We start from the raw sequence: 70,280 nt of genomic DNA on the forward strand, positions 1-70,280 counted from the left end.
CTTTCTGGACAAGCTGAGAGATACAGAGCTATATGAACTGGCTTACGCAGCATTACGCAGTTGTTATGTATGCTGTCTTGTATTGTTATTTGACGCGTTTAGCAGCATCCCGAACAAAACATGTAAATGGTAAAAAAAAAACTAAAGTAGTTTGATTCAGCCTCTAGTAGCAGTGAGTGTTGCGTGGACAGCCGTTTATTTAAAATGATTATATTATGACAAAAATATGTAAGGAGGACAAACAGAGAGGCTGAAACTGACAAACACTTAGATGCCTTTAATGCTGTTTCTGTTTTTGTTTCACAGTGAAACAGATTAATCTATACATAAATTTACATACAATTTCTAATGCAGATGAAGCGTAGAAAGAATCAAGAAATCTACCAGTTACTTTGATGATTAATCAAGTAATCAGACATATCTTTTAAAAGCCTTCCCCACAGGCACCAGATATTAATTTAACATCTTAAAGACACCTGGCTCTAATGTCAAACCAGTTCAGTTAGTTACAAACATTACATTTTATAAAGACACGTAGCAATGAAAAGTCAAAATTAAATTGACCTTAAGCTCATAACTTGATGTTGGAACTTTACACATAATTCTCAATTTTTGCACCAGGAGTGACATAAATTTACCCAAAAGCAGTGCATAAGACTGGTGGAGGAGAACATGCCAAGATGTAAAAAAACAAGGGTTATTCCATCAAATATTAATTTCTAAACTTAAAACTTGATGAATATGAACTTGTCTTTGTATTATTTGAGGTCTAAAAGCTCTTATACCTATAAATAGCAACATCAGAGAAACTGAAGTGGTCTCTTATGTTTTTCCAGATCTGTATAAAACTAGGGCATTGAGAACTAGCATATTTTAAGGTATCTAACACATTGCAATAAACAGTAAAATACAGAAAACATACAAATACTAATAGCAGATATTATTTTCTGGTAAATAATTAGGATAGAGCTTCAATTTTATTGCCTTGAATAAATTCTTAGTGTAACTTGCAAGCAAATAAATTAAAAATCAATGCATACACAGCCTTTCAAAGATGCAAAAATACTATACTGAAAATAAATATGCTTATAAGTAATGCTTATAAATTACCATACATGGACCAAATCTATAGTGCAAATATCTGGCTAACGAAGGGTGTTGTCTACAATTCTAAGCAACATGTACAAGTTTAATTGTTCATGTAATGGCTTGTCATGCAGCCATTAGTAGTGCCATTAAGCAGCATGTGTTAGATTTCTAATTCTGCTTCTTTCACAGCGCAGTGACTCACAGAGAAAAATTCACACTCTAATTCGCTGTGAAGGAGGTTAGCTACTGTTATCTGCATTTGTCTGTTTTCTGTGGTATAATGATGTACTACCAACAACAGTTGTAGTTTGTAAGAGTTGCTGAAACTGAAGGTTTTGCAAAGTTAATGATAAAATATTACACTTCAGCTAAACCACAATCCATGACACTTCAGGACAGAATCACTGAACTCTGTGTGAATAAAATATGACATTCTCAGCATGCCTGTGTGATTTATTGCCATGCAGCTATTGAAATCTATATTTTTAGATTGAGTGCTCTGAATGTTTTGCATGACTTAGATAACAGCGCCCCCTACCAGACAAAAGAGGACCATGCAGCAAATCTTCTGCACATATTTTACATGGATGGATGGATCATTAATCTTATAGAGGTAAAATCACATATTTGCAGTGATGTACAGTAATGCACACACAGTATCCATTATATACCTTCATTTTATAGCACTATTGTAATAAAATTGCTATAACACAATAGTAATAACGTTACAGTAACACAAGTGTATAACAAGAGTAACACAATGGCAATAACAATGTTATGCCATAGTAATAAAACTATTAAAATAGTTGTCATAGCATGATAATTACAATGCTCATGATGCATTAAAGTGCTTGGGAAGCAAAGCACTATATTGTTATCTTATCTTCTTTTTCTACTCTTTTTCTAATTATTCCTGAATAAAAAACTTGCAAGATCAAAAATGCTAAAAGTACTTCTTTATTACAATGTTTTTGTTATTGTGTTATTACCATTTTACTATCATAATGGAGCAATTTCAGGACACTTTCCTTGACCCCAAAATTACTCAAACTTATCCCACTATCTGCAGTATAATTTGCACACAATTTATTGAACATTGTCCCATTTTTACTTCTGAGACATTTTATACCTATTGCTCCTGTTTTTAGTAGCACAGCTTACTTTTCCAGCTTTTTGTTAACCCCTTCCCAAGTTTTTGGGAATTTGTTGCAGTAATGCAGTTGAACAGACAAAACATTACATATGACAGATTCAATATGTCTACCATTAAATAAAAATTGAAGTAAAGGTTAGAAAAACTGCATTTTTATTTTATTAGCATTTTTATACCAAACATTTGTTTTTAAATATTACTCACATTTTATATTATGTGTATTAATCTTGTTATGTATTTCATTCTTATTTATACCTCCCTACTCTCCTTTTATACACTGCCTGGCCAAAAAAAATAAATGATGTGGGGTTGATGCTACAGTTGGTCTGCAGGTCTAGGTTCAGCAACAGTATGTGCTGAAAGAATGAGGTCAGCTGACTACCTGAATATACTGAATATAGACCAGGTTATTCCATCAATGGATTTTTTTCTTCTCTGATGGCATGACCATATTCCAAGATAACAATACCAGGATTCATGGGGCAGGAATTATGAAAGAGTGATTCAGGGAGAATGAGATCACCATTTTCACACATGGATTGAGAGAGTTCACCACAGAGTCCAGACCTTAACCTCATTGAGAATCTTTGGGATGTGCTGGATGGAGAAGACTGTGTGCAGTGGTCAGACTCTACCATCATCAATGCTGCTGCAAGATCTTGGTGAAAAATTAATGCAACACAGGATTAAAATAAATCTTGTGACATTGCAGAAGCTTACTGAAACAATGCCACAGTGAATCGAACATAAGGGCGGCCCAAAAATATTAGAGTGTGACCTTTTTTTTTTTTTTTTTGCGGCAACTTTTGTTTTGGTCAGGCAGTGTATTATGTGTATTTAACTTCTTATCTATTTTATTCCTATTTATAGTATAGTCTTATTTTAATTTATCTTAATAACAATTGCTGTCAGCCTGGCAAGATGCCAAAAGACTGTAAAGTTGAAAAGTCAGTATAGTTAAGTGCAGTAATAATAATACTCCAGTAGATACAGATATAGGATTTTTGAAATTAAGTACAGTAGTGAAGTAAAAATAATACTCCAATAAATAGATACAGTATTTTAGTGCTCAAGTACAGTATTAAAGTATTACTTCTTTACTATCCATGTCTGGTTATAATGAGTGGGTTGGGTAATTGACTTTCCAAATTCGGGATAAAATGGGATAAAATTAGAAAGTAATTATAGAAATACAAAAAAAAAAAAGAAATTGAAGTTTATCAGTTCCATCTTATTCCACTATTCCACTTACTCCACTATTCCCCCAGGTCACTATCAGTCTTTAGATCTGGCAACTTTGATATAAGCTGTGTTTATCAGATGTCTTTAACCCTTTCAGACCCTGTGTCCATTGAAATTAACATCATGTGCTTTATTTATTCTTGCACTTAACGCAGATCAGGACCTGTCGACCATGAGAATAGACATTTATCGGAAAATTAAACAGCATATTAGCCCCACTTATTGCACTGGAAAATTTTAATTCTGCACACTAAAAGTAAAACATGGCAGCATCACAGCTAATGAGGCAATATAAATATTTTTTTCTTATCATGTATTTAGCTTTACTGCATAGAGATTTGTGAAATAAAATGAGTTATAATAAAAAGTTATATAGGATAGAATTAACAATGTAAAAACAAAGCATTTTTTTAAATTAACTCATATTTTCATTACTTTTATGAATGTATTGACTTAATCTTGTTTTTAAATGCATTACAGACAGAAACAGCATTTTATTTCATCACTGGAACATAATTCTGGTCTCAAACATTTAATATAATATGTGTTTATCAGATGTTTTGCTGGAGATAACATTAGGGAGCTGTAGGAGTGTGTGCAGTGTTTGGAGAGAGGGCTAGCGGTGAGCCCGGGCCCGTTAATCCGAAATGTAGCTGAGCGGATCCTGTTCCTCCTGCTGCAGACAGTGGTCGCTGCTCGGGATTGTTGACATGGACAGCCTCCGCCGCCTGTGTTTATGTCTGGAATTGAGCAGAGTTGTTGATTTTTGCTTCTTCTGAGAGGATCTGTGTGGTGTTTTTGCGTGCATTTCCCACTGAGGCGTGTTTCTGAGTGATCAAAAACTGCAGAAACAATGCAAACACCAGAGCTGGAGAGCAGCTTAGTGTTTCTGAAGTAGGCCTCACGAAACCTCGGACTTTCCCTGGGACTCCGACCGGTATGACTCTCCTGGGCCTCGTTCGAGAGGCGGCACTCTGAGCTCGGTGAGAAGTCTTTTGTTTGTATTGGTTAGAAGCGGGCAATGGCGCTGACTGAGCGCGGCGCGTCGATGTCTATCCCGTGAACAGCGTTTAATCAGAAATTAGCTAGTCTGAAGGCTGGAAAATAGCAGCTGTACGGCTAACTTTGCGTTAAACTTAAAGTTAGCGGATAAATAGATCGGCTAACGTTAGTGCGTAGCGCTGTAAACTCGTTAGCATGTTTGCTAACTAGCTAAGCTAAGCTAACGCTAAGTGTATTATAAGCAGCTTAGCTATATAATACGTAAATGCCACAGACTAGAGTTTTCTCCTTTTTACAACAATAGCAGCATTTCTGATAATAAAATGTTATAGATAAATATGTACAATTAACATTGAACATCCTAGCTAGCTAGAAGTGTTAGCTAGCTGGCTAGCAAAGAGACGTATTTCCATTATGAAGGAGTGTTTGTGCTAAGCTAACTAGAATATCAACTTGTTCCCTCTTTATTAATGCGTTTTCTTAGCTATTAGTTACAGTAACTACAACTTAATTGCTCTCATAAGCGCCTTCATAGTTGGATCACTCTGGCTAGCTAGCTTAAATGAGTAAGTAGCTGGGAGATGTGATGGACAGCTGTCATTAACCTGCAAAATAATGTGACAACACACGGTTTGTTTTAAGAGCTTATTAATTTGAATACAACACATTATTGAAATAAATCAATAAATAAACGTCTCCCCTTATTTAATAATTTATTTATATAATTTACAAATTTCATAAATCTTTTATTAATTAATTAAAGAGCACTGATAGTAAGTTACTTAAAACTAAATTTTTGAATGATTCTTTTTTTTGTACCTAAATACAACTGATTATTGGACCTTAAGACAAATTGCTCAAATAGTTTCTTATTTATTTATTTATTTATTTATTTATTTATTTATTGGTTGGCACCTCGCTAAAATTAGTCTTCATTACAAAGGATTTATAAATATTTTCTTATTTTTTTTCTCATAAGCGCTTCCAAAATAATGCGACAACACATTGGCTGTACCTAAAACAATGTTTTGAGATTATTCTTTTTTTTTTAATTCTGAAATACAACAGATTATTGAAGCTTAGGACAAATTGCTCAAAAGGTCTCTTTTTTATTTGTTTATTTATTTGTTTGTTGGTTTGTAACTTGTTAAAAAAAGTCTAATTTACGAAGGGTTTATAAATAGTTTATTAATTGCTCTAATGACCATTTCCATAGTTGGATCACTATCTAAATGAGTAAGTAGCTGGAGATGTGATGGACAGCTGTCATTAACTTGCAGAATAATGTGATGACACATGATTTATTTTAAGAGCTTATTCTTTTAAATACTTGAGTTCAATAGATTTTTGAATCGTAAGATGAATATATAATTAAAGCCATACATGAATTGTGCTTGCACAAAAGTTTCTCCTTATTTATTAATTGATTTTCTCATTTACAAAAAGTTTATAAATCGTTAATTAACCCAAAAGAGCTTTTGCAGTTATTTAAATTTATGAAGTCCCTAAGTGACATGTACTGAACATCCTGAGAGCATCACAGAACAGTGTATGAAATTAAAAGTGTTTTAAAATTTGCTTCTTCATGTCTGTTCCAGCCATTTAACCATTCAAACATTTGATTGGTTACATGTTGTATTTTCCATATAACTAGTTCTGATTTGATTTCTCAGACAAAATGTCAATAATAGTTAGGAATGTTTTGTTCAATACATCATGATTTTAGCTTGAAAATATTTACCATCATGTGTCTACTAAAAAAAACATAATCTGCTCATTCATATTCAGTTTTGTAATTGGTATCAATATTCAGAAATGAGTCTGGGTTAATTGCTTTCATTGCTCCAATTGCTCTCATAAACACATCATCGTTGCATCACTCTGTAAATGAGTAAGTAGCTTGAGATGTGCTCTCATTAACCTGCTAAATAATTAAAGCCATACATAAATTGAGCTTGAAGCGCACAAAAAAATTATTTGAGTACACGTATTTAATACAAAATATGAGAAAGCGTTTCTGCTAAAAAAAAAATCTTAAATTATAGAGCCGCCTTATTGAAAGGGAGAATCCTAGAAGCTGTTAGAAGTGTGATTAATTAATAAAATTAAATAAAGTGTGCTTGTGCTATGTTTTTAACTCTACAGAGATATATAATTCCTTACTGACTTGTTCCATCACTCTCTCAACAGGTGTCAAATCATGGCCCCTGCTTGCTTCAGAGTTTGCGTTTGACTGTAGAGGTGAAGGAAGCCTTGCTTTGTGCAGTCGTACCTGCCATCATCTTTCACTGTCAAACATATTGCAGTGACTGTGACTGTCGGATTAAATCTGACGTAAGTTTTACTGCTAATCAGTGAGCTGGACCACCGTAGACACTGGGTCCTAAAAGGAAATCAAAGGTTGGGACTTACCATCTTCCCCCTCTGAAACAGTCTGCCCACAAATCCACAATGGCGTCTGTTCCAGTGTACTGCTTGTGCCGTCTCCCTTACGATGTCACAAGGTTCATGATTGAGTGTGATGTTTGTCAGGACTGGTTTCATGGAAGGTACGTAGAATTTTTTAATTAATACAGTTTAAATACATCTCATTTTCCATTACTGTGTACTGGATTTAGCAAACTCTGTTTGAAGTGTCTCACAGTATTTATGATTTGTTAAAGTTGTGTTGGAGTGGAAGAAGACAAGGCAGCAGATATTGACCTGTATCACTGCCCGAACTGTCAGGTCACACATGGACCCTCTGTCAGTAAGTATCTTTGAGTTGTTTACTTACTGTTTTATAGTGATCGATACTGATATAAAGGGACTTTTAAATATTCAACTTCCCTAGAGTATAGCAAGATAAAAGATGAAAAGTTTTACTACTATGTTTTCATTGTTCTTAGGTTTGTCCTCAGTATATAGTCTCACAATCATCTATCTAAGGAAGTATTTTTTTCTGTTATGTAACTGTATATGTTGTTTCTCTTTACGCAGTGCGTAAACGACGCGGGAGCTCTAAGCAGGCTGATACTGCAGCCAGTACACGAGAGTCAGGGCGGCCTGTAAAGACTGGGAGCGCCCAGTTTGTTCGAGAGTTACGCAGTCGGACCTTTCCAAGGTAATTTTTGTCATTTAGATACAGTAGATTTATGGAAACCCATAAAAATAAAGACTTATTCCGCTCATTCTGCATGTCTGATCATTTTAGTGCTGATGAAGTCCTGCTGAAGCCAACAGGAGCCCAGCTCACAGTTGACTTTCTAGAGGAGCGCTCCTTCAGTGTCCCGGTTTTGGTTTTGAGGCGGGATGGCCTGGGCATGAGCCTGCCCCCTTCATCCTTCTCTGTGTCAGATGTTGAGCACTATATCGGTAAACATCCTTGCTTACTTTCCAAAAAACTGTCCAGGACTTTTAGCAGTACTGTTGCCCCTTATCAAGTACAGTGTGAAAGACGTTATTATTATACGTGTCTTTATTTTTAAAACGTTTCTCATCGTTATTTAATGTAATTGTAAATATGAGTGATCTTTATTTGTTCTTTTGTTAAAGAATGCTGTCAAAAAGTAGACATTCCATAATATGCTCATAAAATGCTTTGTCTTATAGGAGCTGAAAAGGAAATTGATGTGATTGATGTGGTCCGTCAGGCAGACCTAAAAATGAAACTTGGGGATTTCGCTACATACTATAACAGCCCCAATCGAGACAGAGTGCTCAATGTGATAAGCCTGGAGTTTTCAGATACAAGGTAAAACGGGTGCATTTTATATACTAAATAAAGTGCATTATTTTTATTATTATTAATATTAATATTATTATTATTCTAAAAGAGTGCGAATTGGCATATTTTTACCTTATAAACCTTATAACTTATAAATAAATGTAATAATAATAATATTTGTTTACATATGTTATATGAAGTTGAACGTGCTTGTTTTCAAACTGTGTCATCCCATAACCCAGCATGCTCTGTATTCTCTCTGTATGGCTGTAGGTTGTCTAACCTGGTAGAGACACCAAAGATTGTGAGGAAATTGTCTTGGGTGGAAAACCTCTGGCCCGAGGAGTCTGTGTTTGAACGGCCAAACGTACAGAAGTACTGCCTAATGGGGGTGAAGGACAGCTACACAGACTTCCACATTGATTTTGGGGGAACCTCTGTGTGGTACCATGTGTTGCGGGTGAGACACTTTCATTTAATTACAACAAAGTAAATGGAGCTCTTGCTCATTCTTAAGTATCAAAAAATATTGGATTTAAAAAAACTAATTGACATTGCATTTTCTGTTTTAGGGCGAAAAGATCTTCTACCTTATTCGTCCAACACCTGCGAACCTGTCTCTGTTTGAGCGCTGGAGCTCCTCCTCCAATCAGAATGAGCTTTTCTTTGGGGACCAAGTGGACATGTGCTATAAGTGTTCAGTCAAGCAAGGAAACACTCTGTTTATCCCTACAGGTATGCAGATTTCCCTGCAGAGTCATTGCTCGTCATTTATTAATCATTACAATGATTTTTGCCGTTGAGCTTTCTATTGTTAAATTAGTTGTTGGCTTTTACTATCAGATTAGTTATATGCGCTTTACCTTTTTGGTAATTCATTTGATTGTTTTTGGCTGATAAGATTCTTTGTGTATAGATAATGCTCGGTTAACTGTAAATACAATCTTTTGTAGTTTATCCAGACTTACAGTTGGTTATGCAGATCTAAACATGTTTGAATTCCAACAAAAGACTGTTAAATGCAGTAGTGTTCTAGTGTTTACATTTGTGTATTTGTTGGGTCTTGGGAATGATGATTATATTAATTATACTGTTTTAATTGTTGGACTTTTGTCCTCTGGCAGGTTGGATCCATGCAGTTCTCACTCCTGTTGACTGCCTGGCTTTTGGTGGAAATTTTCTTCACAGCCTCAATATTGACATGCAGCTTAGGTAAGATGTTTCTTCTCTAAATGTTAACAGTATAATAATTAATGTATTTAGTGTTTGTTATTTTTCATTTTTTTGTTTTAACATTTTTTGCCTTCCGTTCTTTTGTCTTTGACAGGGCTTATGAAATAGAGAAGAGACTCAGCACAGCAGATCTGTTTAAGTTTCCTAACTTTGAGACAGTATGCTGGTATGTTGGCAAGCACATTCTTGACACATTCAGAGGTAAAAATTCACATCTCTTTCTTCTTTAATATTATTTCAGAATAAACTGTACACTTTTTCATTGTTAAATTGTTATGTGTGATTTACGTATAGAGTGTTACAACAAAAATAAGTAAATTGCATTAGCTAAGTGTTATTGTGTATGTTGTAGGTCTGAGGGAAAATCGTCGGCATCCTGCTTCTTACCTGGTTAATGGAGCCAAGGCTCTTAACAATGCCTTCCGAAGTTGGACACGCAAAGAGGTAATCTAAACAGAACTATAAAAAAAAATAATAATCTAAACTAAATATCAATTTGGGGGTGACAGTTTTCAGTAATTTTCAGTGTGACATTATATATTTGTGCATTTAAACTACATAATTGTTTTGCTTTTCAGTCCTTGGCTGAACATGAGGATGAGATCCCAGAGACAATAAAGACACAGCAGCTGGTGAAGGATCTGGCTAAAGAGATACGGCTTGTGGAGGTGAATTGCGCTCTTTTTTTTATTTGTTTATAAGTATTAATGACCATCTGTGGCCCGTTTCCCAAACTCAGAACCCTCTCTACTGGGTAAACAGGGCTTTTAATGCCAAAACCCCTTTAAAATTGTAATTTATATCAAGACTAGGTGTAATTTCTGTTTGAAAAATCAGCACCTACTGTGTCTGAGGTAAAAATGCAAATCTGGCATTTACTCACTTATTTGCATGTTTGTCTCCTGTCAGGATATCTTCCAGCAGAATATCGGCAGAAGTGGGGCTCCTTTCGGTGGCTCACAAGGCCTCCCTTCTCCTCACCCCAAAGCCCCATTAACTACTCCTCTCAACTCCGGCAGACCCCCAGGTAAAAAGAGGGGCCCGAAACCAAAGGAGGCGGCTGGAGGAGGGGGTGTAGGCCCTCCTGGGCCCAAGAAAAAGGGACAGAAAGTTAAGGAGATGAAGACCGAAGCTGGGGAGCTGGATATGCTTGAGATTCATACTAAACACACCCTCAAGAAGTTCCAGCCAGGAAATAAAACCAAGAACAAGAACAAAGTGAGTTGTATTATAATTTAGTTTGCTCATATAGTTTGTGCTTAAGGAACAGTGTTCTTTACAAGTTCTTTTAGTTTATTCTGTGTTTTTTTGCACAAAGTAATCAGCAGTAATTCTGAATAATGTGATGTCCTAAATGTTGTTCTTGGTTTTGTTATTTATTACAAAAGATTGACCTGCCTGGTGCCTGTCTAGATGGCTTTGAAGGGAAAATAAATAAAAGCAAGCTCAAGCTGGTCCTGACCAATGGCAAAATACAAGGGTATGAGTCCTCTGTCTTTCAGCTCTGGTAGAGTGATTTACATTTCTTTTGATGAGACTCTGTGCTGTAACTCTCTTGTGCTTGTTATCTTCTCAGGAAGAAGGCGGGGCGCTCCAGCAATGCTAATGGAGCTGGACGCACTGCTCAGTTTCAGCCTCTAACAAGCAGCTCAGCTCTTTCAGACTTCGATTCAGATGATGAGCTTCAGATTGATGAAAGCCCTCCTCCACGGCGGAGGCCAGCTGTACCCAGCAAAAAGAAGCTGGCTGGTAGGATGCTGTCCGTTTTTTTTCTTCTCCCTTTCCTGTAGATTATATAAAACATGTAAATGGAGATATAATCTGGTACTGTTCTGCAACAGGCCTTCCTAGGAAACTGCCTCGGGCAAAACCATGCACTGACCCACACAGAGTCAGAGAGCCAGGGGAGGTGGACTTTGATATTGAGGTAAACCTGTTCAGACTTTTTAACATAGTATTTGTATGTAATGTGAGTACTATACTTGATGTATATGACCTATTTTACTGTCCCTCAGGAGGACTACACCACAGATGAAGAGATGCTCACTGTTCAAGGGGTGAAGGGGGGAGCAGGAGGAATTCTGGACTTACTCAAAGCCAGCAAACAGGTGGCTGGCCTGGACCCGGCACTCAGGTATAAAACTTACTATGTCTTTTTGTCTGACTCCAGTGTTTTAGGCCCTGTGTACACCTGGTCACAATATCGGAATTGTATACTAATGAGGTTTTATCCATATGCGTTTACATTTGGTAATAAGATATATCTCTCATTAGTAAAACAGAAATTGGATTACTGTGTGCAATATGCAGATTTGCTCAGTGCACCGCAATTATGATTGATGTTTTGGTTGTAATGGTAGGGTTTTGGTTGTTGACTGCATCTTGGAGAGATGGATGTATTTACATTTCTATGCTGTAGCTCAAATGCATTTCCAATTAGAGCTTAGATTGAGGCAAAAAAAAACTTGATGTTTTTAGTAAAATTAAGCTTTTTTACTTTAAAATTTGTCTACTAAACAAAATCTTTTCAGAATGATGTTAATGAAAAAGCATTGCCTTTTATTTAAGAAAACTGACACACACAGCACTGCAGTTCCAGTGTAAATACTTCTTAATACTGTCTGTTTATACTCACTTGCGGCACGTATTTAAGTTGCATGTATTTCTTGATTTCTGCTATTGAGCGACATTAAAAGCTTTAAATTAAAAATTTAAGTGGAGGAGCTGTCGTGTGCACACTGTGCAGGCCAGTGTTGCGTGACTATAACCTTTTTTATGGTCATAGTGTGATTTTTTTATTTATTTTTTTTTTTTTACTTTGCTATGTTCTGATTATCACACAGTAGCTTTATATACAATTTTTAAAAGCAGAAAAAATGTAGGACTATGCCACAGACCGTTTTTGGACCCAGACCCGACAGAGTCTGAGAAAAGTGGTGGGACATATCAGCTCCTGCAAAGATCCCAAACTCTATCTCCGATCATCTCCTGAAGTGATTGGATTTGTATCTGTTTTAAATAAATCATTAGTGTATTTACATGCATTTTTATGCTTATGATTTGACCATCCATGTATAATCATGATATTCAAGATGCATAAATTGACCAGGTCTAAATGTGGTCTTGAGACACAAGTAAAGTGCTGTATATGGTAAATAGTATTTTAGTATTAAGAGTTAATTTCTCGATGTTTTTATCACATAGCGAGGAAGCTCCAGCCTCTCCCAGCACCCGTGATGCCATCCAAGGCATGCTGTCCATGGCTAATCCCCCTTCTTCGTCATCCTCCTCCTCTTCCTCCTCCTCGTCATCTTCGTCTTCTTCCTCTTCCTCTCCTCTCTCTATGTCTGGAGGAGGAATGGGGATGAGAGTCATCAATGAAAAGGGCAGGAGAGCTGCATGGGTGAGCGGTGCTCAGAAGAAGGGTGAGAAGAAAGCTCCCATTCAGAGGCCTGGAAAACGGCCCATCAAAAGGCCTGCCAAACACCTGAGTGAAGAGGAGAGCCCTGATGAGCAGGAGACGCTGGGCACCTGTTTTAAAGACTCTGAGTATGGTGGGTTCAGATATTATGTCATTGTCATACAGCATTGAAAATTGTTCTTTAGCACTGTGCAACACTGTGATTGTCCTTATAAGATCTTTGACTCTTTCATTCACTCTTTGGTCACATTCTTGGATATTTGTGTATGTAGTGTACCCTTCGTTGGAGTCAGATGAGGAGGACCATTCCATGAAGGCCAAGATGAAGAGGAAGAGGAACTGGGATGATACACCATGGAGCCCAAAAGGTAACTGCTCTTTAACACTATTTTATTTTAGCAATGATTTCATCACAATGGTTTCACAGCCACTAATACTCATCTGTAAGTGATAAGAGTCTCTGTAACTCTTTTTTTTTCCCCCAGCTCGTGTAACCCCAACCCTGCCTAAGCAGGAGCGACCAGTCAGGGAAGGTGTCAGAGTGGCCTCAGTAGAGACTGGGCTCGCTGCTGCCGCTGCCAAACTGGCACAGCAGGTAAGCACCCTGCTTTAAAGCAGGAACAGCTTTTTACTTGTGCAATGAGGAAAGAGTCTTTTAAGCAAACCTTGGAGTGTTTTACTTTCTTCCTTTTAATATTAGGAACAACAGAAGACCACAACCAAGAGAAAATACACAAAAAAGAAGGTCCCTCAAGAGAAGGCCCAAGCAGCAGCTGCATCACAACTTCAACTACCGGCAGACTCCAGCCCGCTGTCCCCCTCACTGCCTCCTGAACCTTCAGTGGACTGTATTGCAGAGGAGAGGAGAGTGGAGGCCTACTCCGCCAGCCTGCTGGATCACGAGTACACAGCCGGACCCTTTGGCCCAGGTGGACCGAGAGGAAGTGCTGCCATGGCCCCAGGGGTGTTCCTCACCTCCAGGCGACCCTCTCTTTCACCCCAGAACAGCAGCAATTACTCCCCTTCTACACCCTCACCTGCTGGGCTGGCAAGTCCTGGGTCTGCTGGTGCAGGACAAGGTAGAACAAATGCACTTCCAAAGCCTAGATTTAGACAAGAGATCTAAAATATATATATAGGGCTGCGACTAACAATCAATTTGATGCTCAATTAATCTGTCGATTGATTTTCAGATGAACAAATTATTAATTGAATTTTATATATATTTAATATAACTGACCAGATACAGAGAACTGTATAAGGAACACACAACCTACCATTATTAAAAATATTAGTGTTGACAAGAATTAACATGAGATTTACATTCATTTAATTATTTTTATTTATCAACAACAGTATATGTCATGTAAATGTACACTTGGCTGTGCTTTAATGCTTTAAATATGCTTTAAAAATGCTTGGGGTTGATTTTCCTTCTCTCTGAATGTAGATAACTTACTAAAAATTGTAATAGATAATTTACAAAAACTTGGACATCTTGTTTAAACATTCTAGCAGGCTCTAGTAACACTGAGTAAATTAGTTGAATAATTGTTTTTAGTTGATTTCATCAATTAGTTAATGCAGCCCTAGTTAGTAGTAATTTTGAATTCAAGACTTTTTTTGTTTTGCTCTGTTTTGTCAAACAAGTACAGATCAATTATTAAAGGAAATCAGTTGGAATAGTGTCTATGATTAAACGTCTTAAGTTGCCTTATTATTGTCTCTGAAATGAGCATGCATTGTTAAACCACTATATATGGTGGCCAACACGTGTTAACATATTAACATCCTATTTAATTTAGTGGTAAACAAAAGTGCCTGTCTCTATCAGCTGTAACCCGTTGTTGTTTTTTTTTATCTCTTCTTATAGGGAAGCGTCCAAAGAAAGGTCTTGCCACAGCTAAACAGAGACTGGGAAAGATTCTGAAAATCCACCGCAATGGCAAGCTTCTTTTGTGAGAGGACACTGGAAAAAGAGAGTGATGTGTGGGGAAGAAATGAGGCATAGGAGAACGGAAGAGGACAGTAAAAGAGGACAGAATGACTGTAAAAGATGGGAGAAAAAGGACACTGTGTGACTGAATGTGAGAGAACAAAGGACGGCATGGCTGATTTTACTATTGTGATTGTGACTTTTTCATGTACAATGTGCTATTCATCATTTTAAGCTCAATACCTCCTTTTTAGCATGCTTTTTTATTACTCATTTATTTAACGTCATTTTAGTCATCAGTTTCTCTTTGTTAATCTGTTATTACATACTTTTTTGCTTGTTGTAATACTATAACTAAAAAGTGCAAAGCACTTAAGAGGTTTGTGTGGAAATGGCTTCAGTCTTCATTACTGTAAAGTTACTGTTTTGGCTGTGTAATTGGTATGTGTACTAATTTGGCCCCTACAGTTAGTTGCAGTAAAATGGAAAGCCCTGTTATTTCTAGAGTAGCAGTGGTTCAGTTTCTAGATGATTAACTCCTGGACCGAGAGTCATAGTTCAGTGGAGTTTGCAGAAAGGAGAGGTGTGTTGTAAATGTGTGTGCAGCATTTTCTTGTAGCGTTTAAAGTCGAATAATAGAAATATAATGAGGCAAGACTTGCAGCTCTTTTCCTTTGCATGTAACACAAATATCCAATCTTCCACAGGGGAGTTGTACTGACTTCAGATAACTTTTGAGGCTCGATCTTATGGTTTGATTGAGTTCGTCAGGACTGAAACTGAAGTAATGAAGCCTAAAGCTGAATTGGGACTGTTCACAAATGTAATGCAAAGCTGTCCCTCAAACGGTAAAGCAAAAGAAAAGAAATCATTCGTCATTTCATGGAATCCACAAAAGCAATGCTGCTCAATTAAATTATGTTTACCAGGGGAAGCTAAAACGGTATCAAAGGAGCCTGTTTGTATCTGGATATGGCCAAGCCACATAAAAATACAAGTGCAAACGCACCCAAGCTCCATCTGTCACGTCACTTTAGCAGGTGATCTGAGACACATTTGGTATTACACAGGTATTATAGCAGTGTAAACACATCAATATCTCCAAATTGCAACAGACAGCGAAAACTCCTCCCCATATTCATGATAAACAACTGGTTGCTGTGCAAAACAGAAGCCATATTTCAGAAACACATTTAACTCCCATTTAAAACTACAATTAAGGCATTACGTACAAGGTCATTCCTATTTCAGAGGAGGATCAATATAGTGTTAGGAGTCTAGCCCAAGGACTCTTTTTGGTGTAGCAAAGCATTTAGTCACCCAGAACTGGAATTGAACCCCAGTCTTCCACATGATGTGATGTGGTGTCTTACTGGCAGGTAGTGGTGTTATCCACTGCACCACACCAACCACCTACCAAGTGTAAGTGCATGTGTTTTAAAATCCAATCAAGATAAAATCCAGATATATGTGGAACATGTCACCAGGTGTAAACAAGATCCATGATTTTTGTTCTTAGTTTTTTTTTTTTTATACTAGCTTCATAGCCTTGATTTGTTTGTAATGTTGAAACTTGATTTTAGGTTAAATACACCTATGAGTACCTGTTTACACCTGGTCACTTCATGTAACCAGTATCTGGATTGGATTCTAATGTGATTTAATCTACATTCATTTATACATGGTAGTCAAACATGTCTCTGGTTAATCAGACTGCAGTGTGGGATGGTTTAGGCAGTTATAACTGGTGTCTACTTGGAGAGACTGATGTGTTTACACTGCCATAATGTGGATCAAATGCTCATATGAATCTCATATCACCCCTTCAAGTGGTCTGAGTGAATGGATTCGTATCTGTTTTTAAAAAAATCCTGGGTGTGTTCACACTTGCATGTTTAGGTGGCTTAAACTTATCCAGATATAATCCTAATACTCAATATGCATGAATTGACCACAGGGTCTTTTACACATAAGTTAACATGTTAACTTTTAGTAAAATTCTGCAAGAAAGTATGAAAGTTTATGCTTTTGATGTTGACTCTTGGTCCAAACAGACAGTTAAGAAGCAGGCAGTTCTGCTAACAGGATCTATGTCTGATGTAGGTCTTTATCATAGTCACTCACATATATATTCATAAATACGTACATGCATATTTCACTGTGAATGCTTTTTTTGGCCAGCGCGATCGTGCTTTACCGTGTGGTCAGTGCTCCTAAAACAGTTAAATCAGTAGTAATGAAGTACTGATAGTGATGCTTGTTTGCAGGTTATCTTAAGAAGTGTAAACAGGAAATGGAACTGTACCCTCAGCACCTTGGTCTGCTCTAGGTCTGCTATAGTGAGTGCCCATTCATCACTGTTTGCTTTAATGTTTTGTTGTTGTTGTTGTTTTTTTTTTATCATAGTCATATGATGTATTTCTACTGATTAACATGTTCCAGCTCTGTAAATATCCATTTTTAGTCACTCGGCACGGTCAGACGGTAGGATGTCTCGATGTTGTCTTGCTCTGTTTCCCGTTTGCCTCCATTTATTTGTTTAAATGTAGTTTTCTGCCGGCTGATTTCAGCAGGAGTGGTGTGGTACCTTTTGTAGTAAAACGGTAATGCATCTAAAATGGAATTAGTGTGTAGTGTCATGACAGATTCTGGTGGGGGAGTGTTAAAATTTTGTGTACATAATTGGTGTAATTTTGTTATAGCGACACGGAAAGGTTTGTTGCATTTGAATCTTTCTAAACATACCTTGTACAAAGATTACCTTAATGTTTTGGGAAATGTGAGAGTTTAACAGCAAGCTGTTTAGACCTTTTTATTTGTATAGGGTAAATATGTTATTTTTTGGTTGATGTTTTATGACATTGGTAAGGTGATAATGAAGTTAATGTATTCTATAGTTTTTCCAGTTTATTATTGTTCATTATCTGCTTTACCCCTCACTGATATAAACTGTTGAGATATTTTAGTTTTTTTAATATTCATTCTAGAGGGGTTGAATATGTTCTTATTAAATCTGAATTCAGATTGGCTAGTATGACAAAAATAACAATAACAAGTGTAAACGTTTCTTTTTTGTGTAATTGGCCTCACCAAAATGTCTGACTTTGATCAAGCGAGCAATGTTAACATGACATAAAAATATATTTATGAAGTAGAAAACTAAAACCCAAAAAATATATGTTTGGTCATTCGAGTCAATCTGAGAATAAGGTGTGCTTCTCTTCTGCCCTTTAAGACCAATTAAACCCTATTGAATTTTAGTTTTTGGCTTCTCTATCATCACATCTATTTTCACGTGTTTTTGTTTGATCTATGTATGTTTTCCATTTTGGAGTGTTTTCTTGTGTGTTCAGTTTGTCTTGAGAAATAATTCATGTTTCTTCACACAGTTCCTCTCAGGGTTTATTTTGTATCTCAAATATCATTTTGATGGAATACGTAAAAACATCAACAGTTGTGTCGCCACTTCAAAAGCACGCATATACAAACAAATCCACTGCATATTAAAATTGAGACATTGTCCTAGCCAGCTATTGTCTACACTATTGGGTTGATAATTTGAAAGGGTTGAACAGATTTTTTCAAACAAGCTCAATTAAAGATATTTTTTAACATATTGTATTGTTTTGCATTTGTTATTTATTATTTTGTATATGTCTGTAATATTAAATCTGTCAAAGGGTAATATAAGGTCTCAGTCAATTCTCAAAGGTGATGTGCTGGAATCGTGAAAAATCGGCAAATGTAGAAATTACATTTTATAAAAAAAACCAAACAGATGACTGAAGAACCAGTCAAGTCTTCTGTGTGTTCTCAGTTAGGCAAGTGGATTTAATGTTATGGTTGATGAACTTATGAACTACAGGCATGTTAGAAGGTGTGATTTCTCGATAAAGGAACATCATATAGTTATTTCATTCCAACAAAACATTTGCTTATACCCACATTTATAGATTTCATAATATGTTTTATGGAACTTTTAATCACAATTGAATACATTTGAGATTTAACATCATATTGAGCCAATCAAACATTTATTTATACTTATACATAGGTTTTAAACCATCCTTTATGTCAGTGTTTTTGTTCATCTCATGCAAAAGCTGATTAAGTCAGTTTTCCATTTATGATTAATACTACAATATTCAAAAATGATCTAAGATGAATAGTATTTTTTATCTGTAAAAATAACCCATCCCACTGCTTGAAAGGGCAGAATCTCAAATATCTCCCTATTCCCTACGTAGTGCCCTACCTAGTACTTGTACTAAAATACTAAAAAAATACTGTGTCCAAAAAGTGCTGTGCAAAATATCTGACTGTTTGAGAGTCAGTCGTTTTAGAATGTATTATTACCTAATTTCTTTAACATTTATTAATATTTAAGCATGAAAGAACTAAGTATAACAACGTTCTCACAAAACTAGTGCACTAGTAGGCAGTAGGGAGCATGGTGGTATTTGAGACAGACCCCGCCAGTACTTTGGCGGTTATTTTCCCACAAACAGAACAAAAGTCACGTGGTTTAAAGGCGCATCTTGGTTTCCATAGAAGTGCTTTTCGAGCTCGCTGATTGGTGGAGGACAGGTTTGCGTCAGCCAATGGAGATGGGAGCTTTTTACAAATTACTGTGGAGCCCGGAAAACAACACGCTGGAGTGGAGCTCTGCTAAAATATAGCAGATTTAGGGGTTTTACTGCTGAAAAACCTCCAGCCCGGAGAACCAGGCCGCTCCAGCCCGGATTCAGTGAGTATTTACGGGTTTAAATACGCCTGGGTTTATCGGGTAAACTGGCTGAATATATAATGAATATAGTGAATATATAGGCCAGCGTTAGTTCATTTCATTATCTAACGTTGCAGATCTATAGTGAGCCTGTTTATGGCAAACCGGTGTTCTGATGAGTTGTGCTTCCCTGTCAAACAGTGCTACCCTGCTGTTTATTTATATAAACATAAAAATACCAGAAAAGGCACTACATTTAAAAATGCCTGAATCAGTATATCAGTTAAGTAAATAAGGCTGATAAGAGCCATTGTTTGTATTTTATATGGTCTAATTATTTATTTTACTATTTACAATTTCCATTTACACGTTTGTAACACCCAGACAAATAATAGCTGGGTGCCCCGGCTGTTTAATGCACCAAAGTAGATCAGAATTACCATAAAAACGCATGAAAACATTAAGAAGTTGGTCCGCGCATGCGCACTACTGATAAAACTTTCATATCGATGGGTAGCAGCAGAGAACAGCACAGATTATACTGCTAAACACTCTAATTCAGCATCTCTGAATTAACCAGTTAACGTTTAAAATGTTCACTAGTTCACGTTAATTTTGGGGTTTTATCCCCTATTTAATAGGCTGCTATTCTGATTCAATAGAAGCCTTTTCTACCCATCCATCACACCACACTCTGCTAACCTGTTTAATATAATGTTTCATATAATTTTTATACTGAAACTTGTAGCTACTTATTCCTTACAGAACCATAAAAATGTTTCAGCACTTTTTTAAGTTTTAAAACTTATATATAAGTTATAAAACTTTTAGACTAAAATAAAATTAAAGTATTATTCTGGTCAAGTGATTGAATACTATTTTTAGCTGTTTAGCTTTATACACCTGCATTCAATGAACTAGTCATTCCGTTCAGTGCTATGTTCAGATCTATAAATGTATAAAAAATATAATCAGAAAAAATGTTTAATCAGACAGAGCTTCAATGGTTATATCTAAACATCTATAAATTGATACAATAAAAAAAATAAAATAAAATATAAATCAGACAAAGAGTTATAATGTTTATACCTATACATCTATAAAAATATAATCAGTATGGTAAATATCTACTTGGTGGGCGTAGTTTTGTTTGTCATTATAATACGTAGTTATTATAAATCTTTATAATAAAAAATATATATATATATTAAAATTATATATATAAAATTATATATCTTGATTTAGATTGTACCGCCATAAGCTGATTAAAGTGCTTTCTTTTTTTTCTTTTTTTTAACAGTCGCTCAAAACCCATCAGTCTCCAAATGGCATCCTCAGCAGCTCCCCTCTGCCCTCAGAATCAAAACCAGAGGGATAATCCAGGGTAAATGGACTTGTTTTCATGACTTACTGATCTTTAACATACAGTTCTGCACAGAAGTATTTGAGTAAACAACATTCTAACAGTGGTATGTAAAGTCTGGTAGTTGATCTTTATTTAAATACTTTTTTTTCTCTATGCAAACAGGCTGCTGAAGCACCAAAAAGCAAATAAGCTTTCAGAGAATTTAAGGACACAATCCCACATTACCCAGTCGTCCAAAAGAGGATCTGAGAACCAGGACCCGAATGAAACTGCTAAAACCACAAAAGGAGCAAATAAACTAAAGACCATCAGCAGGCTTCCAGTCCTGGCAAAATCCATACAGCCAGTTCTTACAGACATCCCTCAAAGTCCCGGCCTTAAGAGATGGGAGGAGAGGCCACTGCTGGTAGATCAACATTTTATATTTTTCATATTGATCTCAAAAAATATACAGGGTCCTATTGTACACCCTGCCCAAAGCGCCTCACAGTGCTCTTTGCTGTCTTACACCCTGTGAACAGTCTATTTTCACACCTATATTGTGAGATAAATTTAGGTCGTATCATCCAGACCTAACGGCAAGCCTACTGATTATTTTATAACTATGTGAATCAGGTGGTTATAATCATTATAATCATGTCTGACTGATTTACTTTGTCAGGGAAAGGCACAGAAGAGGAAAACCTGTACCAAACCTGTTCCATTCAACTTGTCCCAGTCTCGGAGCCACAGCCAGAAGCTCACTGAAGCTGCTCCTGAAAGGGCAGGAAGTTCTGGACTACCCCTAACGACTCGTCCGACACCCAGCAAGACCCTGACCACCTCTCAGCACAGAACAAACCCCCCCACTCACAATCCCCTTTCATCTTTGAGGAATACACATGTTCATCACACAAACACTTCAAAAACTAAGCCCTTAAACCCTTTAGAGCCTAAGACCAGTCCAAAGCCCAAGCCTAACAGCACACAGTCTGTGCTACAGTGTGTTACTGACTCCTCCATTCAGAGAGACCTGAGCTCACAGCTGCGCAGCATCACACTCGCTCAGTCAGAGCTTACCAAGGACCCGGGTCTTTCTCTCAGAGCTGGTGCTGGTGGGGTGGAGGAGAGAGCAGCTTTCCAATTAAAGACCAAAGGCTGCATTCAGACTGCTTTGTCTGCTAAACCTACCACAGGTATAACAGGTGAGTTCTGTGATGTAATGTAATACTGAAAGTGTATTCAGTGTTTTTCATATTGTTGCGGCCATGCAAAAAATGTTTTTTCTGCATTGTTTTTCCTTTTCAGATTAAGTATGAATCTGGCAGTTGTTCTTTATATTGTGTCTTTACAATTTATTATTTATGGACCAATAGAAACGCTCCAAAATTACTTTTGAGAATTAAAGTTAAATATGAATCTATATTTTAGGTAGTGTTAAAACATTCCCGTGGGACTTATGTAGGTGGAATGTTTGCTATGTATGTTTCTGGTTGGCACATAAGAATTACAGCCCACATTATACTCACATGGCTCCCATCTAGGCCTGTCACAAAAGCACTTTCTTGTGGACGATATATCTTCCCAGAAATTATTGCGCTTACTGATATTATTGTCATTTTAAGGCAATTTAAATGCCACCAATATAACAATAATAGAAAAGCATAACAATCAATAATAGTTTGTGAAATATACCTATACAGCTTTTAAAATTAAGAGACCACTTTAGAACCAGTTTCTCTAATTTGGTATTTATAGGTATATAAGTAAATTTCAAATAAAAATATTGTTGTTTAGAGCATTTATTTGCAAATGGTTGAAATAACAAAAAAGATGCAGAGGTTTCAGAGAATATATATTCTCTCTCTTCACCTACTGCAGTTTCTCCACAGTGTGTGTATGGAATCACAGTTATTGAAGCACTGATTGATCATGACTGTATGCATGACTGGATAAAATACTGTTCACTGTTATATATGTGAATAAACATACAACAAAAAAATACAGACGATATCACCGTTATCCAATATTATAGAGGTCATGTTCATTTATTGCACGATAAGTTGATAATGTAATTATAGTGACAGGCCTATTCCCATTCGGACCCTGTGTTCAGCGTACAACCGATATATGGCTCATGTTAACCTGTCTTGGTCCCATCCCTGGCCCTGTTTGGGCCAATCACACAGATATCCATTTGTGGGGCCAACATAGAAACCATGGACAAAACCTTCTGGTGTCCAGCGCGACTTTCTATTCAGGCCTCACATGGACATGTTTTCTTATTACTATAATAGTCCATCAAGATCTATCATGTCAGAACATTAAATAAAATGTTTATTTATTTATTCTGTGAATGTTAATGTAACCTTTGCTAATGCAGGGAACTCTACAGGGAGTACTGTCTCTTTTACCCCTGACCCATCAGCACTCAGTAGTATTCTACAGAATGAAGGGGTTAAACTGGATGGTCCAGGAGCAACACCTCGAGTGTCTACCTGCCCCACAGGGAGAGGAACCTCCATTTACTCTGTGAGTGCAATCAGTTCAAAATATACATCAAACCAAGTACTCATTTTAAACAAATGTTATTTAAGAGACCTACAGTGAAAAAAATAATTATTTGATCCCTTGCTGGTTTTGTAAACTTGCTCACTGACAAAGACATTAACAGTATACAATTTTAAGGGTAGGTTAATTTTAATGTGTATGTAAGACTCAATTAATCAGTCAGACTCTAACCTGGACAAGACCAAAGAGCTTTCTTAGGATGTCAGAAAAATCACTGTACATTTTAGACAGATTTTACTCTTTTTAAAACCATTCGTTTTTAGTGCTTTTTAATAACTGTATGAATTGCAATAACAATGAATTCATAACAATAAATAAAAATAAACATTTCAATAAACCTGCCTTTGACAGTTACAAAAGTTTAAAAAAAAGAGTCACTTCCATTAAAATATCTGTTGTTTTTCATAAGTACAATAGATAAAACAAAGTAAAATAATTTTAAGAGTTAATTTTCATGTTAATGAAGTTCTTCTTCTTCTCCTCCTGCTCCTCCTTCTCCCTCCCCCCTGAAAGGCACAACGAGTTCCTGTCAAAAAGCCTCAGACTGAAGCAGCTAAAGCACTGCCAGGACAAGCTGGTATGATTTTTTTTTATTATTATTATTATTTATTTATTTTTGCAATAGTTGTAGTACTCATGATTTAGACCTGTCACGATAGCTCATTTGGCATTTTTGGCAGTATTTCATCTTAGAAATAATATTGACAAACTATATAATTGTAGTTTGCAGGATACTTTATTCCACTGATATAATGTAATAATAATGATAATTGAGTTCACATCCATATATTTTACGATCAGTCAATATTGGAGTTATCATGATGGGCCTATTTATGATTCATAAATGTGTGATATTATATTTGTTAAACATTTTGACCTATGCCTGTCAGTATTTTATGTATAATATCTTTATTTAAAACTACAATTCTATGATGTATTTTTTTTTCTAGGGAGTGCTGTGCCATTTTCCCCTGACCCGTCAGCCCTCCGTAGTATACTGCTGAATGAGGGGATTAAAGCAGGGGGACCCGTTGGAGCAACACCTCGAGTGTCTACCTGCCCCTCAGGGAGACAGATGTCCATGTATTCTGTGAGTGCACTTAATATTCTGTGATTTGAGTGTTATGCACTATATGTTCAGATGTTTGTGGCTATTCAAGTTGCTTCCATTGCTGACACAGATGTGCAAATGGACACACACAGATTGTCTGGTCTTTGTAGAGATGTATTGCCAATAGATTAGAAATCTCAGAAGCGGATAAATGTGAATGTGAATATATTTATTATTTGTAAGACTTTGTAAGATTTGTTTATCATTGGCATGTTTTTTTTTTTTTCTTTTTTCTTAAAGGCACAACGCGTTCCTCTAAAGAAGCCACAAACCGAAGCTGCTGCAGCACAGCCAGGACAAGCTGGTAAGATTTATTTGTTGAATATACAGTGCATTTATTGTAATAACAGTACTTATAATGGACCATTTTGGAAGAAAAACAATTAACATAAAATCATCATATGCCTGGCCAAAAAAAAAAGTCTAATATTTGGTTAAATCACCTTTAGCTTTGATTGCAGCTTCACACTTTCACTGTGGCATTGTTTCAGTAAGTTCTGCAATGTCACAAGATTTTCTTTAAATACGGTGTTGCATTAATTTTTCACCAAGATCTTGCAGCAGCATTAATGATGGTAGAGTCTGACCACTGCACAAAGCAGCGCTCCTGCAGCACATCCCAAAGATTCTCAATGAGGTTAAGGTCTGGACTCTGTGGTGAACAATCCATGTGTGAAAATGATGATCTCATGCTCCCTGAATCACTCTTTCACAATTCATCAATCCTTTGATTGAATAACCTGATCTATATTCAGTGTATTCAGGTAGTCAGCTGACCTCATTCTTTCAGCACATACTGTTGCTGAACCTAAACCTGCAGACCAACTGCAGCATCAACCCCACATCATTTACTTAGTTAAATCCAGGTGGAGACTATTTTATGGCATGGAAGTGTATATTACAATATAAACTCTGCACATTATTTCTGCTGTATGATAATGTATTTGTTTTAGGGAGTGCTGTGCCATTTTCCCCTGACCCGTCAGCCCTTCGTAGTATACTGCTGAATGAGGGGATTAAAGCTGGAGGAGCTTCTGGAGCAACACCTCGAGTGTCTACCTGCCCCTCAGGGAGAGGAACTTCCATTTACTCTGTGAGTTTGCATTTAATGTAGATCATAGTATTCAAATCATATTAAACAGGTATGGAGTCAATCAGGCAAAACATGCTTTAAATAGCTTTAAAGTAATGTAAAAGGTGATAAATTTGAGTATTTCCTACTGTTACATAAACTATACAAGCACGTGTATTTTACGGCTTGAGGTCAGTTGGGTGGTATAGTTTATCATGACATAGCATTTCATTAGTGCAGCACTAATGGAAAAAAAAAGTGATACATATGCATAGGTCTGTCACAATGGCTGTGATAACAATATTCAAAAGTCATTTGAAGAACATTTTATGCCACTGACATAAAATAAAAGGATAATAATGCATAATTACACTGTTTTAAACAGCAATGAACATTTAATAATTATGAACATTCAGACACTTTCATTAAAATATAAATATTTAACCTTTTTATTTAATCGCTGGTTCAAATCCCAGTCATGCAGCTTGCCATCAGCTGTCGGAGCACCGAGAGAGCACAATTGCCCTTTCTCTCTCTGGGTGGGTAGATGGCGCTCTCATAAATATACATCACTACCAGGTTGATGTCGATCAGCACAAGGCGTCTGTGAGCTGATGTATCAGAACTGAGTCGCTGTGCTTTCCTCTGAGTGTGCTGTGATGCTACTCAGCAATGCTGCAACAGCAGCAGTTTGAATAGAAGCGGTGGCTGACTTGACATGTGTCAGAGCAGGCATGTGCTAGTCTTCATTCTCTTGGTGTTGTGGCATCACCTGTGATGGGGGATATACAGCTGAGTAGCTAAATGGGTCGGACAATTGGCTTAACTAAATTGGGAGAAAAATGAAAAAAAAAGGTAGAAATAAAAAAAAAAGAAAGAAAAATATTCTACTGATTTAAGTAATTACTTACTTTTACGTTTTGATGCATTGTTAGAATTGTTTTAAGCAAATAATCTTTTTTTTTTTAAATATACTTTAGGCTCAACGAGTACCACTTAAGAAACCTAAAGCAGAAGGAACAGTAGCAGAGGCACACACTGGTGAGTTTTTCTTTTTCATTTTTAGTTTTTTTTTTTTTTTTTTTTTTTTTTTTCAAAATTTAAACAATTAAAGTCCCCATTTATGTACTGAGGGTGTTGTCACACCTACCTTGTTTGGTCCAAAGGAACAAAGTTTGGTCTGACCAAAAATCTGGATCTACTGAACCATGGTCCAGTTTGTCTGCAGATGTTCCGACTTTCAGAATAATACAGGAAGTTGAGGCAGTATTTAAACAAACCAGAGGAAAAATAACTGATGTTGTGCTGAAATTGATGAAGACTTTCAGGTGTGAAAACACCTCGTTTACACCTGGACTGTTTTAATCTGAACTGTATCCAGATTAGATTTTAGCCACATTCTTAATAAGATACAATTCAACATTTACTGTGTGGTATTTTAGTTATCAATGTCAGATTACATAAGGGCAGTCCTGTAATGCAATATTATACGTTAATCGGTAGAATATAAAGTCTATCTCTGTTTTTAAGACTTTTGTATAAAATTGTCCACTGTTAAGTTTCTCTATTTGTTATTTTTGTTCCTTTTGACACAACACAGGTGCCAGCAGAACTCCCAACACCAAGCGAACGCAGCAGCGAGTTCCCTACAGCCAGTCACAGTCACTGGTTAGTGCACTGCTGTTTAATGTATTTGCCATTCACTGCTGTTTGTACCAAAACTCACAGTTAATCTTTGTCCCTGCAATGTGATTGGCTGAGAGGCGTTCTATGAGTGCCGTTATCAGCCGGTAATGCACTGTAACTGAAGCTCTCTATGTATTACTTTGCCAAATACAGGTAATCTAGCAACGATGAAGTGCTTACAAACCAAATAGCGCAGCTACAAACAGAGCAGCAATGGAACTATTTTAACTGGCAGAGTTTTTATAACCAAACGGATCGTATTTTCTCGTCCTCTTTAACTCACAATCTTTTAATAAACCGTGATAATGGAACTGAGGTATAATCACAATAATACACTCGAAGTTTGTGATATAACTTGTAATATTGGCACTGCTGTGCTGCGGTCGTAGGCACGAGGCCGAGTGCTATAATACGTTACATCACTCCCTCTTCTGTATGATTGCTTAATAATTCAAAATGTTACAGAGCTGCAAATCAATCACATTTTAAAGGTTATTTTCAGCCTTATTCCACATTTAATAGTATAATTTGCATTTGGGTTTAAATAAAAGGACACTCTTTACATTACATTTTCAATACTTTTTCCATTAAAAGATATTTCCATACAGTTAAAGATTGTTGAAGATTGTCACTGTTCTATTTTTAAACTTCACAGAGCAAAATAAATAGATTAACAACACCAATGAACACTTAAGCAGCAAATTCTGGAACAAAGTAGTGAAACAACATAACATTTTCTACCCCAAGAATGTAGTTAAGATCTGTTAAAATCTCTAATCTAAAGTCTAATGATTTAACTTATCTTATCTACTTTAATTACTTAACTTATCTTCTGCATTAATGACCAGAAACGGTCTCAAACCTCAATGTAAGAAGTAATGCAAGCTTATAGCTGTAACAAATAATTAGCATCACATTAACTGACGGCTTTATTAATCATATATAATCATATATTAATATTAAAATGTTACATGTTTATGTTTAATGAATTATTTGATGTCCTTTGCTGCTTCTTGAAGTCTGATTCTTTTAGATGTCTATAAAAATGGCTAAAACTTTAGTATTTTACTTAAAACTGTAGTAGCATCCATTTTTTAAGCCTAGTTTTGCTTTTACTAATCCGCTGCATTTAATCTAAGGTAAATCATGTAGATCAAATAGAAAAAGATAGAATTTGGCTGGTAATATGCATCATGAAATATAAATGATGGAAAACACAATGTAAAAAGACCACAGACCAACAAGTGAATGTGTTTTTAAACAAATTGTGAAAGCACTAAAACGAAGATGAACTTTTGGACTTATGGACAATTTTGACATTTTAATGGAAAAAAAATAAATTGTACACATTATGTATATTGTATTTATACATTTTGCTGTATATTATTATTGAATCAATTAAATAAAGGGTCTTTTAAATGGTCTTTGAATTATAATATATGTTATGTTTCCAGAGGAGGCTAATCTCTGCACGTAAGGCAGCTCTGTCCAATCTCCAGTCTCCTGCGTTACGAGAAGCCCAGAGCTCCAGTACGGACAGCTCAGCTCAGCAGCAGCAGCAGCAGGTGGGAGTTTTTGAGTTATTGTGAAGTTTGACACTCATTTACACTGTTAAGGAAGTAAACGGCCATTAAAACCTGCTAATGTGGAAATGTGGATCTGCAGCAGAAGGATGTGGTTCAGAAGCTATTTCAGGAGGAACCAGAGCAGGAGGAGCATGAGCAGATGGAGGAAGAAGGAGATGAAGCTGCACTGGGTCCGGCATTGGAGCGTCAGCCTACTGTAAGATTTATTCTACTTACAATGTGATTTAAATAGCTAAAAAAGTAGTGATTTCTCTGAATTACTTCATCGTTACCTCATTCTCTGTTAATGCTGCTGTTTCTCGTAGGCTGAACTTCATTCAGATAAAGAGAACATGGTCCCGAACAATCAGCCCTTCATTCAGGCACCACACAGACAGTCAGTCATCGTATTCTCGTCCGGTCAGCGGCTGTTCAGACCGGGCCCGACTCAGGACTGTTCTCAGATCTCTGAGAATGCAGGGCAGCTTCAGCCATGTGTTTCCAGCACTGAATCTCAGAGCACAGAACCGGTACAGCCAGTCCAGCCCAGCGGATCACAGAGTTCCCTCAACTCAGACACAAGTAAACGATCGAGCCCCAGTACACAGTGTAAGACAAAAGGTAGGTCTGTCTTTATTCTCTTAATATAACTTAAAATAGCCTTTTTTCAAGCGTATCTTCACTTGCTAGAACTTGTTAGTTAATAACTGTATCTTTTTATTATTTAAAAATATTATGCATTGCAGATTAATACTAAAATCTATCTGCACTAATACATGGAAACATTAAATTTTAAAAATTAAGAGACCACTTCACTTTCTGAATCAGTTTCTCTGATTTTGCCATTTATAGGTATATGTTTGATTTAAAATGAACATTGTTGTTTTATTCTATAAACTACAGACAAAATTTTCAAAAAAATCCAAATAAGAGGATTTATTTGCAGAAAATAAGAAATGTTCAAATTAACGAAAAGAAAACAAGTTCATATTCATATTCAAGTTATAAGAGTTCAGAAATCAATATTTAGAGGAATAACTCTGGTTTTTAATCACAGTTTTTATACATCTTGGCATGTTCTCCTCCACCAGTCTTACACACTGCTTTTGGATAACTGTATGCCTTTACTCCTGGTGCAAAAATTCAAGCAGTTCAGTTTGGTTTGATGGCTTATGATCATCCATCTTTCTCTTGATATATTACATTACATTCCAGAGGTTTTCAATTTGGTAAAATCAATCTAAATCCAGAGCTGTGTGTTTGAGCACCTCTTTGCACATTTTGGCAGCATTTTCTCTTGGAATTCAGGCTTTCAGTTAACAGCTGTGCTGAACTCATCAAGAGGTAATTACTTGAATTTCTTGCCTCTTAATGTGTTTGAGAGCATCAGAGGTAGAGTTACAGGTATACAGTGAATAGCCCTGTTTTAGTAATGTTCTAATCCATATTATGTCAGGAACTACTCAACTAAGTAAAGAACAAAAAATACTTTAAGAAATGAAGGTTGGTCAATCTGAAAAAAAAAGTCAAAACTTTAAAAGTTTTCTTAAGTGTATTCGCAGTCATCATAGCAGATCTGATCTGTTGAGGCATGGATGCCACAAGACTTCTGAAGGTGTTCTGTAGTATCTGGCACCAAGACTCAAGACTTTTAGCAGCAGATCCTTTAAGTCCTGTATGTTGTGAGGTGGTGCCTCAATGGATTGCATCCATAAGCGTTAGGCCCCCATGACCTTATTTGCCATATTTGATCAATTTTAATACTTTAATAGTGAACTCACAATTTTTTTCCCTCATGATTTGCAGATACAGATGCCAGTTTTATTTTAGCAGCACTACACATCCACATATCTTCAATTCTATTGGACAATTTTACTATGTATCAGTGTTCATCAGTGTGTTTCTATGTGTTTATTGGTCTGTCTGCAGCCTCTAGCAGCCTCAGCTCAGCAGTGTGTGCTCTGAGACGCCGTCTGCCACCCCTGGAGGAGATGTTTCTGGATGAAGAGTGTGCTACATACACTTCCTGCCAACAGGCCTGGCCCACACAGCCCCGCTGCAGCAACCCTGTGGCCTCCATACTGCTGTTTCAGGACTCCACTGTGAGAATTTTTGTCTTATTGTCCAGCTTATTTGGGAACATTGTTGATCTAATGGAAATTAAATTGACTTATACTTATCTCTTGCTTTTTCTGTTTCTTCTTTCTCTGCAGTGCTTTATGCCTATTGGTTTTGGGTCTTCAAGTCACAGTCCTGGCCCACTTCTCTCTTCACCAATAAGATGATGGCCGAACATCATTTAAAGTTCAACCTGGTTTCGTAAAAGTCCGTTCTGAGTCTTTATTAGTTTCACCAATTTCTACTTCACAGCTTCTTAAAAAGCCATGGCATCTTATCTGTGTCTTCAAGGCAAGCTCTTGAGAAGACAGCAGTTATATAGACAAGCATTGTCCTGTTGGAATGTTGAAAAAGTTCATTTTCATGATGTAAAAGCAAAGATTACAGTTAACAAATGATGTACTATGCAACATTGTTTTTACAGGTCATTCTTAATGTCTTCCCTGTAGTTGTGCATTAAGTTATTATTGCCAAATAGCCAAAGAAACCAGCTCTTCAATGCCAGCATATACCAGACAGTATTTTTATTATCAGTAGTATTGTTTAATATTAACCCTGCTTATGTGGATTAACTCCTGTGAGAGATTGTAAAATATTGATAACTAAGGACCTCAGTAATTTAAATTACGATTGTGTAGGTCCCTAATGTTGCACACACTGGCGTTTACTTGATTATTTGTCCTCCAGCTCAGAGGCTCTATGCTCTGTGTTTTTAAATGATGTTTGCAGGATCACTTTCTGTATATATGTGTATAACTAAACACTAACATTTGATCACTGTCTGACTGAAAGAATGCTTTATCATGTGTGCACAAGAAGATGGATATTTTGATGGATAAGCTGGCTCTGCTGCTTTTGGTTGTGAAGCCTGCTTTATGATCAGTGTCCTTTGATATTGTTTGTCTATAGTTAATAATAAATGTATATCAAAGATGTGCTCTGATCTTATTTGTTCTGTTAACTGAGCCCGTCATTTTATTTCATTCACACTTGCACTTCTATGCCTGTTTTTTAAAGTGTTGTTCAGTGTGAGTTTGATACAACTTTTCATTTCTTTTAACAAACAGTTTTGCAAGCTATGTTTTTTTTTGGGGTTTTTTTTTTTCTTTCATCTGGTGCCGTCTAGCACCCCCTGAGGTGGTCCTGACCTGCTTGCATTGAGTTATCTAGCCAGTAAGTGTAAAATATATCATAATGGTACTGTAATATAGCTGAGTAGCAGCTGAATGGGTGGGACAATTGGCCTAGCTAAATTGGGAGAAAATGAGAAATAAATCTTAATAGAAAAGCAAAGCATTTTACTCCCAGTTTTTGTAAGCATTGTCCAGTTTGCTTCACTGAGGTTACATAGTGCAGTGTGATTACCCTAAAGTAGAAAGAGAACGTCAAGAAGTCGGATGCGCAAAAATACCAGGTGAAAAAAATGAATCTGCGTGTTTTAACATTTTGTGTGTAAATGTACTTCTTGCAAGCGCAAATGTGAAAATCAAAAGCAAAAAAAAAGGAATCGTGTGCGTGCTGAACAAAATATCGCTCCTGAGCTTCTTTTTTCTACCTCTCGGGTGTTTTTTTGCCTCTTATATTTAGTTTTAGTATATTTAGTCCTCACATACTATGCAAATTGCCTGCAGCTGTTCTTTTTGCTCGAATGAGGCTTTTGCACTCATGAAGATAGGGGTGTTTTTGACAGTTTGGGGGCGGGGTCAGAATCCCCTCCCTAAGCGAATGGTATTTGCTGATTATATCCAGCGCAATTTTCATAGCGCGCAAAAAAAAAACACCCTCGAGGGAGAAAAAAGAAGCTCGGGAGCAATATTTTGTTAAGCATGCACACAATTCCCTTTTTTCGCTTGCAAGTTTCACATTTGCACTCACGAGAAAAGAATTCACAAACACAAAATGTTAAAACACGCATGTAAAATTTTTTTTTTTACCTGTTTTTTTTTTTGTGCCCCCCATTTTTGACATTGATGTGAAGGCGGAAGGCCCTGTTCTTACTATTACAACTCAATGGAGCATCTACAGGGGTGGGACAATGAAACTAAAACACCTGTCATTTTAGTGTGGGAGGTTTCATGGCTAAATTGGACATTGCACCAGTAAGAGCAGAGTGTGAAGGTTCAATTAGCAGGGTAAGAGCACAGTTCTGCTCAAAATGTTGCAATGCACACAACATTATGGGTGACATACCAGAGTTCAAAAGGGGACAAATTGATGGTGCACGTCTTGCTGGCGCATCTGTGACCAAGACAGCAAGTCTTTGTGATGTATCAAGAGCCACGGTATACAGGGTAATGTCAGCATACCACCAAGAAGGACCAACTACATCCAACAGGATTAACTGTGGACGCTGTAAGAGGAAGCTGTCTGAAAGGGATGTTCGGGTGCTAACCCGGATTGTATCCAAAAAACATAAAACCACGGCTGATCAAATCACGGCAGAATTCAATGTGCACCTCAACTCTCCTGTTTCCACCAGAACTGTCCGTCGCCACAATAAATTATTGTGGTCTAAAACCAGGTGTTTCAGTTTCATTGTCCAACCCCTGTAAATCAGAACCGGTGTGGCTGCAGGTTTTCATTCCAGACAAGCAGACATGTGATCAGCTGTTTGAAGACTGACCAGGTGATTGTTTAGATTGAAAATGTGCAGCCCCTCTGCTAGCCTTTTGTGCATAAGGTTTGACATCCTTGCTCTATATTTTTTAAGTTGTTATTTAAAAGGCAATATTGCTATATACTTAATGTTGCTTTAAAGCAACAAAAGAACATGATATCAATCCTGTTGTCTTCCTCATGGTGTGTGCCATAGCATTGTGTAAATCACGCTCTGACATTTTAGATGTTCTGTAGGCTGGACCGACCTTTACTGGAGTGTGCAGCAGTGGGTCAGTCACGTCTCCAAACACAGCAGTGGAGGCTGGAACAGTGGGAGTTGAGGTGGTGATGTCCGACTTATATTTAGTCCTGCTTGCTGGAGGGGGGGTTGGTGTGTGTTTGTGTGTTTAGGGGGAAGTGGGTGGGAGTTGGACTGCTGTCCTATAAAACCTTCTTCCCCTGCGACCCCCTGTTCTGAGAGACTTCTGGGGGGAAACAGAACGGGGAAAGTCTTTCTCTCGCTTTATTAGTTTCCCTTTAACTCTGGGCTTTCTGGGCCATTTCTCTTCAATATGGCTCAAATGCAGACTGCAGGAGCAGACCCCACCAAGATGGGGATTGGACGTGCCATCGCTGTGCTGACATCAGGAGGTGATGCTCAAGGTAAGCAGAAAGGATTAGGTCCTGAGAGACTTAGAGACGGGTGGGTAAATACAGTGTTATCAGTGGATTTAAGCAGGGCCTGGTTTAGTCTAAGAAGGGCCTTAGTTATCTGGGCTTGAGGGACACTGTGGTGGTCCCTGGAGGACATCCAGGGAAAGCAGAAGAGAAAATAGGCTAAAGTTTGATCAAAGTTGTAGGTTTTCTGTTTTAGAGTTTAACATGTTGAAATAAAATGAAAATGTAAAAAAATTGGAGTGTATTTTGTGTATGATGATGACTAAAGAAAAATTAAATGCTGCATTAAATTGACTTCATAATGTAGTGTCTACATTACGGGTGAGCCACAATGTATCCTAATTTCTGAATCATTAAAAAAATTTACTTCATGATAATTGAAGCAGTCTATTTTTGTATTTGTATTTGTCTTGCTGTTTAGAGTGAAGCTTTAAGGGAATATTTAGTAGAATTGTTTGTTTGCATATGTTTATAAGCGTATACAGTAAATATTTTGCACTGTAGTTTAGTTTAGTTTAATTATTTTGATGTTACATTATTTATATTGCAACATTATTAGTATTATTCCTAGTCTTTGTAAGTTGCTGCTGTTTAGAAAATAGATAAAAACTTTATACAGTTTTTTTGTTTTATTGAAAGTTTGATACTTGTGCACTTACTTATTAAAACTAAATAAAATATTTTTTGTAGAAGTTTCATATTCTTCTACAAAATTATATATTAATATACCCTTAAAAATCATCCTATTATTTTAGGGCCACATCGCCCACCATTAGTTTACATCATTCTACATCAGTGAAATATAGTGATAAACTCGAAAAATTCACAAAAATCTTAATGTGTTGTTTAAATCTTTTTATTTACCAAAAAAAAAAATCTCTGGATCTTGAGTAACTCTTGACCATTCTCTCAAAGGTCCTCGGTCATGCGCCCAGCGTACTTCGTCTTCGGATCAGCTTGTCTCCATTTCACTCCAATCTCCCTATAACCTTTAGCTTTAGCCTTTAGCCGCTCTTGTCTTGTGGCTCTGTGTCTCTGTGATGTTGAGCTTATTTTAGCTGCAGTGACCTTTTTCAAGAATGACATGAAGTTGTAGATAGGAACAGCAGCGGCTCCACAGCTGTTCCCCTCTGAAATTAGAGACACTCCATTGCCTCCAACACAACGGAGGCTGTGCGTCCTGGCCTTTCCAGCAGAGCTGCAGAAGATGCAGCCGCAGGATTAAGTGACCTCAGGAGCTGCCCACTGAAATTCTGGGCTCTGATTAAGAACTTAGATACTGTTTCAATGTCACCTTCACGTCTCTGAGGGGTTATCACATGATAACACACATGATGATGGGTTGTTTTCTCACTGTGTATGACTCGGTGTGATTACTAAATGCTGTTGATTATGGCGATATATTTATATTAGAACTCCAGACGATCTGTTTTCATGCACAGTTTTGCAGACCATCCTCTACACCACTTGTGATTGGTCAGTTTAAATTCTTTGCCTGACCCCCAGCCCGACCCTTTGCCTGACCTCAACTCAAGGAGAGATTTCTCACCACTTTCTTTAGGCCCTGCTGGGTTGAACTCAAAATAAGGGTCTGTGATGTAGGCCTATGTTATTTCTATTTTTTCCCCAACTTTATCCCAATTTAACTTGGCCAACTGTCCCACCCATTCAGCTGCTACTCAGCTGTATATCCCCCATCACTGGTGATGGCCCACGTAAGGTCTGCCACCACCTCTTTTCCAACTGCTGCTGATGCTGCATTGCCGAGTAGCATCACAGCACACTCGGAGGAAAGCGCAGCTACTCGGTTCAGACGCCTTGTGCTTATCGACATCACCCTAGAAGTGATGAAGAAAAAGAGTGCCATCTACCCACCCAGAGAGAGCAAGGCCAATTGTGCTCTCTCAGGGCTCTGGCAGCTGATGGCAAGCTGCATGACCGGTATTCAAACAAGCAATCTTCTGATAATAGTGGCAGCACTTTAGACTGATTTTTTTTAAAAAGTTATGGTGTGATAATCACAATTACACTCTGTAGCTTCATTCTCTGTTTCTACGGAGATCCATGTAAACACAACAGCTAGTGGACCGAGAAAGCCAAAAAACTCACTGGTTTTTAATTGCAGTTTGTATGCAAATGTATTACCACTGAGTAGAAGTGTAAAACATTTTTCACAGATGTCCCCCTGAGAAACTAATCCCGTCCGGACAGAGCTTTAGCAAAAAAATAATTTTAAAAGATGATTTGATTAAAGTGCCAGGTTAACAGGTACTGTTACCAGCCATAAATGTAGAAGTCTGATATTGAGTAGGTTTCCCTTGCCCAGTTATAACAGAACTCCACAAGATCTTGGACGACTGGATGGTGTCCTGTTTTGTCTGGTACCAAAACTTTAGCAGCAGATCCATCCTTTATGTCCAGAAAGTTGTAAGGTTAGCGTCTTTATGAATTGGACCAATTAGTGTTTGGAGATTCTCTGGCACAGTCATCTAGCCATCACTATCTGCCTCTATTTGGTTGAATTTGGTTGATTTTCCCTTTCTTTTAACACATTACCTTTTATTATGTTGATCCCACCACTTGACAGATGCTCATGTAGATGAGGATAATCTCTGTTTTTCACTGCACTTGTCAGTGATCCTAACATTATGGCTGATGTTGACTAATTGGTGTATTTCTGTCTGTTTCAGGAATGAATGCTGCAGTGAGGGCCACAGTCAGAGTCGGCCTGTACACAGGAGCCAAAGTCTTCTTCGTTCACGAGGTCAGGATGGATGGATGGATGGAGAGACAGAGACAGATGCACATTATAATTGCACCCTGCTTAAGAATAATTGCACATAGCCTGATATATGTTTGAATAAGTGTTTAAAAATGATTGCACATATTCTGGTTTATGTTTTAATTATGACCTTCTTTGACCCCCCCTGCAAAGAGGAGTTGTACATCCATATATGTATGTCCATAATGTTACTGTACTGTACTGTTGTTGTGTTGATGTCTTCAGGGCTACCAGGGCCTGGTCGATGGGGGAGATAACATTCGTCCAGCTACCTGGGAGAGTGTGTCCATGATGCTCCAGTTGGTGCGTACTCTTCCCAAATGTGAAAATGTTTATTTATCAGTGCATGAATTGTCTCTGTATCATTTGTAATCTGGGTAATCTCTTGGCGTCTGGGTTAGGGAGGCACTGTGATTGGCAGTGCTCGCTGTAAGGATTTCCAGACCCGTGAGGGCAGAATAAAGGCTGCTTACAACCTGGTTAAAAGAGGCATAACCAACCTGTGTGTGATCGGTGGAGACGGGAGTTTGACAGGTGCTAACCTGTTCCGTACAGAGTGGAGCGGCTTGCTGGGAGATTTAGTCAGCAAAGGTGAGACACTCAAAGCCCCTCTTTTCTTTACGTTTAGGTAAAAGTGAGGGTGGTTAGTGGTAAACTTTGATTAGGTGACCACTGATTTAGTTAGATTTAGCATGTAGAGAGCTGACAACCTACCAGTAGTGTTCAGAGCATTTTATATTTGCACTTTTCTTCAGGAAAGATCACAGGAGATGAGGCCAAGTCAGCATCACATCTGAACATTGTCGGAATGGTGGGATCTATTGACAATGACTTCTGCGGGACAGACATGACCATCGGCACAGACTCTGCTCTCCATCGCATCATGGAGGTGGTGGACAGCATCACCACCACAGCCCAGAGGTCAGCAGGGTCATAGGAGCTTCTGCTGTATACTAGTGCATTTCAAAAAATGAGAATATCATTGAAAAGTTACTTTTTTTCAATAATTAATCAAAGATCAAAATGTGAAACTCATATATTATATAGATGTATTATTACACACAAAGTGATCTATTTTAAGAGTTTATTTATTTTATTGTTGATGACTATGGCTAACAGCCAATGGAAATCCAAAAATCAGTGCTTCAAAAAACAAGAATATTATATAAGACCAATTGATACTTTTGGCAGTGTGGGCAGTGTGCCAAGTCCTTCTGGAAAATGAAATCCACATCTTCATAAAATTTGTCAGCAGGAAGTGCTGGACTTGATATAACATAGTGGACCAACACCAGCAGATGACATGGCTCTATATAATATATGAGTTTCACATTTTGAACTGAATTCCTGAAATATAGTAACTTTTTAATGATATTCTACTTTTTTGAGATACACTTATATAGATGGATTACCAGTCTAAAGTTTGGACACTTTCAGTTTTAGTGCTTTAATTTTTTCCTACGTTGTAAATGAATATTCATCCAGACTATGAATGAACACGTAAAGAATCATGTAGTAACTTAAAAGTGTTAAACAAACCAAAATACCCTTTGAAGCATTGAGGTGCTCTTATCTGGGGAGCTGTTAAATTGTGGTTTCTGAGGATGGTAACTCTGATGAACTAATCCCGTGCAACAGAGGAAACTTTTGGTCTTTCTTTCCTGGGCCGGTGCTGATGAGAGCCATCAGCTGATGAGTTTCATCATCGTTTTTGATGGTTTTTGTGACTGCTCTTAAGGATACTTTCAAAGTCCTTGAAATGTATTGGATTAATTGACATTCACTACTAAATTTTTTAATTATTCTACATAGTTTGAATGACTTTATTATTAATCTATAATGCAGAAAATGTAAATAATAACAAAAAACACTGAATTTAGCTAATGATAATGTATAGAACAGGTTTGTCCTCCTTGGCCAAAAGACATGAGACATAATACTTTCTGATGATTTTTGGCATATTGGTGTATAAAGAAATTCACTACTTAAAGCTTGTTTTTATCTCATAAAGTTCTCTTCTTTGGTCTCATTTACAGCCACCAGCGTGCCTTCATCCTGGAGGTCATGGGGAGGCATTGTGGGTAAGATTAAAGACACAACACAGCATCTTTTCTTTTTCTTAAACTCTACTCTAAAAGTACAGTGCAAATATGTATGCATTCGGAAAATGCCCACATGTGTGTCTGTGTGTGTTTGTTTGTGTGTTTTTCAGGTACCTGGCTCTGGTCACTGCGTTAGCATGTGGGGCTGACTGGGTGTTTATTCCTGAGATGCCCCCTGATGATGGCTGGGAGGAACACTTGTGCAGGAGGCTGATGGAGGTAGCTAGTCAGAGCACATACACACTTTTATATGTATTTAAGCATGCCTTAAGCCCTATCCGAACTGGATTAGTTTCTAAGGGGATGCTGGAGTAATTTTCTCTTTTTATGGGGGGGTCCTCTGTGATTTAATTCCCATCCAGAACGACCATATATGTGTTTTTTTCAGACGTCCTCTGAGAAAATTACAGGCTGAATTATTTACTGTTTTTCACTGAACTCCGTGGTTCTCTGATCATTTTAGTCCCGTCCGGACGCACATCTCTGAGTTTCGTCACCTCGCGTTTAATAAAATAGCTATTTGTCCACTGCTCCGCACCGTAATTACAGTTTGTGTGTGCGTTTCCACAGAAATCCACGTAAACACAACAGTGAGTGGAAATGGAGGAGCTACTGAACGCTATGTCACGTGACTGAGAAAGCCTAGAAACTCACTGTTCCTCCTGTTTTTTCAATTGCAGTCCAGATGCAAGATCACAGTGTGAAATATTGTTCTCAGATATTCCACTGTAAAACTAATCCTGTCCGGATACGGCTTTAACCTGTCATATTTAAAAATCAGTTATTTATCAATATTTTTTATTTATCAATATTTAAACTTCTTTGTACTTTATATGGGGCTTTATACCCCTCTAGCACACCTGAAATTAGGCATGATTCTATTACATGTATGTTTTCTGCTCCAGAGAGTCCTATTTTATTTTTCTGTACTTTTCTACAGGGATTACATAAGCTTTGTGTGTTACTTAAAGTAACTAAATTTATTCATTAGATGAGATGTCCACCAATATTTGGACATACTGTATATTTGATATTGTCAGTTTAGTAATCTGGTTCTTGGTTCTTTTTAAAATATCATCAACATACACTATAATGCCAAATGTATTCGCTCATCCATGTGAATAAAATCAAGCACCTAGTCATACAGACTGCTTCTACAAGCATTAGTGAAAGAATGGGTCTCAGGCTCTCAGGAGCTCAGTGAACTCCAGCACTGTGGTACAGTGATAGGATGCAGCACCTGTGCAACAAGTCCAGTCGTGAAATTTCACTACTCGGTACTAAATATTCCACAGCCAACTGTCAGTGATATTATAACACAGTGGAAATGACTGGGAATGACAGTGACTCTGTGCTCTGTCAGTGTAAAATCACTAGTCCATCACTACAGACCTCCAAACTTTATGTAGCTTCAGATTAGATCAAGAACAGTAGAGCATAGAGACTCATGGAATGAGCTCCATCCAAAACTCACATCACCAAACACAATGCAGTCAATCTGGTACTTTTTGCAATATAGTGTATTTAGAGTGTTTTATGTGTTGCTATTTTCTGTATTATCTTCTCTCTCAGACCAGAAACAGGGGGTCCAGGCTGAATGTGATTATCGTGGCTGAGGGAGCAATGGGCAGAGATGGCAAACCCATCACCTGTGATCAGATTAAAGAGGTAACATAACTTTTATGAAGTATTTAATTAGTATATGTAATTAAAATACAATATAAGCATTTAATTGTGTCAGGTTCATTTTCTTTTGTTTCTAATCACAGCTAGTATCGAAGAGGCTGGGGTATGACACACGTGCCACAATCCTGGGTCACGTGCAGCGTGGTGGAACTCCTTCAGCTTTTGACAGAATTTTGGTGGGTTTCTCATTCTTTGTCTTATTCTCTGTCTTATTTATCATGTCTCATATTGATGCTCCATTTACTCTAAAAGGGAGCATCTCTGTCAGCATCTCTATCATTGCCTCTTCAGTCTGGGAAGCTGGTAGAGCACCTTGTGACTTGTGGCCAGAACAATAGAAACGATTTAATTTAATATACTTTATGAAAATACACATTAAATTTGCTATTGCTATTTGTAAGCAATATGCTTTAAATGATATGTTGTGTTGATAGAAAATATATATAGTGGCATTAAATACTGCTTAAAGTGCACTTGAGTTTATTTTTTCCCCTAGTAGCATTAAGGCAGGGGTGTCCAAACTACGGCCCGTAGTTTTTTGGAGTGGCCCGCGAGGTATTTTAGAAATAGAATGAAAGTTGGCCCGCTGTTAAGCAGGTTTTTATAATGTGAGATTCAAAGTTTGAAGGCTAGGTGTCAGAAACGGGCCAAAGAGTCTAAAAGCGGAGAGGGTGCGCATTTTTAGCGCAGAAAAACTGGCCAAAGAGTCTAAAAGCGGAGAGAGTGTGCAATTCTAGTTCAGAAAAACGGGCCAAAGAGTCTAAAAGCGGAGAGAGTGTGCAATTCTAGTTCAGAAAAACGGGCCAAAGAGTCTAAAAGCGGAGAGGGTGCGCAGTTATACCGCAGAAAAACGGGCCAAAGAGTCTAAAAGCGGAGAGGGTGTGCATTTCTAGCGCAGAAAAACGGGCCAAAGAGTCTAAAAGAGGAGAGGGTGCGCATTTCTAGTGCAGAAAAACGGGCAAAAGAGTCTAAAGGCGGAGAGAGTGTGCATTTCTAGTGCAGAAAAACGGGCCAAAGAGTCTAAAAGTTGCCGTAATTAAGAAGTTTAATATTAAGAGACATTATGAAATTAAACATCAATTTAAAAAAAAAAAAGTTTACACAACAGTGGCAAAGATAAAGAGAGTAAGTCCAGTAAAATGGTGTGTAAATGAAATAATCAAGAAAAAAGTATTATTTAAAGTGGTAAATTTCATTATTTGTTTTATTTCTCCTTCTGGCCCCAACAAAAAAAGTTTGTACACCCCTGCATTAAGATGTACACAAAATGTGCATCGAAACAAAAACAGTATATTTACAATATAGGTTTGCAGAAGTACTCAAAAAAGCACTCAAAAGCACAATTTAATACTTTGATGTTGTATTTAAATATAGCTTAATTACAACTGAAATAAACTTAAGTTGCAATAAGTTGTTCCAAAATGGTACATTTAGTGTGTATTTAGGAACATATTTGAATTTTCCATGTTAAGTATACTTTTAAAAATATAGGGTAATAAAGGGTGTGTCTGTGTGTGTTGTGTGATCATCAGGGCAGCAGGATGGGTGTGGAGGCTGTGATGGCTCTGCTAGAAGCGACTCCGGACACACCGGCGTGTGTGGTCAGTCTGTCAGGGAATCAGGCGGTCAGACTGCCGCTGATGGAGTGTGTGCAAGTGGTACGTATCTCCACATACCCAGTATTTTCCACTATCACTCTGCAGAGCTGTGTAATGGGTTGTTAAAATGAACAACATCCATCCTTGTGTTTCCCACAGACCAAGGATGTGACTGTGGCCATGAAAGAGGGCAGATATGACGACGCCGTTAAACTCAGAGGAAGGTACGTGTGCTAAATCAGTTCCTTCTGTTTTACCTGTATTGCTTTTTGGAGGCAGTCTGCTGTCCACATGAATTCCCACCTAAAGAAATGAAATAACACAACCATTTATCCCATTCCCAGGAGCTTTGAGAACAACTGGAACACGTATAAGCTTCTGGCTCATGTACATCTTCCAGAGACCAAAGTAAGAGGCTCAGCTTGTATCATTTCACAAGCAAACCAGACTTGTTATATCCTCCAGAGACCCAGACTTTTGCTTAGTGTGTATTTTAAAATTATCCTAGCTATTTGATATAAGATAGATAGATAGATAGATAGATAGATAGATAGATAGATAGATAGATAGATAGATAGATAGATAGATAGATAGATAGATAGATAGATAGATAGATAGATAGATAGATAGATAGATAGATAGATAGATAGATACTTTATTGATCCCCGAGGGGAAATTTTAGTAGGACCTACCAAGTATAAAAACTAAACTTTTTCTTTGGAAAGGAAATCGTTTTGGCAAAAAAAAAACAATGTCCTTATATGTGGACAGTAGTAAAACGCCATTTAGGATCAGAAGGACCCAACTCTACAGTAAGTAAAATTAGCTTCCTTTAAACTTCTCATAAAATTCAATGAGAATTGTTACCTGGACCATTTATCTGCCTGGACTGGCTGTAAAAACTTTTGATTGGGATTCCCGCCATCTTTTTTTTAATCAATTGAGTATAATGTTATGTGAACACTAGTTGCTATGGGCAGTATCTCTATATGAGGCCAAAGGGTCAACGTTTTAAAAATTATTATAGTAATTTATTATCATGGTGCAGAGAAGCAGAAATGTTATGTCCACTTATGAGGACGTAGGGTCTCAAGAGGATATAAGAAGAAATATAAGTACAGATTTGTACTTAAACGAGTACAAAGCTTGTGAAAGTTTAACATTATAAACATTATCATCGACTATCAACTAATATGTGTCAAGAACTTGATGATCCAAAATTGTCTGGCTTTCAAATGAAAAATGTTTAATTAAACTATATATTGTTTATAAGTACAGTGATACAGAACACTGAATGTACCTTTTGGCTGATTAAATCGGACAAATCTGTACTTCCTGATGTTATAGAAAAGACTTTGTGAACACATCTGACCCTGTAAAGACTTATATAGACAGCTCTGGAAAAAATAATAAACAAAAAATAAAAGACCACTTTAGTTTCTGAATCAGTTTCTCTTATTTTGCTATTTATAGGTATATGTTTGAGTAAAATAAACATTGTTGTTTTATTCTATAAACTACAGACAACATTTCTCTTAAATTCCAAATAAGAATATTGTTATTTAGAGCATTTATTTGCAGACAATGAGAAATGGCTGAAATAACAAAAAAGATGCAGAGCTTTTAGACCTCAAATAATGCAAAGAAAACAAGTTCATATTCATAAAGTTTTAAGAGTTCAGAAATTAATATTTGATGGAATAACCCTGTTTTTTCATGCATCTTGGCATGTTCTCCTCCACCAGTCTCACACACTGCTTTTAGATAACTTTATGCCTTTACTCCTGGTGCACAAATTCAAGCAGCTCAGCTTGGTTTGATGGCTTGTGATCATCCATCTTCCTCTTGATTATATTCTCTCTCTCTCTCTCTCTCTCTCTCTCTCTCTCTCTCTCTCTCTCTCTCTCTCTCTCTCTCTCTCTCTCTCTCTCTCTCTCTCTCTCTCTCTCTCTCTCTCTGTCTCTCTCTCTCTCTCTCTCTCTCAGAGTAACATTAACGTGGCTATCCTGAACGTGGGGGCTCCCTGTGCTGGCATGAATGCAGCTGTGCGAGCTGCAGTCAGAATCGGGATCATCCAGGGCCACAACATGCTGGCGGTGCACGACGGCTTCGAGGGCTTAGCCCAGGGAAAGGTCAGCAACCTTCTCTCGGGGCACCACAGGACTGTGACAGTCTTATAGCCAATACCACACAGTAGTGCTGGACGATATGGCCAAAATTTATATCACGATATATTCCTTAAATTTCGGTCGATACGATATAATTTCGATATCGATATAAATACTTTGAAGGCCTCAGAAAACTGCTAAGAAGCCCTGCAATCCCTGCAGCACTGCGAATTTAAATTATTATGTAACTGTGTATTTGCACTTTTTGTATGGTTGGCATCAGATACCCTCATTATATGCACATCTATCTATCTATCTATCTATCTATCTATCTATCTATCTATCTATCTATCTATCTATCTATCTACCTATCTATCTATCTAATGGAAATCTGTACCTACTACTGTCTGAAAATTTCATTTAAGCCTTTGAACCCTCCTTTCACAAAAACTTTAATACTTTAGAAATAAAAGTAGTCAAAAAAAAAATCAATGCTCAATATTATTTGCATATAGCAAAATAATAACATCACATCCCTGTCAAACATAAGCCTATATAACTATTACCAATAAAAATAACTTTAAATTACAACAGAGGCAGAGCTTCTTATTCTCTGTGAACAAATTTAACAGATTAAAACAAAAGTGTTTCAACTAGGATATAGAATACAATAAACCTTTATATACGTAAAAGCAACAAGATTTTCCCGTCAAATAAACAAACCTACAGGCTTTATCAACTATGAATAACTTAGTTACAACATAAGCTATAAAAGTGCTTCAGTCAGTATAAGAAAAACATTGTATGTAGTGGAGTTGCTTGAAGTGGTGGAACAGTTTAGATGTATTAACATTACCGCTGCTGGTCGGCTGCACTCTCCGGCACAATTTGCAGCAAAGCGGCAAGGGAGCGGACCCGCGGCCGGCCTCGAGGACCCTCGGCCGAGCGAGCGGGCCCGCGGCCGGCTTCGAGGACCCTCGGCCGAGCGAGCGGACCCGCGGCCGGCCTCGAGGATCCGGGGCCGACCGAACCGAGTCTACCTTAGCCTTGGATCCGCTCGTCCCGGCTCCGTTTGTCTCCAGCGCGAGACATTTTTGCTGCGTAGCGAAGCGGACCCGAGCCTAGCCATTTTAACCTAGCCTTGCCTAGCCTAGCCTATTTGGCTACGTGCCTGTGTGGTTACGTCATCACGCACTGACGTAGCCCAGCTACGGAGGATGAATGTGTTGAGCTCTGCGGCGAGCTGACGCCAGTAAAAAACGCTTGTCCGTGATTCTAATACATATCGATATACCACAAAACTGATATCACCGTTATTGAAACATTTCTTATCGCGATAAATACCGATATCGAATTATTGTCCAGGCCTACCACACAGCAAGAATTGCTATCTTATAATTAAAATGAACAAAAAGTTGAGTCCATATATACTGAATATAATTTACTTTTTATGGAACTAAGGCATTTAAGACTCGTATTCTAGGAAGTGTCTTATTATATTGAAATCATATTGATCCTATTATACAATAAATCACTTAAAACAAGTAACATATATCTAGAAACACAATGAATAATCTTGTACTACCAACTAATGATGTGCAACCTGTCTCAGTACAGTGTATCTAAAAATGTATTTCTTTCTAGATTGAACCTATCAATTGGAACAGTGTTGGTGGCTGGACTGGAAAAGGAGGCTCAGTTTTGGGCACCAAAAGGTACCATTCATTCATTGCTAAGGATGGGAGATTTGTGGAAAAAATAATCTACATTTTATAGATGTAGATGTAGTTGTTCAGTTTTCTGGAGGTACAGACAAAAGCCGACAATATCTGACAATGTTTTATATTATCATTAAACCCTCACTGGTCCTTCACTCTCTTGTTTGAGAAGGTATCTTTCTTCTATCTCTGTAGAGTTCTTCCAGCCAAACACATAGAGGAGATAAGTCTGAACATTGCCAAGCACAACATTCACGCTCTGGTCATTATTGGAGGTTTTGAGGTATTTTACTTTTGTCCATGTGACTGTAATTGTTTGCATGTACTACTTAATTTGATCTTTAATCAAAGTCTTTGTTGATTCCGCCTCTATAGGCGTTTTCAGGTGGTCTAGAGCTGGTCCAGGCCAGACAAAAGTATGAAGAACTGTGCATCCCCATGGTGGTCATACCTGCTACTGTCTCTAATAACGTGCCTGGATCAGACTTTAGCATTGGAGCCGATACTGCCCTGAACACAATCACCTCGGTTAGAACCCACACACACCAATGCACACAAAATGTGATTATTGTAAAAAAATATATATATATTTCAAAACATTTTCAAAAAACTGTTGGAGTTTGGACTTTGGAGTTTACCATAGTTGTTTTGTAACTTTTTACAGCTGTTTTATGGCAAATTCAATGAAAATTTATCACACATTTTATGTCCCATATGTCCATGTCTCCATATGTCTCTTATTTACACATGCGTTTAGGGATATAAAAAATCTGTGTCTCCTGCATGCACGTTTGCGTTTACTATTGGGGGGGAATAAATGATTGCAAAAGGCATGTTGGAATTAATTAATGTGACATATATATGTATATATATATATATATATATATATATATACATATATATGCGGGGGTACCTCACTGAAATTAATTTTCACAACTTGGGATATCTGGTAAGCACAGCTGATAACATTACACAGTATTTTGTACATCCAAACACACACCATGGAAACAGATAGATGTTGTGTTCCACAGATTAAATGAGACACAATTAGACAGGTGATAATACATAATAATAAACTATATAACACTACTGTTGCGCAGCAACCGTTTTGGATATACTAAACTCTGGGTTGGTGAGACTCTGATTCTGATTTTCTCAATAGGAAATCCAATTTGTGGGGGCATTCTAGTTGAAATTCTGGAAATTGGAAATTCTGGCATCCATTTTTTAATGGAGTGCAGCCTGATTGACCACGACACAAATATAAAGTGTCAGTTCAAACCCCAGAGTGGCCACCTTTACACAGTTTAATACACAGTATATTGTTCTATTAAGATATAGATTCATTCATTCTAGTAATAAATATGATCATAAGTGATTATTTGTGTGTGTGTTTGTACGTGTGTGTCTTTAGACCTGTGACAGGATTAAGCAGTCAGCTGCTGGCACTAAGAGGCGTGTGTTCATCATTGAGACTATGGGAGGTTATTGTGGTTATCTGGCCACCATGTCCGGTCTCGCTGCAGGTGCGGACGCCGCCTACATCTATGAGGACAAATTCGGGATTCGTGATTTAGAGGTGAATAGATTCAAACATATTCATTTGTCAAGTTACCTGTGTGAATTTTAGTGGATTATTATTTTTTAAATCTGGTTTATTGTCTGCGTTCTGCTTGCAGGCGAATGTAGAGCATCTGGTAGAGAAAATGAAGACAACAGTCAAGAGAGGCCTGATTCTTAGGTTGGTGTACATCACAATACAGGCCAGGATTTTTGTCAATTTCCTGGATGACATTACACCCTTAAATCTTGAGGATTTCTATTCAGGCATTACATAAAAAGCTTTAAAAACATAACTTGAAATCATAATTGTAATTGTAATTGTAATTAAAAGTATAGAAATTTAATTAAATCTGCTAATGTCAAAATATAATGAATAAAATCATAAAATTTGCTCTTTCCTGAACTTCATTTTGAAATTAATATTTTCCTGCATACAAATCAACTATGCTATTTACATTTTATTTATTATATTAATGCTATAATGTATTATAACAATGTTATATAATGTAATATTAAAGGTTATTTCCACTTTGCTCTTTTTTATAGAAATGAGAACTGTAATGCCAACTATACAACTGACTTCATCTTCAACCTGTACTCAGAGGAAGGAAAGGGCATATTTGACTGCCGTAAGAATGTCTTAGGACACATGCAGCAGGTCAGAGATCAGGAATTTAACATACACCATCTCTATAAATGATATAATTTCAATAATTTGATATACTCTCAAATGCTTTAAAAATAAGTACTGATTTATAATATGTGTCTCTAGGGTGGAACTCCAACCCCATTTGACAGAAACTTTGCCACTAAGATGGGGGCGAAGTCTGTTCTCTGGCTAACTGAGAAGCTGAAAGAGTGTTACAGACATGGTGAGAGTTATATATATATTTATTTGTATCTCTACGATAATTCTATAATACTGTGTATCACATGGCTTTGTTAAATGTGCATGCTGTGTCTTCCCCTATTTTGACTTTAACATTACGATATCTGTGCAGGGCGTATTTTTGCTAACAGTGCAGACTCTGCGTGTGTGCTGGGGATGAAGAAGAGAGGGCTGATGTTCCAGGCTTTGGCTGAACTGAAGGAGGAAACAGATTTTGAGTAAGAATTTCCTTCTCAGCACCCATTATCCTCAGTCCCATCCTTCAGGCACTCACTTGAACGTTATTAATTCACGTGCCTTGCCATGAGCATGCTGGCCAGTGTTTAACCCTAATCCCATTTCACCCTACCATTTACCCCTATCTTTACTTCAGAGTTAAAAGGGGAAGGGGTCAAATCCTCCCACTATGAATTGGAACAACCCTTCAAGCACTGAATACGTCATCAGCAGCGCTAAAGTTGAGTTTACTAGATGCTGGTTAACTAGTTAACTAGGGATAAGTGGTAAGGCCAATAGGTGAAATGGGATTGGGCCTTTATTATCAACTTAAATACTGCTATTCTATGATTTTTAACATGTCAGTGACTATCGATATATGGTGATTGTTAGCTACATTAGCCTCAGTGCTATGTAAAAATAAGCAGAAATGTTAAATATGCAGAAATGTAGAAAATTGTCAATTCATTTTTTTCACAAAGCCATTTCCAAACCAAATTCTACTTGGCCCGACTCTGGCCCAAATGCTTTTAGTTCACATTAAGGTTGAGTGTCGCATATTCTAACACTCCCAGTTGCTGAGTATAATATGGCAATCTGCCCTTAATGCTTGTGCCAACACCCCGGTTGCTGAGTATAATATGGGACTCTGCCTGAGAAACTTGTGACAACAACTGTATTGAGCATAACTGAGCATAATATGGGAATCAGCCCAAGCTGAGTTGAAAAGTATAGTACAGTATGGCAGTTGGCCCAAATGGCATAATCCCAACAGCCTGTGTTGCTCAGTTCAGTATGGGACCTGCTCCAAGCTGCTTGTGCCAAATTTGCAATTGTCAAATATATAACATGGGCCAACACCCCGGTTGCTAAATATAGTATGGGAATCGGCAACTGCTGCTTCTGCCAACACCCCGGTTGCTAAATATAGTATGGGAATCGGCAACTGCCGCTTCTGCCAACACCCCGGTTGCTAAATATAGTATGGGAATCGGCAACTGTCGCTTCTGCCAACACCCCGGTTGCTAAATATAGTATGGGAATCGGCAACTGCCGCTTCTGCCAACACCCCGGTTGCAGAGTATAGAATAGTATGGGCAGCCGATGCTGCATTACATCGTCTGAGTTCGGCTGGTTCTTCAAATTATCTAATGAGTGAGTCCAATGTGTTAAAGGCAGAGGTCCTGCGTGTGCAACACAAATTATAAAAGTGTCTCTTTTTCTCTTTTTTCTCTACAGACATCGAATTCCAAAGACTGAGTGGTGGCTGAAGTTGAGACCCATTCTGAAGATCTTGGCCAAATACAAGATCAGTCTGGACACCACAGAACACGCTCACATGGAGCACATTATCAGCAAGAGAGGTCCGGTGGCCTTATCCGGAAAAATGAAAGAGTGAAAAGAGGACTGAGACGAGTGAAGCCTGAATATTCAGTCTCTCTCAGGTCAACAGCCTGTTCTACTCATTATTGTGTTTCTGTTCTGACCTCTCTTTTTATGTGATGACCTTTCATTTTGTGATATTCTGTCTGTGCACTTATAGGACTTCTTATAGGATCTTGTGTTAACAATGATTACCAGCAAATACTGGAATATTAATTTAAAAATAAAGTAAACGTTCCTAAATTAGAAGCATTGTTGTGTCTGATTTTAAACATTTACATTTTCCATTTTCTGCGCATGCCTCCTCTGATACTACCCACCTATAGAGAGCAAGACCAATAGTGCTCTCTCGGGCTCTGGCTGCTAATGGCAAGCAGCATGATTCGGGATGAAAAAAACCATGATTCTCCGGTTATAGCGTCAATGTCACAGTGTCATAGTCTACTGAGCCACTTAGAACCTGTTTGTTTTTTTATACATAAAGATTATTATTTAGTAATTACATGGAAATTGAGCTTATTCTGGGTTTTAATTTTGCCTGTAAAGTTGATTAGCTACTGAATACATTATACATTAAAAACAAAGAAAGGTATTTCATAAAGCATGTTTTTAAAATGTATATATACCCCAAATACCCCAAGCCTGCATCTCTGCATCAATATTACACAGTGGCTGCACAGTAAAAAATAAATAATATATTTCATATGTCAGGGTTAAAAAGCTTGGGCAAGAACACACGGTCAGCCATGCTATAATGCAATATACATGAGGTACAGGGCTTTGTTTAAATACCCAACAGGGAAGCTTAGCCTACAGAATGAACAACCCTGTGAGCAATAATCAAATTTTCTATCCACTTCTCAGCCACTAATGCCCCCCTGCCATGAATTATGACACAAAAAAGCAAACCTCAAAGAAAATGACATTCCCACCCATAGAAAATAATGTAGAACAAATAAAATATGTCCTACAACACCATCAGGTTTTCATAAAGCCCAAAAAGTAGATAAAGTGAACCCAGATGAACAAGTGAGACATCTAAAAATATTATACTTAGTAATTTATTCATTGAAGAAAATGGTCCAATATTACAATTACAAATGGGTTTATAAACTTTCGAACACCACTGTATATGGGTGTCTTGCCACTTTTGCACCATCCATTTAACATTGACATATTTGCACCGTGTCTAAAGCCAGGCATAGGCTCTTTTGAGTACCATTAATTTCAGAAGAAACAATAAATAAGTAGGTATCTCATTATTTTTATCACTGATAGTTTAGTATGATCTAGTTTCAGTATGTGTTGTAAGTGTTGTTTTAGGATATGTGGTGCCACCTAGAGGTCATGTGCTGTGATGATTATTAATGTACGGTTTATTACATTAAAATTACACCTGCCTCCATGCCCACTGGGCTGAAGATGCCAGTCATGTGGAAGAGTGCTGCTTCTTGAGTTTAAGGGAACTGAAACCTTCATTTTTAACAGAAACATGCTACTTTGGATATTTCTTGTCTTATCTACATCTCTCTCTCTCTCTCTCTCTCTCTCTCTCTGTTTTGTTTTTCTTAACATTTTATGGACCTTTTGGCCTATTTTAATGAAAACTGGCATTTGATAAAAACGTCACCAAACAAGAGTTGCAAACTTGTTGAATTATTCATGATGACCTGTTTCTGTTTCAAACATACATTTTGATTTTCAAAAAATGTTTTAAAAACTGTTTCTTACCACGGCAGGTTGGACAACTTAAGCTTTGCCCTAGCTTAATAATATGAGACAATATGAGAAATATTAGGTAGAACTAGATTGCAGTTCCTACAGAAACTGCGAGTGTGATTGCAGTGCTGGCTGGTATCTGCTGTGGTGTTGCTAAGGTGTTGCTAAGTGGTTGCTAAGGTGTGGCTATGGTATCCGGGGTGGTTGCTAAGGTGTTGCTAAGTGGTTGCTAGGTGGTTGCTAAGGTGTTGCTAGGCGGTTGCTAAGGTGTTGCTATGGTATCTGGGGTGGTTGCTAAGGTGTTGCTAGGTGGTTGCTAAGGTGTTGCTAGGCGGTTGCTAAGGTGTTGCTATGGTATCCGGGGTGGTTGCTAAGGTGTTGCCAGCTGGTTGCTAGGTGGTTGCTAAGGTGTTGCTAGGCGGTTGCTAAGGTGTTGCTATGGTATCCGGGGTGGTTGCTAAGGTGTTGCTAGGTGGTTGCTAGGTGGTTGCTAAGTTGTTGCTAGGCGGTTGCTAAGGTGTTGCTATGGTATCCGGGGTGGTTGCTAAGGTGTTGCTAGGTGGTTGCTAGGGTGTTGCTAGGCGGTTGCTAAGGTGTTGCTATGGTATCCGGGGTGGTTGCTAAGGTGTTGCTAGGTGGTTGCTAGGTGGTTGCTAGGGTGTTGCTAGGTGGTTGCTAAGGTGTTGCTATGGTATCCGGGGTGGTTGCTAAGGTGTTGCTAGGTGGTTGCTAGGTGGTTGCTAGGGTGTTGCTAGGCGGTTGCTAAGGTGTTGCTATGGTATCCAGGGTGGTTGCTAAGGTGTTGCTAGGTGGTTGCTAGGGTGTTGCTAGGCGGTTGCTAAGGTGTTGCTATGGTATCCGGGGTGGTTGCTAAGGTGTTGCTAGGTGGTTGCTAGGTGGTTGCTAGGGTGTTGCTAGGCGGTTGCTAAGGTGTTGCTATGGTATCCGGGGTGGTTGCTAAGGTGTTGCTAGGTGGTTGCTAGGTGGTTGCTAGGGTGTTGCTAGGCGGTTGCTAAGGTGTTGCTATGGTATCCGGGGTGGTTGCTAAGGTGTTGCTAGGTGGTTGCTAGGGTGTTGCTAGGCGGTTGCTAAGGTGTTGCTATGGTATCCAGGGTGGTTGCTAAGGTGTTGCTAGGTGGTTGCTAGGTGGTTGCTAGGGTGTTGCTAGGCGGTTGCTAAGGTGTTGCTATGGTATTCGGGGTGGTTGCTAAGGTGTTGCTAGGTGGTTGCTAGGTGGTTGCTAGGGTGTTGCTAGGCGGTTGCTAAGGTGTTGCTATGGTATCTGGGGTGGTTGCTAAGGTGTTGCTAGATGGTTGCTAGGTGGTTGCTATGGTGTTGCTAGGCGGTTGCTAAGGTGTTGCTATGGTATCCAGGGTGGTTGCTATGGTGTTTCTAGGTGGTTGCTAGGTGATGTATATGCATAAATTTGATTAAATGGTGTTTGCACGTTGCTACGCAACGTGCAAATACATCAATCAGCTATGCACGCTAGGTTGCTCTGGCCGTTCGGGGGTGTCCAAACTTTTGACCCGTGGCTCCATTACACACAGTACTGGGGGGCCGGGGTGTCCAAACTTTTGACCCGTGGCTCCATTACACACAGTACTGGGGGGCCGGGGTGTCCAAACTTTTGACCTAATGCTGTTTTATCCCATAGCTGCTCCATACACTCACAGTACTGGAGTTCTAGCTACCTGTCCTTCGATCTAGCTGCCGTCCTCCGATTGGCCCCATTCATTCCAATGGGGCCACTTCGTACGACATTCGTACGAAATCCGTACGTCGTAACTTTTCGTAACGCATATTTTCGGAAAGAGCTCAATAAGTTCTACAGGTCCTCAATTGGTTTCATCTTAGTATTTCAAAAATTGCGACGTCCACGGACGTGCAAAGTTCTGCCCATTCATTTTCTATGGGCAAAAAAACGCGTACTTACGAAGTTTTTACGAAAAACGTAAGTCCGATCGGAAAGCTGTATACAAGCCCACCATTCCCGATATGGACGCACGTTTTCTCTTTTGAACGAAGTCGATATTTCGAAAACTGCGGCACTAGTTAACCGGACAAAAAACAGGTGGAATAATAATAATAACTAGATTGCAGTTCCTACAGAAACTGCGAGTGTGATTGCAGTGCTGGCTGGTATGTGCTATGGTGTTGCTAAGGTGTTGCTATGGTATCCGGGGTGGTTGCTAAGGTGTTGCTAGGTGGTTGTTAAGGTGTTGCTAGGCGGTTGCTAAGGTGTTCCTATGGTATCCGGGGTGGTTGCTAAGGTGTTGCTAGGTGGTTGCTAGGTGGTTGCTAGGTGGTTGCTAGGGTGTTGCTAGGCGGTTGCTAAGGTGTTGCTATGGTATCCGGGGTGGTTGCTAAGGTGTTGCTAGGTTGTTGCTAGGTGGTTGCTAGGTGGTTGCTAGGGTGTTGCTAGGCGGTTGCTAAGGTGTTGCTATGGTATCCGGGGTGGTTGCTAAGGTGTTGCTAGGTGGTTGCTAGGGTGTTGCTAGGCGGTTGCTAAGGTGTTGCTATGGTATCCGGGGTGGTTGCTAAGGTGTTGCTAGCTGGTTGCTAGGTGGTTGCTAAGGTGTTGCTAGGCGGTTGCTAAGGTGTTGCTATGGTATCCGGGGTGGTTGCTAAGGTGTTGCTAGGTGGTTGCTAGGTGGTTGGTAAGTTGTTGCTAGGCGGTTGCTAAGGTGTTGCTATGGTATCCGGGGTGGTTGCTAAGGTGTTGCTAGGTGGTTGCTAGGGTGTTGCTAGGCGGTTGCTAAGGTGTTGCTATGGTATCCGGGGTGGTTGCTAAGGTGTTGCTAGGTGGTTGCTAGGTGGTTGCTAGGGTGTTGCTAGGTGGTTGCTAAGGTGTTGCTATGGTATCCGGGGTGGTTGCTAAGGTGTTGCTAAGGTGTTGCTAGGTGGTTGCTAGGTGGTTGCTAGGGTGTTGCTAGGCGGTTGCTAAGGTGTTGCTATGGTATCCAGGGTGGTTGCTAAGGTGTTGCTAGGTGGTTGCTAGGGTGTTGCTAGGCGGTTGCTAAGGTGTTGCTATGGTATCCGGGGTGGTTGCTAAGGTGTTGCTAGGTGGTTGCTAGGTGGTTGCTAGGGTGTTGCTAGGCGGTTGCTAAGGTGTTGCTATGGTATCCGGGGTGGTTGCTAAGGTGTTGCTAGGTGGTTGCTAGGTGGTTGCTAGGGTGTTGCTAGGCGGTTGCTAAGGTGTTGCTATGGTATCCGGGGTGGATGCTAAGGTGTTGCTAGGTGGTTGCTAGGGTGTTGCTAGGCGGTTGCTAAGGTGTTGCTATGGTATCCGGGGTGGTTGCTAAGGTGTTGCTAGGTGGTTGCTAGGGTGTTGCTAGGCGGTTGCTAAGGTGTTGCTATGGTATCCAGGGTGGTTGCTAAGGTGTTGCTAGGTGGTTGCTAGGGTGTTGCTAGGCGGTTGCTAAGGTGTTGCTATGGTATCCGGGGTGGTTGCTAAGGTGTTGCTAGGTGGTTGCTAGGTGGTTGCTAGGGTGTTGCTAGGCGGTTGCTAAGGTGTTGCTATGGTATCCGGGGTGGTTGCTAAGGTGTTGCTAGGTGGTTGCTAGGTGGTTGCTAGGGTGTTGCTAGGCGGTTGCTAAGGTGTTGCTATGGTATCCGGGGTGGTTGCTAAGGTGTTGCTAGGTGGTTGCTAGGTGGTTGCTAGGGTGTTGCTAGGCGGTTGCTAAGGTGTTGCTATGGTATCCGGGGTGGTTGCTAAGGTGTTGCTAGGTGGTTGCTAGGGTGTTGCTAGGCGGTTGCTAAGGTGTTGCTATGGTATCCGGGGTGGTTGCTAAGGTGTTGCTAGGTGGTTGCTAGGTGGTTGCTAGGGTGTTGCTAGGCGGTTGCTAAGGTGTTGCTATGGTATCCGGGGTGGTTGCTAAGGTGTTGCTAGGTGGTTGCTAGGTGGTTGCTAGGGTGTTGCTAGGCGGTTGCTAAGGTGTTGCTATGGTATCTGGGGTGGTTGCTAAGGTGTTGCTAGATGGTTGCTAGGTGGTTGCTATGGTGTTGCTAGGCGGTTGCTAAGGTGTTGCTATGGTATCCAGGGTGGTTGCTATTGTGTTTCTAGGTGGTTGCTAGGTGATGTATATGCATAAATTTGATTAAATGGTGTTTGCACGTTGCTACGCAACGTGCAAATACATCAATCAGCTATGCACGCTAGGTTGCTCTGGCCGTTCGGGGGTGTCCAAACTTTTGACCCGTGGCTCCATTACACACAGTACTGGGGGGCCGGGGTGTCCAAACTTTTGACCCGTGGCTCCATTACACACAGTACTGGGGGGCCGGGGTGTCCAAACTTTTGACCTAATGCTGTTTTATCCCATAGCTGCTCCATACACTCACAGTACTGGAGTTCTAGCTACCTGTCCTTCGATCTAGCTGCCGTCCTCCGATTGGCCCCATTCATTCCAATGGGGCCACTTCGTACGACATTCGTACGAAATCCGTACGTCGTAACTTTTCGTAACGCATATTTTCGGAAAGAGCTCAATAAGTTCTACAGGTCCTCAATTGGTTTCATCTTAGTATTTCAAAAATTGCGACGTCCACGGACGTGCAAAGTTCTGCCCATTCATTTTCTATGGGCAAAAAAACGCGTACTTACGAAGTTTTTACGAAAAACGTAAGTCCGATCGGAAAGCTGTATACAAGCCCACCATTCCCGATATGGACGCACGTTTTCTCTTTTGAACGAAGTCGATATTTCGAAAACTGCGGCACTAGTTAACCGGACAAAAAACAGGTGGAATAATAATAATAACTAGATTGCAGTTCCTACAGAAACTGCGAGTGAGATTGCAGTGCTGGCTGGTATCTGCTGTGGTGTTGCTAAGGTGTTGCTAAGTGGTTGCTAAGGTGTGGCTATGGTATCCGGGGTGGTTGCTAAGGTGTTGCTAAGTGGTTGCTAGGTGGTTGCTAAGGTGTTGCTAGGCGGTTGCTAAGGTGTTGCTATGGTATCTGGGGTGGTTGCTAAGGTGTTGCTAGGTGGTTGCTAAGGTGTTGCTAGGCGGTTGCTAAGGTGTTGCTATGGTATCCGGGGTGGTTGCTAAGGTGTTGCTAGGTGGTTGCTAGGTGGTTGCTAGGTGGTTGCTAGGCGGTTGCTAAGGTGTTGCTATGGTATCCGGGGTGGTTGCTAAGGTGTTGCTAGGTGGTTGCTAGGTGGTTGCTAGGGTGTTGCTAGGCGGTTGCTAAGGTGTTGCTATGGTATCCGGGGTGGTTGCTAAGGTGTTGCTAGGTGGTTGCTAGGTGGTTGCTAGGGTGTTGCTAGGCGGTTGCTAAGGTGTTGCTATGGTATCCGGGGTGGTTGCTAAGGTGTTGCTAGGTGGTTGCTAGGTGGTTGCTAGGGTGTTGCTAGGCGGTTGCTAAGGTGTTGCTATGGTATCCGGGGTGGTTGCTAAGGTGTTGCTAGGTGGTTGCTAGGTGGTTGCTAGGGTGTTGCTAGGCGGTTGCTAAGGTGTTGCTATGGTATCCGGGGTGGTTGCTAAGGTGTTGCTAGGTGGTTGCTAGGGTGTTGCTAGGCGGTTGCTAAGGTGTTGCTATGGTATCCTGGGTGGTTGCTAAGGTGTTGCTAGGTGGTTGCTAGGTGGTTGCTAGGGTGTTGCTAGGCGGTTGCTAAGGTGTTGCTATGGTATCCGGGGTGGTTGCTAAGGTGTTGCTAGGTGGTTGCTAGGTGGTTGCTAGGGTGTTGCTAGGCGGTTGCTAAGGTGTTGCTATGGTATCCGGGGTGGTTGCTAAGGTGTTGCTAGGTGGTTGCTAGGTGGTTGCTAGGGTGTTGCTAGGCGGTTGCTAAGGTGTTGCTATGGTATCTGGGGTGGTTGCTAAGGTGTTGCTAGATGGTTGCTAGGTGGTTGCTATGGTGTTGCTAGGCGGTTGCTAAGGTGTTGCTATGGTATCCAGGGTGGTTGCTATGGTGTTTCTAGGTGGTTGCTAGGTGATGTATATGCATAAATTTGATTAAATGGTGTTTGCACGTTGCTACGCAACGTGCAAATACATCAATCAGCTATGCACGCTAGGTTGCTCTGGCCGTTCGGGGGTGTCCAAACTTTTGACCCGTGGCTCCATTACACACAGTACTGGGGGGCCGGGGTGTCCAAACTTTTGACCCGTGGCTCCATTACACACAGTACTGGGGGGCCGGGGTGTCCAAACTTTTGACCTAATGCTGTTTTATCCCATAGCTGCTCCATACACTCACAGTACTGGAGTTCTAGCTACCTGTCCTTCGATCTAGCTGCCGTCCTCCGATTGGCCCCATTCATTCCAATGGGGCCACTTCGTACGACATTCGTACGAAATCCGTACGTCGTAACTTTTCGTAACGCATATTTTCGGAAAGAGCTCAATAAGTTCTACAGGTCCTCAATTGGTTTCATCTTAGTATTTCAAAAATTGCGACGTCCACGGACGTGCAAAGTTCTGCCCATTCATTTTCTATGGGCAAAAAAACGCGTACTTACGAAGTTTTTACGAAAAACGTAAGTCCGATCGGAAAGCTGTATACAAGCCCACCATTCCCGATATGGACGCACGTTTTCTCTTTTGGACGAAGTCGATATTTCGAAAACTGCGGCACTAGTTAACCGGACAAAAAACAGGTGGAATAATAATAATAACTAGATTGCAGTTCCTACAGAAACTGCGAGTGTGATTGCAGTGCTGGCTGGTATCTGCTGTGGTGTTGCTAAGGTGTTGCTAAGTGGTTGCTAAGGTGTGGCTATGGTATCCGGGGTAGTTGCTAAGGTGTTGCTAAGTGGTTGCTAGGTGGTTGCTAAGGTGTTGCTAGGCGGTTGCTAAGGTGTTGCTATGGTATCTGGGGTGGTTGCTAAGGTGTTGCTAGGTGGTTGCTAAGGTGTTGCTAGGCGGTTGCTAAGGTGTTGCTATGGTATCCGGGGTGGTTGCTAAGGTGTTGCTAGCTGGTTGCTAGGTGGTTGCTAAGGTGTTGCTAGGCGGTTGCTAAGGTGTTGCTATGGTATCCGTGGTGGTTGCTAAGGTGTTGCTAGGTGGTTGCTAGGTGGTTGCTAAGTTGTTGCTAGGCGGTTGCTAAGGTGTTGCTATGGTATCCGGGGTGGTTGCTAAGGTGTTGCTAGGTGGTTGCTAGGGTGTTGCTAGGCGGTTGCTAAGGTGTTGCTATGGTATCCGGGGTGGTTGCTAAGGTGTTGCTAGGTGGTTGCTAGGTGGTTGCTAGGGTGTTGCTAGGCGGTTGCTAAGGTGTTGCTATGGTATCCGGGGTGGTTGCTAAGGTGTTGCTAGGTGGTTGCTAGGTGGTTGCTAGGGTGTTGCTAGGCGGTTGCTAAGGTGTTGCTATGGTATCCAGGGTGGTTGCTAAGGTGTTGCTAGGTGGTTGCTAGGGTGTTGCTAGGCGGTTGCTAAGGTGTTGCTATGGTATCCGGGGTGGTTGCTAAGGTGTTGCTAGGTGGTTGCTAGGTGGTTGCTAGGGTGTTGCTAGGCGGTTGCTAAGGTGTTGCTATGGTATCCGGGGTGGTTGCTAAGGTGTTGCTAGGTGGTTGCTAGGTGGTTGCTAGGGTGTTGCTAGGCGGTTGCTAAGGTGTTGCTATGGTATCCGGGGTGGTTGCTAAGGTGTTGCTAGGTGGTTGCTAGGTGGTTGCTAGGGTGTTGCTAGGCGGTTGCTAAGGTGTTGCTATGGTATCCGGGGTGGTTGCTAAGGTGTTGCTAGGTGGTTGCTAGGGTGTTGCTAGGCGGTTGCTAAGGTGTTGCTATGGTATCCGGGGTGGTTGCTAAGGTGTTGCTAGGTGGTTGCTAGGTGGTTGCTAGGGTGTTGCTAGGCGGTTGCTAAGGTGTTGCTATGGTATCCGGGGTGGTTGCTAAGGTGTTGCTAGGTGGTTGCTAGGTGGTTGCTAGGGTGTTGCTAGGCGGTTGCTAAGGTGTTGCTATGGTATCTGGGGTGGTTGCTAAGGTGTTGCTAGATGGTTGCTAGGTGGTTGCTATGGTGTTGCTAGGCGGTTGCTAAGGTGTTGCTATGGTATCCAGGGTGGTTGCTATTGTGTTTCTAGGTGGTTGCTAGGTGATGTATATGCATAAATTTGATTAAATGGTGTTTGCACGTTGCTACGCAACGTGCAAATACATCAATCAGCTATGCACGCTAGGTTGCTCTGGCCGTTCGGGGGTGTCCAAACTTTTGACCCGTGGCTCCATTACACACAGTACTGGGGGGCCGGGGTGTCCAAACTTTTGACCCGTGGCTCCATTACACACAGTACTGGGGGGCCGGGGTGTCCAAACTTTTGACCTAATGCTGTTTTATCCCATAGCTGCTCCATACACTCACAGTACTGGAGTTCTAGCTACCTGTCCTTCGATCTAGCTGCCGTCCTCCGATTGGCCCCATTCATTCCAATGGGGCCACTTCGTACGACATTCGTACGAAATCCGTACGTCGTAACTTTTCGTAACGCATATTTTCGGAAAGAGCTCAATAAGTTCTACAGGTCCTCAATTGGTTTCATCTTAGTATTTCAAAAATTGCGACGTCCACGGACGTGCAAAGTTCTGCCCATTCATTTTCTATGGGCAAAAAAACGCGTACTTACGAAGTTTTTACGAAAAACGTAAGTCCGATCGGAAAGCTGTATACAAGCCCACCATTCCCGATATGGACGCACGTTTTCTCTTTTGAACGAAGTCGATATTTCGAAAACTGCGGCACTAGTTAACCGGACAAAAAACAGGTGGAATAATAATAATAACTAGATTGCAGTTCCTACAGAAACTGCGAGTGTGATTGCAGTGCTGGCTGGTATCTGCTATGGTGTTGCTAGGTGGTTGCTAAGGTGTTGCTATGGTATCCGGGGTGGTTGCTAAGGTGTTGCTAGGTGGTTGCTAGGTGGTTGCTAGGTGGTTGCTAGGTGGTTGCTAGGCGGTTGCTAAGGTGTTGCTATGGTATCTGGGGTGGTTGCTAAGGTGTTGCTAGGTGGTTGCTAAGGTGTTGCTAGGCGGTTGCTAAGGTGTTGCTATGGTATCCGGGGTGGTTGCTAAGGTGTTGCTAGGTGGTTGCTAGGTGGTTGCTAGGGTGTTGCTAGGCGGTTGCTAAGGTGTTGCTATGGTATCTTGGGTGGTTGCTAAGGTGTTGCTAGGTGGTTGCTAGGGTGTTGCTATGGTATCCGGGGTGGTTGCTAAGGTGTTGCTAGGTGGTTGCTAGGGTGTTGCTATGGTATCCGGGGTGGTTGCTAAGGTGTTGCTAGGTGGTTGCTAGGTGGTTGCTAGGGTGTTGCTAGGCGGTTGCTAAGGTGTTGCTATGGTATCCGGGGTGGTTGCTAAGGTGTTGCTAGGTGGTTGATAAGGTGTTGCTAGGCGGTTGCTAAGGTGTTGCTATGGTATCCGGGGTGGTTGCTAAGGTGTTGCTAGGTGGTTGCTAAGGTGTTGCTAGGCGGTTGCTAAGGTGTTGCTATGGTATCCGGGGTGGTTGCTAAGGTGTTGCTAGGTGGTTGCTAGGGTGTTGCTAGGCGGTTGCTAAGGTGTTGCTATGGTATCCGGGGTGGTTGCTAAGGTGTTGCTAGGTGGTTGCTAGGGTGTTGCTAGGCGGTTGCTAAGGTGTTGCTATGGTATCCGGGGTGGTTGCTAAGGTGTTGCTAGGTGGTTGCTAGGTGGTTGCTAGGGTGTTGCTAGGCGGTTGCTAAGGTGTTGCTATGGTATCCGGGGTGGTTGCTAAGGTGTTGCTAGGTGGTTGCTAGGTGGTTGCTAGGGTGTTGCTAGGCGGTTGCTAAGGTGTTGCTATGGTATCCGGGGTGGTTGCTAAGGTGTTGCTAGGTGGTTGCTAGGTGGTTGCTAGGGTGTTGCTAGGCGGTTGCTAAGGTGTTGCTATGGTATCCGGGGTGGTTGCTAAGGTGTTGCTAGGTGGTTGCTAGGTGGTTGCTAGGGTGTTGCTAGGCGGTTGCTAAGGTGTTGCTATGGTATCCGGGGTGTTTGCTAAGGTGTTGCTAGGTGGTTGCTAGGTGGTTGCTAGGGTGTTGCTAGGCGGTTGCTAAGGTGTTGCTATGGTATCCGGGGTGGTTGCTAAGGTGTTGCTAGGTGGTTGCTAGGGTGTTGCTAGGGGGTTGCTAAGGTGTTGCTATGGTATCTGGGGTGGTTGCTAAGGTGTTGCTAGATGGTTGCTAGGTGGTTGCTATGGTGTTGCTAGGCGGTTGCTAAGGTGTTGCTATGGTATCCGGGGTGGTTGCTATGGTGTTTCTAGGTGGTTGCTAGGTGATGTATATGCATAAATTTGATTAAATGGTGTTTGCACGTTGCTACGCAACGTGCAAATACATCAATCAGCTATGCACGCTAGGTTGCTCTGGCCGTTCGGGGGTGTCCAAACTTTTGACCCGTGGCTCCATTACACACAGTACTGGGGGGCCGGGGTGTCCAAACTTTTGACCCGTGGCTCCACTACACACAGTACTGGGGGGCCGGGGTGTCCAAACTTTTGACCTAACGCTGATTTATCCCATAGCTGCTCCATTACACACAGTACTGGAGTTCTAGCTACCTGTCCTTCGATCTAGCTGCCGTCCTCCGATTGGCCCCATTCATTCCAATGGGGCCACTTCGTACGACATTCGTACGAAATCCGTACGTCGTAACTTTTCGTAACGCATATTTTCGGAAAGAGCTCAATAAGTTCTACAGGTCCTCAATTGGTTTCATCTTAGTATTTCAAAAATTGCGACGTCCACGGGCGTGCAAAGTTCTGCCCATTCATTTTCAATGGGCAAAAAAACGCGTACTTACGAAGTTTTTACGAAAAACGTAAGTCCGATCGGAAAGCTGTATACAAGCCCACCATTCCCGATATGGACGCACGTTTTCTCTTTTGAACGAAGTCGATATTTCGAAAACTGCGGCACTAGTTAACCGGACAAAAAACAGGTGGAATAATAATAATAATAATAATAATAACTAGATTGCAGTTCCTACAGAAACTGCGAGTGTGATTGCAGTGCTGGCTGGTATCTGCTATGGTGTTGCTAGGTGGTTGCTAAGGTGTTGCTAGGTGGTTGCTAAGGTGTTGCTATGGTATCCGGGGTGGTTGCTAAGGTGTTGCTAGGTGGTTGCTAGGCGGTTGCTAAGGTGTTGCTAGGCGGTTGATAAGGTGTTGCTATGGTATTTGGGGTGGTTGCTAAGGTGTTGCTAGGTGGTTGCTAGGTGGTTGCTAAGGTGTTGCTAGGCGGTTGCTAAGGTGTTGCTATGGTATCCGGGGTGGTTGCTAAGGTGTTGCTAGGTGGTTGCTAGGTGGTTGCTAGGGTGTTGCTAGGCAGTTGCTAAGGTGTTTGCCATGGTATCTTGGGTGGTTGCTAAGGTGTTGCTAGGTGGTTGCTAGGTGGTTGCTAGGGTGTTGCTAGGCGGTTGCTAAGGTGTTGCTATGGTATCCGGGGTGGTTGCTAAGGTGTTGCTAGGTGGTTGCTAGGTGGTTGCTAAGGTGTTGCTAGGCGGTTGCTAAGGTGTTGCTATAGTATCCGGGGTGGTTGCTAAGGTGTTGCTAGGTGGTTGCTAGGTGGTTGCTAAGGTGTTGCTAGGCGGTTGCTAAGGTGTTGCTATGGTATCCGGGGTGGTTGCTAAGGTGTTGCTAGGTGGTTGCTAGGTGGTTGCTAAGGTGTTGCTAGGCGGTTGCTAAGGTGTTGCTATGGTATCCGGGGTGGTTGCTAAGGTGTTGCTAGGTGGTTGCTAGGTGGTTGCTAAGGTGTTGCTAGGCGGTTGCTAAGGTGTTGCTATGGTATCCGGGGTGGTTGCTAAGGTGTTGCTAGGTGGTTGCTAGGTGGTTGCTAGGGTGTTGCTAGGCGGTTGCTAAGGTGTTGCTATGGTATCCGGGGTGGTTGCTAAGGTGTTGCTAGGTGGTTGCTAAGGTGTTGCTAGGCGGTTGCTAAGGTGTTGCTATGGTATCCGGGGTGGTTGCTAAGGTGTTGCTAGGTGGTTGCTAAGGTGTTGCTAGGCGGTTGCTAAGGTGTTGCTATGGTATCTGGGGTGGTTGCTAAGGTGTTGCTAGGTGGTTGCTAGGTGGTTGCTAGGGTGTTGCTAGGCGGTTGCTAAGGTGTTGCTATGGTATCCGGGGTGGTTGCTAAGGTGTTGCTAGGTGGTTGCTAGGTGGTTGCTAGGGTGTTGCTAGGCGGTTACTAAGGTGTTGCTATGGTATCCGGGGTGGTTGCTAAGGTGTTGCTAGGTGGTTGCTAGGTGGTTGCTAGGGTGTTGCTAGGCGGTTGCTAGGTGGTTGCTAAGGTGTTGCTATGGTGTTGCTAGGTGGTTGCTAGGTGGTTGCTAGGGTGTTGCTAGGCGGTTGCTAAGGTGTTGCTATGGTATCCGGGGTGGTTGCTAAGGTGTTGCTAAGTGGTTGGTAGGTGGTTGCTAAGGTGTTGCTAGGCGGTTGCTAAGGTGTTGCTATGGTATCTGGGGTGGTTACTAAGGTGTTGCTAGGTGGTTGCTAGGTGGTTGCTAAGGTGTTGCCAGGCGGTTGCTAAGGTGTTGCTATGGTATCTGGGGTGGTTGCTAAGGTGTTGCTAGGTGGTTGCTAGGTGGTTGCTAGGGTGTTGCTAGGCGGTTGCTAAGGTGTTGCTATGGTATCCGGGATGGTTGCCAAGGTGTTGCTAGGTGGTTGCTAGGTGGTTGCTAGGGTATTGCTAGGCGGTTGCTAAGGTGTTGCTATGGTATCCGGGGTGGTTGCTATGGTGTTTCTAGGTGGTTGCTAGGTGATGTATATGCATCAATTAGATTAAATGGTGTTTGCACGTTGCGCAACGTGCAAATACATCAATCAGCTATGCACGCTAGGTTGCTCTGGCCGTTCGGGGGTGTCCAAACTTTTGACCCGTGGCTCCATTACACACAGTACTGGGGGGCCGGGGTGTCCAAACTTTTGACCCATGGCTCCATTACACACAGTACTGGGGGGGGGGCCGGGGTGTCCAAACTTTTGACCTAACGCTGATTTATCCCATAGCTGCTCCATACACTCACAGTACTGGAGTTCTAGCTACCTGTCCTTCGATCTAGCTGCCGTCCTCCGATTGGCCCCATTCATTCCAATGGGGCCACTTCGTACGACATTCGTACGAAATCCGTACGTCGTAACTTTTCGTAACGCATATTTTCGGAAAGAGCTCAATAAGTTCTACAGGTCCTCAATTGGTTTCATCTTCGTATTTCAAAAATTGCGACGTCCACGGGCGTGCAAAGTTCTGCCCATTCATTTTCAATGGTCAAAAAAACGCGTACTTACGAAGTTTTTACGAAAAACGTAAGTCCGATCGGAAAGCTGTATACAAGCCCACCATTCCCGATATGGACGCACGTTTTCTCTTTTGAACGAAGTCGATATTTCGAAAACTGCGGCACTAGTTAACCGGACAAAAAACAGGTGGAATAATAATAATAACTAGATTGCAGTTCCTACAGAAACTGCGAGTGTGATTGCAGTGCTGGCTGGTATCTGCTATGGTGTTGCTAGGTGGTTGCTAAGATGTTGCTAGGTGGTTGCTAAGGTGTTGCTATGGTATCCGGGGTGGTTGCTAAGGTGTTGCTAGGTGGTTGCTAGGTGGTTGCTAGGCGGTTGCTAAGGTGTTGCTATGGTATCCGGGGTGGTTGCTAAGGTGTTGCTAGGTGGTTGCTAGGTGGTTGCTAAGGTGTTGCTAGGCGGTTGCTAAGGTGTTGCTAGGCGGTTGCTAAGGTGTTGCTATGGTATTTGGGGTGGTTGCTAAGGTGTTGCTAGGTGGTTGCTAGGTGGTTGCTAAGGTGTTGCTAGGCGGTTGCTAAGGTGTTGCTATGGTATCCGGGGTGGTTGCTAAGGTGTTGCTAGGTGGTTGCTAGGTGGTTGCTAGGGTGTTGCTAGGCGGTTGCTAAGGTGTTGCTATGGTATTTTGGGTGGTTGCTAAGGTGTTGCTAGGTGGTTGCTAGGTGGTTGCTAGGGTGTTGCTAGGCGGTTGCTAAGGTGTTGCTATGGTATCCGGGGTGGTTGCTAAGGTGTTGCTAGGTGGTTGCTAGGGTGTTGCTAGGGTGTTGCTATGGTATCCGGGGTGGTTGCTAAGGTGTTGCTAGGTGGTTGCTAGGTGGTTGCTAGGGTGTTGCTAGGCGGTTGCTAAGGTGTTGCTATGGTATCCGGGGTGGTTGCTAAGGTGTTGCTAGTTGGTTGCTAGGCGGTTGCTAGGGTGTTGCTAGGCGGTTGCTAAGGTGTTGCTATGGTATCCGGGGTGGTTGCTAAGGTGTTGCTAGGTGGTTGCTAGGGTGTTGCTAGGGTGTTGCTATGGTATCCGGGGTGGTTGCTAAGGTGTTGCTAGGTGGTTGCTAGGTGGTTGCTAGGGTGTTGCTAGGCGGTTGCTAAGGTGTTGCTATGGTATCCGGGGTGGTTGCTAAGGTGTTGCTATTTGGTTGCTAGGCGGTTGCTAGGGTGTTGCTAGGCGGTTGCTAAGGTGTTGCTATGGTATCCGGGGTGGTTGCTAAGGTGTTGCTAGGTGGTTGCTAGGTGGTTGCTAAGGTGTTGCTAGGCGGTTGCTAAGGTGTTGCTATGGTATCCGGGGTGGTTGCTAAGGTGTTGCTAGGTGGTTGCTAGGTGGTTGCTAGGGTGTTGCTAGGCGGTTGCTAAGGTGTTGCTATGGTATCCGGGTGGTTGCTAAGGTGTTGCTAGGTGGTTGCTAGGTGGTTGCTAGGGTGTTGCTAGGCGGTTGCTAAGGTGTTGCTATGGTATCCAGGGTGGTTGCTATGGTGTTGCTAAGTGGTTGGTAGGTCACTCCTAAGCAGTTGCTAGGTGGTTGCTAAGGTGTTGCTATGGTATCCGGGGTGGTTGCTAAGGTGTTGCTAGGCGGTTGCTAAGGTGTTGCTATGATATCCGGGGTGGTTGCTAAGGTGTTGCTAGGTGGTTGCTAGGTGGTTGCTAGGATGTTGCTAGGCGGTTGCTAAGGTGTTGCTATGGTATCCGGGGTGGTTGCTAAGGTGTTGCTAGGTGGTTGCTAGGGTGTTGCTAGGCGGTTGCTAAGGTGTTGCTATGGTATCCGGGGTGGTTGCTAAGGTGTTGCTAGGTGGTTGCTAGGGTGTTGCTAGGCGGTTGCTAAGGTGTTGCTATGGTATCCGGGGTGGTTGCTAAGGTGTTGCTAAGTTGTTGCTAGGCGGTTGCTAAGGTGTTGCTATGGTATCCGGGGTGGTTGCTAAGGTGTTGCTAGGTGGTTGCTAGGTGGTTGCTAAGGTGTTGCTAGGCGGTTGCTAAGGTGTTGCTATGGTATCCGGGGTGGTTGCTAAGGTGTTGCTAGGTGTTTGCTAGGTGGTTGCTAAGGTGTTGCTAGGCGGTTGCTAAGGTGTTGCTATGGTATCCGGGGTGGTTGCTAAGGTGTTGCTAGGTGGTTGCTAGGTGGTTGCTAAGGTGTTACTAGGTGGTTGCTAGGTGATGTATATGCATAAATTAGATTAAATGGTGTTTGCACGTTGCTACGCAACGTGCAAATACATCAATCAGCTATGCACGCTAGGTTGCTTTGGCCGTTCGGGGGTGTCCAAACTTTTGACCCGTGGCTCCATTACACACAGTACTGGGGGGCCGGGGTGTCCAAACTTTTGACCCGTGGCTCTATTACACACAGTACTGGGGGGCCGGGGTGTCCAAACTTTTGACCTAATGCTGTTTTATCCCATAGCTGCTCCATACACTCACAGTACTGGAGTTCTAGCTACCTGTCCTTCGATCTAGCTGCCGTCCTCCGATTGGCCCCATTCATTCCAATGGGGCCACTTCGTACGACAATCGTACGAAATCCGTACGTCGTAACTTTTCGTAACGCATATTTTCGGAAAGAGCTCAATAAGTTCTACAGGTCATCAATTGGTTTCATCTTCGTATTTCAAAAATTGCGACGTCCACGGGCGTGCAAAGTTCTGCCCATTCATTTTCAATGGTCAAAAAAACGCGTACTTACGAAGTTTTTACGAAAAACGTAAGTCCGATCGGAAAGCTGTATACAAGCCCACCATTCCCGATATGTACGCACGTTTTCTCTTTTGGACGAAGTCGATATTTCGAAAACTGCGGCACTAGTTAACCGGACAAAAAACAGGTGGAATAATAATAATAACTAGATTGCAGTTCCTACAGAAACTGCGAGTGTGATTGCAGTGCTGGCTGGTATCTGCTATGGTGTTGCTAGGTGGTTGCTAAGGTGTTGCTAGGTGGTTGCTAAGGTGTTGCTATGGTATCCGGGGTGGTTGCTAAGGTGTTGCTAGGTGGTTGCTAGGTGGTTGCTAGGCGGTTGCTAAGGTGTTGCTATGGTATCCGGGGTGGTTGCTAAGGTGTTGCTAGGTGGTTGCTAGGTGGTTGCTAAGGTGTTGCTAGGCGGTTGCTAAGGTGTTGCTAGGCGGTTGCTAAGGTGTTGCTATGGTATTTGGGGTGGTTGCTAAGGTGTTGCTAGGTGGTTGCTAGGTGGTTGCTAAGGTGTTGCTAGGCGGTTGCTAAGGTGTTGCTATGGTATCCGGGGTGGTTGCTAAGGTGTTGCTAGGTGGTTGCTAGGTGGTTGCTAGGGTGTTGCTAGGCGGTTGCTAAGGTGTTGCTATGGTATCTTGGGTGGTTGCTAAGGTGTTGCTAGGTGGTTGCTAGGGTGTTGCTAGGCGGTTGCTAAGGTGTTGCTATGGTATCCCGGGTGGTTGCTAAGGTGTTGCTAGGTGGTTGCTAGGTGGTTGCTAGGGTGTTGCTAGGCGGTTGCTAAGGTGTTGCTATGGTATCCGGGGTGGTTGCTAAGGTGTTGCTAGGTGGTTGCTAGGTGGTTGCTAGGGTGTTGCTAGGCGGTTGCTAAGGTGTTGCTATGGTATCCGGGGTGGTTGCTAAGGTGTTGCTAGGTGGTTGCTAGGTGGTTGCTAAGGTGTTGCTAGGCGGTTGCTAAGGTGTTGCTATGGTATCCGGGGTGGTTGCTAAGGTGTTGCTAGGTGGTTGCTAGGTGGTTGCTAAGGTGTTGCTAGGCGGTTGCTAAGGTGTTGCTATGGTATCCGGGGTGGTTGCTAAGGTGTTGCTAGGTGGTTGCTAGGTGGTTGCTAAGGTGTTGCCAGGCGGTTGCTAAGGTGTTGCTATGGTATCCGGGGTGGTTGCTAAGGTGTTGCTAGGTGGTTGCTAGGTGGTTGCTAGGGTGTTGCTAGGCGGTTGCTAAGGTGTTGCTATGGTATCCGGGGTGGTTGCTAAGGTGTTGCTAGGTGGTTGCTAGGTGGTTGCTAAGGTGTTGCTAGGCGGTTGCTAAGGTGTTGCTATGGTATCCGGGGTGGTTGCTAAGGTGTTGCTAGGTGGTTGCTAGGTGGTTGCTAGGGTGTTGCTAGGCGGTTGCTAAGGTGTTGCTATGGTATCCGGGGTGGTTGCTAAGGTGTTGCTAGGTGGTTGCTAGGTGGTTGCTAAGGTGTTGCCAGGCGGTTGCTAAGGTGTTGCTATGGTATCCGGGGTGGTTGCTAAGGTGTTGCTAGGTGGTTGCTAGGTGGTTGCTAGGGTGTTGCTAGGCGGTTGCTAAGGTGTTGCTATGGTATCCGGGGTGGTTGCTATGGTGTTTCTAGGTGGTTGCTAGGTGGTTGCTAAGGTGTTGCTAGGCGGTTGCTAAGGTGTTGCTATGGTATCCAGGGTGGTTGCTATGGTGTTGCTAAGTGGTTGGTAGGTCACTCCTAAGCAGTTGCTAGGTGGTTGCTAAGGTGTTGCTATGGTATCCGGGGTGGTTGCTATGGTGTTTCTAGGTGGTTGCTAGGTGATGTATATGCATAAATTTGATTAAATGGTGTTTGCACGTTGCTACGCAACGTGCAAATACATCAATCAGCTATGCACGCTAGGTTGCTCTGGCCGTTCGGGGGTGTCCAAACTTTTGACCCGTGGCTCTATTACACACAGTACTGGGGGGCCGGGGTGTCCAAACTTTTGACCCGTGGCTCCATTACACACAGTACTGGGGGGCCGGGGTGTCCAAACTTTTGACCTAATGCTGTTTTATCCCATAGCTGCTCCATACACTCACAGTACTGGAGTTCTAGCTACCTGTCCTTCGATCTAGCTGCCGTCCTCCGATTGGCCCCATTCATTCCAATGGGGCCACTTCGTACGACAATCGTACGAAATCCGTACGACATAACTTTTCGTAACGCATATTTTCGGAAAGAGCTCAATAAGTTCTACAGGTCCTCAATTGGTTTCATCTTCGTATTTCAAAAATTGCGACGTCCACGGGCGTGCAAAGTTCTGCCCATTCATTTTCAATGGTCAAAAAAACGCGTACTTACGAAGTTTTTACGAAAAACGTAAGTCCGATCGGAAAGCTGTATACAAGC

The 70,280-nt window shown here is 40.8% G+C and overlaps 3 protein-coding genes across 6 annotated transcripts; all 3 read left to right on the forward strand.

Annotated features, from left to right (window-relative positions):
- The first annotated feature begins 4,138 nt into the window (after positions 1 to 4,138).
- Positions 4,139 to 18,398, forward strand: phf8 (PHD finger protein 8). 2 transcript variants are annotated; one of them, XM_015605193.3, is made up of 23 exons: positions 4,139 to 4,467; positions 6,677 to 6,820; positions 6,920 to 7,035; positions 7,150 to 7,235; positions 7,466 to 7,589; positions 7,680 to 7,840; positions 8,078 to 8,219; positions 8,466 to 8,652; positions 8,765 to 8,927; positions 9,317 to 9,404; positions 9,520 to 9,626; positions 9,778 to 9,869; positions 10,004 to 10,093; positions 10,335 to 10,643; positions 10,814 to 10,905; positions 11,002 to 11,174; positions 11,267 to 11,352; positions 11,441 to 11,559; positions 12,630 to 12,979; positions 13,119 to 13,214; positions 13,332 to 13,441; positions 13,547 to 13,925; positions 14,720 to 18,398. In XM_015605193.3, exons 3-23 carry the CDS (start codon positions 6,938 to 6,940, stop codon positions 14,806 to 14,808), a joined length of 3,141 nt encoding a protein of 1,046 aa, XP_015460679.3. In that variant the 5' UTR covers positions 4,139 to 4,467; positions 6,677 to 6,820; positions 6,920 to 6,937; the 3' UTR covers positions 14,809 to 18,398. The 2 variants fall into 2 exon arrangements, with proteins under 2 accessions (XP_015460679.3, XP_049318692.1); XM_049462735.1 differs by having other exon boundaries at positions 4,140 to 4,467; positions 6,677 to 7,035.
- Positions 18,399 to 19,391: 993 nt separating this feature from the next.
- Positions 19,392 to 31,911, forward strand: LOC103038024 (trophinin associated protein). 3 transcript variants are annotated; one of them, XM_007246740.4, is made up of 16 exons: positions 19,392 to 19,529; positions 20,809 to 20,892; positions 21,037 to 21,280; positions 21,536 to 22,058; positions 23,237 to 23,385; positions 23,938 to 24,001; positions 24,375 to 24,514; positions 24,776 to 24,839; positions 25,489 to 25,628; positions 26,588 to 26,648; positions 27,208 to 27,275; positions 28,748 to 28,858; positions 28,959 to 29,075; positions 29,185 to 29,479; positions 30,788 to 30,960; positions 31,072 to 31,911. In XM_007246740.4, exons 2-16 carry the CDS (start codon positions 20,834 to 20,836, stop codon positions 31,141 to 31,143), a joined length of 2,280 nt encoding a protein of 759 aa, XP_007246802.3. In that variant the 5' UTR covers positions 19,392 to 19,529; positions 20,809 to 20,833; the 3' UTR covers positions 31,144 to 31,911. The 3 variants fall into 3 exon arrangements, with proteins under 3 accessions (XP_007246802.3, XP_022532604.2, XP_022532606.2); XM_022676883.2 differs by having other exon boundaries at positions 28,962 to 29,075; XM_022676885.2 differs by lacking the exons at positions 24,375 to 24,514; positions 24,776 to 24,839.
- A 2,117-nt stretch (positions 31,912 to 34,028) lies between these two features.
- Positions 34,029 to 50,546, forward strand: pfkma (phosphofructokinase, muscle a). Its single transcript, XM_007246741.4, has 22 exons — positions 34,029 to 34,237; positions 36,943 to 37,016; positions 37,260 to 37,337; positions 37,436 to 37,625; positions 37,790 to 37,955; positions 39,071 to 39,115; positions 39,247 to 39,355; positions 40,709 to 40,804; positions 40,906 to 40,998; positions 42,355 to 42,480; positions 42,580 to 42,644; positions 42,765 to 42,828; positions 44,406 to 44,552; positions 46,173 to 46,243; positions 46,442 to 46,529; positions 46,622 to 46,774; positions 47,661 to 47,825; positions 47,926 to 47,987; positions 48,356 to 48,467; positions 48,582 to 48,681; positions 48,811 to 48,916; positions 50,154 to 50,546. The coding sequence occupies exons 1-22, from the start codon at positions 34,147 to 34,149 to the stop codon at positions 50,311 to 50,313; spliced, it is 2,361 nt and encodes a 786-aa protein (XP_007246803.1). The 5' UTR covers positions 34,029 to 34,146; the 3' UTR covers positions 50,314 to 50,546.
- The last annotated feature ends 19,734 nt before the right edge of the window (positions 50,547 to 70,280 follow it).

Source organism: Astyanax mexicanus, chromosome 13 (genome assembly GCF_023375975.1).
Source record: "Astyanax mexicanus isolate ESR-SI-001 chromosome 13, AstMex3_surface, whole genome shotgun sequence".
Lineage (NCBI taxonomy): Eukaryota > Metazoa > Chordata > Actinopteri > Characiformes > Acestrorhamphidae > Astyanax > Astyanax mexicanus.

Bases quoted from the DNA above. Each gene is read 5' to 3' on its own strand.
- phf8 (XM_015605193.3), top strand. From the start codon at position 6,938: ATGGCGTCTGTTCCAGTGTACTGCTTGTGCCGTCTCCCTTACGATGTC. The intron at 11,353-11,440 runs GTAAACCTGTTC...ACTGTCCCTCAG, and splicing joins AGGTGGACTTTGATATTGAG to GAGGACTACACCACAGATGA. The intron at 13,215-13,331 runs GTAACTGCTCTT...TTTTTCCCCCAG, and splicing joins TACACCATGGAGCCCAAAAG to CTCGTGTAACCCCAACCCTG.
- LOC103038024 (XM_007246740.4), top strand. From the start codon at position 20,834: ATGGCATCCTCAGCAGCTCCCCTCTGCCCTCAGAATCAAAACCAGAGG. The intron at 21,281-21,535 runs GTAGATCAACAT...TTACTTTGTCAG, and splicing joins GGGAGGAGAGGCCACTGCTG to GGAAAGGCACAGAAGAGGAA. The intron at 24,840-25,488 runs GTAAGATTTATT...TATTTGTTTTAG, and splicing joins AGCACAGCCAGGACAAGCTG to GGAGTGCTGTGCCATTTTCC.
- pfkma (XM_007246741.4), top strand. From the start codon at position 34,147: ATGGCTCAAATGCAGACTGCAGGAGCAGACCCCACCAAGATGGGGATT. The intron at 39,356-40,708 runs GTAGCTAGTCAG...CTTCTCTCTCAG, and splicing joins TGTGCAGGAGGCTGATGGAG to ACCAGAAACAGGGGGTCCAG. The intron at 40,999-42,354 runs GTGGGTTTCTCA...TGTGATCATCAG, and splicing joins CAGCTTTTGACAGAATTTTG to GGCAGCAGGATGGGTGTGGA.